This window comes from Zea mays, chromosome 9 (assembly GCF_902167145.1).
Source record: "Zea mays cultivar B73 chromosome 9, Zm-B73-REFERENCE-NAM-5.0, whole genome shotgun sequence".
NCBI lineage: Eukaryota > Viridiplantae > Streptophyta > Magnoliopsida > Poales > Poaceae > Zea > Zea mays.
The window spans coordinates 147,542,298-147,613,237 of NC_050104.1; the positions used below are offsets into that span (position 1 = coordinate 147,542,298).

At 48.3% G+C, this 70,940-nt stretch overlaps 4 protein-coding genes across 7 annotated transcripts; 2 read left to right on the forward strand and 2 right to left on the reverse strand.

The window, feature by feature from the left end:
* Positions 1-12,703: 12,703 nt before the first annotated feature.
* LOC115066720 (uncharacterized) lies at positions 12,704-13,739 on the forward strand. Its single transcript, NM_001370990.1, has one exon. The coding sequence runs from the start codon at positions 12,947-12,949 to the stop codon at positions 13,229-13,231; it is 285 nt and encodes a 94-aa protein (NP_001357919.1). The 5' UTR covers positions 12,704-12,946; the 3' UTR covers positions 13,232-13,739.
* Positions 13,740-30,022: 16,283 nt separating this feature from the next.
* Positions 30,023-35,285, forward strand: LOC100382363 (Putative metallophosphoesterase). 2 transcript variants are annotated; one of them, XM_008660603.4, is made up of 4 exons: positions 30,023-30,470; positions 31,618-31,859; positions 32,211-33,728; positions 33,819-35,285. In XM_008660603.4, the coding sequence occupies exons 1-4, from the start codon at positions 30,200-30,202 to the stop codon at positions 33,939-33,941; spliced, it is 2,154 nt and encodes a 717-aa protein (XP_008658825.1). In that variant the 5' UTR covers positions 30,023-30,199; the 3' UTR covers positions 33,942-35,285. The 2 variants fall into 2 exon arrangements, with proteins under 2 accessions (XP_008658825.1, NP_001168579.1); NM_001175108.1 differs by having other exon boundaries at positions 30,087-30,470; positions 32,202-33,728; positions 33,819-34,049.
* LOC103639338 (myosin-binding protein 2) lies at positions 35,183-39,194 on the reverse strand. 2 transcript variants are annotated; one of them, XM_008662099.4, is made up of 4 exons: positions 37,582-39,194; positions 37,289-37,501; positions 35,802-37,168; positions 35,183-35,681 (listed from the first exon to the last, which is right to left on the reverse strand). In XM_008662099.4, the coding sequence occupies exons 1-3, from the start codon at positions 38,630-38,632 to the stop codon at positions 35,826-35,828; spliced, it is 2,607 nt and encodes an 868-aa protein (XP_008660321.1). In that variant the 5' UTR covers positions 38,633-39,194; the 3' UTR covers positions 35,183-35,681; positions 35,802-35,825. The 2 variants fall into 2 exon arrangements, with proteins under 2 accessions (XP_008660321.1, XP_008660320.1); XM_008662098.3 differs by having other exon boundaries at positions 37,289-37,507.
* A 1,514-nt stretch (positions 39,195-40,708) lies between these two features.
* On the reverse strand, positions 40,709-51,049 carry LOC103639339 (ERAD-associated E3 ubiquitin-protein ligase component HRD3). Of its 2 annotated transcripts, XM_008662102.4 has the most exons (8): positions 50,385-50,979; positions 47,933-48,424; positions 46,587-46,647; positions 46,432-46,514; positions 44,172-44,495; positions 43,276-43,518; positions 41,291-41,528; positions 40,709-41,189 (listed from the first exon to the last, which is right to left on the reverse strand). In XM_008662102.4, the coding sequence occupies exons 1-7, from the start codon at positions 50,964-50,966 to the stop codon at positions 41,346-41,348; spliced, it is 1,968 nt and encodes a 655-aa protein (XP_008660324.1). In that variant the 5' UTR covers positions 50,967-50,979; the 3' UTR covers positions 40,709-41,189; positions 41,291-41,345. The 2 variants fall into 2 exon arrangements, with proteins under 2 accessions (XP_008660324.1, XP_008660323.1); XM_008662101.3 differs by having other exon boundaries at positions 46,432-46,647; positions 50,385-51,049.
* Between the last annotated feature and the right edge of the window lie 19,891 nt (positions 51,050-70,940).

Consider the following 70,940-nt stretch of genomic DNA (forward strand, 5'->3'; position numbering starts at 1 on the left):
AAAGATCCACCCCCACGGCGCGGCCGGCCCCTGCATGCCGGCGCCGCCATGATGCGCCCCCGCCCTGCCGCGACGCGCGCGCGTCGTCGACGACACGATCATGCTGCTGTGCCGCCCGCTCCGCTCGCCCGGGGCCGGCGAGCGGGGGGCCGACAAGTGGAGCAGTCTCGTTCCTTGCACCCCCCCCCCCCCCCCCCCCCCACCGAGATAGCGCGTCCCTCTCCTCCTCCCCGCGCCTTCGTGATTGCGTTTCGTACGCCTGGCGGACGGAGACACGGAGGAAGCCACGCACGCATCGATCGAATCGGGTTCAGGTTGCCGCTGCATTTGCATGGCACGCGCCCTGAGGAAGCCATGTGCGCGTCATGCAACGTAACGGTGACGCGCCCGAGCCGAGCGCGCGGCTGGCAGTTTCAGAGCGCGGGAGGGATCGACTATAGCCGGGCAAAACGAGCGGTGAGAACTCATCATGGCGTGCCTCCGGCGCATTCAGGGCTCTCCGGCGCTGCCCACGTTTGGGCTCGCGCGCTCCCTGCGACGTCGCCGCGCCCTCGTTGCTGCTGACGCTGTGCTGCACTGTCGATCCACAGTAGTTATGCGCCGCGTACGCATCGTAAAATCAAAAGATCGGACGATGCTTAGCCGTCGTTCAGACCTCAGCCTCCGGCACTGTAGTTCCTTTTGCACCCGGCCTCTGTACTTTCCTTTCCCAAGAACCGTGCAAGTCCTGGAAGCATAGATGGACTAACAGGCTAAAAGTAGCACCAGTGCAGTGTGCAGCACCGTTTTTTCCTGGTAAAGAAAAACAAAAGAGTCTTTGCAGGAGAAAAGACAAAATCGATACCTTATAATATTACCAAAAGTACCTTCGTCTCCCGGTCCACGATCTCTTGGTCTCACTCATCATCTTCCGTCACTCGGTTCACTTATCTCTTTGACAATGTAGTTTTTCAGAGATGTCACACCACTTTATGTATTGGTCTCACTCTCACTGGCCAAATAATCCGAACCAGCAGCAAAGGTTCTTATCACAATTTCGCTTAGGCCCCGTTTATTTCGTTGAAATTGAGTTTCATTTTAATAATTGTAATTTAGATAAAACTAGTTAAGTGTATATATTTATATATGTAATGTATTTGTATATTATCTTAAATCATATGATATAGATAGTTATATACTATATTCATGTTATAACGAAGCAAGTAAAAGAGTGTGCTATAAGTTATACATCGGAAAGATATCATGTAAATCTATATAATCAATTTTCATCTCTCACCCCATGAATTTGAGATAGACTTATATGATAACTTTAGAAAGTGGTGGAATGTCACATTCTAAAAAAATAGTTTATTCCAATAGTGAGATTCTAATTCCTCAAAATAAAAGGAAATAAACGAGGCCTTAACGTCTAATTGAAAACAGGTTTAACAAGAGGTAAAGGGGTGGAGTGACACGTACAGAGCCTTGTTACAATAGTGGACTTTTAACGAAGGTTTGCATCCATTTGTTTGGAGTCTACGACGTTAGGCTGACTTATACACATCTCGCCAAAAGGAAGAAAAACTACACGAGGAATTTGGTTTTTTTTGCAGGAGGGTAAGAATGCGAATGGTAAAAATGTTTGCTATTTTGCAGTAAAGTAGAAACATGTAACAAATTTTTTTCTTCGAACGTCACCAGTCACCACAATGCTGCGTTTTTTATGGCGCTCTGTCGTCCACTTCTTTTTAGAAACCTCCCTCGATCCCCAAAGTATCATCGATCACTTGTTTGATGGTTATTAGGCCAACTAGACACCGACGGCCCTATCTATGCTCGGATGCTCCCTCACAGAAACAGTTCGCTCATGAGTCATGGATGATCTTTTATTTACCACTAGATATGTGCCCGTGCGTTACCACGAGAGTTAAAAATTTGTATAAAACATATATATGTAACGATAATTGTCACTAAGATATGAAAAATCCGTGTAGCAAAATATCACCTTAACACTAATATTATATTCTAAATATAGACTGGATGCTTTGGTATCTATTCACAGTTGAAGATTAAACTGGGAAAACTTGATTAATCATTCATTGCCCAGATGCAACTGAGAACACAACAAGAACCCAATTTAGAAGGACGAGAAAGAACCAAATGCACACGGTTCAGCTCATCCTTCTGAATTGAACATCTATTAAAGTTAGCATAGCATAGCTATATGCATTAATAAGTAAGCTAAAAAAGATCAAACAATCTGGGAGATAAATAATGTACTCCTGTGAGTAGCTAACACGACATTTGGTATAAGTTTTATATCCTTACTTTTCACATATAAGCATTTATATCTGCTAGTTATAAGCAGCATGTTGTAAAAGTGTTGTGGAAATGATTGAGTAAATTTGACAGTGGTTGATAGGTAGTCATCATTTTCTATATATTGTGCACAAAGAGAAGTATGCCTAAGAAATGGGTATATTTATTGAAAAAACTTGACCAATATAGAAGGGTTTTTAATTAAGAACACATACAAAAATTTGCCTCGACAATGACTTGGACTTCAGGGATCGGGTGTGGGCGTACCTACATACTGTCGACCAACTGAGCTACACTTAGTTCTTCAAATTTTCATTTTAATTAAGAACACATTCAAAATTTTGCCTCGACAAGAACACATGTAGCGTGAGTGGAGGGAGCCACAGGGCTTAGCTTCGGAGGCTAGTTGCATGCTTGCATGCAGCATGAGTAGATGAGGGGACACTCGTAGTTTGTATAGTTGCATGCTTGCATGCAGTGTGAGTGGGAGAGTAGGTGCATGGTGAGTGGGGCATGTTTTGATCTACATTACCTTCTTAATAGTTAGTAGAGATTCTAGCAAAAATAATGTTACACTTTCTGGTTGGACCTTTTGACTTTGTTGTAATAAGCATGATATGGTATCGTATGAAGCTAAAATGTTTTCCATTATCCAAAAATGTGGTTCATGAAATTTTAGATAAAAAAGGGTGTATGCTTGTACCGAGGGTGGTAATGGATCATATGATCTAAATATTTTTTTCATGATTTATTTGAGTTATTAAATTTTTTAGTAAAAATAAATATAAATAGAGCACGATCGTAATTCGATATGTTTTTTTAAAATTTTATAAATGTAAAATTTAAATCAGATTACAACCCGTACCACGACTTCTGAGGTAAATAAATAAACAACAAAAACTGTTTCATGGTCATGCCGTAGAATAGAATAGATGCATGTACCTTCCTTTTCTCGGGCCGTGGAATGATAGAGCGCTTCCAGGCGTACATGAGAGAAACGAAACGGACGTGCACTAAGCCTTTAGCCCGAGGCCCTGTAAGCACCTTTTGGGCCAGTGTAGTAGGAAGGGGCCCGGTCGTGGTCTCGGCAACATTAAGCAAAAGAAAAAAAAAACTTTTTAGACGTGCCCTTCTTCTCTTAAAAAAACAACCTAGTTTTTAAAAAAATAGTTTTTATCTTTTAGCTAGAAGAGACTAACTTCTTATTTTTTTAAAAAACCCCGGGAATCTAATTTCTATAAATATGTAGAACCAAATCAATTTTTATAAATAGTTTCCTAAAACACAGGGTGCTTGCAAACAGGGTCTAACTAAATCGCAGTACCAGAAGAAAACATCTGCCATTAGCACTTGCACTGTAGCAGAAAGGTCCCCGGATTTCTTAGCTACTTGCGGAGTCTGGACTGTGCAAGTCCGGAGCATAGAAACACCATGGCGTAGAGTTCGTAGTCGTGACGTTCTGCTGCGTTTGACCGTCGCAAGCAGACAACCGAGGAGGAACAATTTAAAAAAACGGTGTCGCAAGATGCTGCCATGCCAAGCCGCGCTGGCCTCACGTGATCTCCCCGCATGACCCGCCGGCAGCAGAAACTTCTCTTCTCCATTGGATCCACCGGCGTGTCTCGTCTCGTCTCCAGTGGGATGAGACCGGCGAAGGACATTGGTCCGTCAGAAAATTTGTAATGGCAAGCTGTCTTCAGAAGCTACGATCCCACATACTAGGCCGTGGAAAATAGACCTACGTACGGACCTGAATGGCTGAGCAAAGTAAAGGAGAGAGAAGATGAGAGAGAGAGAGAGGGGAAAAACATGCTATAAATTAGAGCTCGTTTAGACGCAACAACCAAAAAGCTTTGAACTTCCTTTGGATTCAAATTATAATTTAGACTGAAGGGAGTAAAGGAGATAATGAGGTCATGTACTAATTGACTACTATATGGATGAGCTAATTAAGTAGACTGCAAAGATTTTTACAGCTGCCAGTTTGCGTAAACTATATGGATGAACTAATTGACTACTATAATAATTGACTACTAGTTGATTAAGTAGGCTCTTCTGTTTATTTCCGGTTTGCGTGGTAGCTCAAACGTCACGTGCGATGACCGGTGGAGGGATACAGTCGTAGGCTGGCTGGAATACATTTTACCAAACCTCCCCTGGCATTCATCATATTTCTGCGAAGGGTCGGAGAGACTTTCACGCATCCAGCGGTAATACAGCCGTACCTGCTGGCGCGGCGACCTGATTTGTCCACACGGCGTTAGATCTGTTGCAATCTCTTGCAGTACTCAGTGGTAATCAGTGGAGAGACAAGAGCGAATGAGACAAATGACTGGTGTCTTCTGCTTATTGCAGGGATCTCTATATATATACATGTGTACAAAGGGCATCAGACCCTTGGATCAAATAACCGTAGAATCAACGGTTGGATGGGTCTTGATCATATATTACATTGTTTTGTAACACTCCCCCTTGATCAACCCAAAACTGTTTGATCATCTGCAATTTATCTTATCTCCTCAAAAACCCTGTGGGAAAAATAAGGAGTACACAATATCTTTTGGATAATGAGAACAATCTCACATTGTCTCCAAAAGAAAAATATGCTTGTAATCATCATGTATAAAAACCCCTGTGGGAAAAATCAATGATGAAGCATATAGCTTTGTTGATATTACCTCGTTAAAAACTTTGGATGAGAAAACCTTAGTAAGGCAAAACTCATACAAAGAAAAGAGTGTAATATGATGGTTCAATACAGGTTATATATCATGGGGAATTACTCCCCCTGAACCTTGCAAGCACTTAAGTCGTCTCATACCAATCCCCTCAACACATTTCTGAAATGTAGAGTATGGTAGAGATTTTGTGAATAGATCTGCAAGATTATCACAAGACTTTGTTTGCAAGATGTTTATATCCCCTTTTTTCTGAAGTTCATGGGGATAAAATAGTTTAGGAGAAATATGCTTATTGATATTGCTCTTGATATAACCTGTATCCATCTGAACAACACAAGCTGAATTATCTTCATAGATAATTGTTGGTGAGTCAAGAGAACCAATACCACAAGTTGTGAGTATATGATTCACTATTCTACGAAGCCATACACATTCACGTGATGCTTCAAATAATGCAATTATTTCAGAATGGTTGGTGGACGTGGTCACCAAAGTCTATTTAGACGATTTCCACGATATGGCAGTTCCACCTTGTAAGAATACGAATCCTGTTTGCGATCGGCCATTGTGGGGATCAGATAAATAGCCAGCATCTGTATACCCAATTAAACTAGGACCATTACTTCTTTTGTAAAAGAGTCCTAGATCCTTTGTGCCATTTAGGTATCTGAAAATATTCTTAATGCCAACCCAGTGTCTTTTCGTTGGGGCAGAACTGTGCCTTGCTAACAAGTTTACTGCAAAAGCAATATCCGGCCGGGTATTGTTAGCAAGATACATCAATGCACCAATAGCACTGAGATATGGGAACTCCGGTCCCAATGTCTGTTCCTCATCATCCCGTGGTCTGAATGGATCTTTCTTTAAATCCAAAGATCTGACCACCATAGGAGTCTTTGAAGGATAAGACATATGCATATTGAATTTTTCCAATACCTTTTGGGTATATGTACTTTGATGTACAAGGATTCCAGAAGGTAAATGCTCAAGTTGTAAACCTAAGCAAAATTTGGTTTTACCCAAATCCTTCATCTCAAATTCCGTCGTTAAATGATGACGTGCTTCATCAATATCAAGTTTATTTCCTATGATGTTAAGGTCATCAACATAAACTGATATGATACAGAATCCCACTTTGGATCTTTTGATGAAGACGCACGGGCAATCATCATTTTTCGTGTATCCCTTACGTAAAAGGAATTCACTCAATCGGTTGTACCACATTCTGCCCGATTGTTTTAAGCCATATAATGACTTCTGCAACTTTACACAATACATGTTGCGCTTTGCCTTTGGATTCGGTACATCTATTCCATCAGGAACTTTCATGTATATATCAGAATCCAGTGACCCATAAAGATATGCGGTCACTACGTCCATCAACTGCAAAGATAGACGATTTTGCACTGCCAAAGATATTAAATATCGGAATGTTATTGCACTCATGACTGGTGAATAAGTTTTGTTGAAATCAACGCCGGGTCTTTGCGTAAACCCTTGTGCTACTAGCCTTGCTTTGTATCTCACTACCTCACCATTTTCATTTCGTTTCCGAATGAAAACCCACTTATATCCCACAGGGAAGATATCACGTGGTGTAGGTATTACAGCAGAGAAAACTTCTCTTTTGTAAAGCGAGGCTAACTCCGCTTCGATTGCTGCCTTCCATTTGATCCAATCCGAGCGCTTACTGCACTCTGCCATGGTCTTTGGATCTAGATCATTTTGAAGGTCCTCAGCAATCTGCTCGGAGAAATATATGTCGACATTTGTAGCTTTTCTATCATATGTTTCACCAGTCTCAACATAGTTGATGGCAATTTCATCATTCCTTAGAGACTCATCATAATTTCCCAAATTGATGTGTCCAGGATTTTCCGATGTCCCAGCCTCGGTTATGTGCACATCCGAGCTGGGTTGTGGATCATCACAATCCACATGATACATTGTATCATATTGGTGTCCTTTTGCATTCACTATTGTTCTTTGCTTCTTAGCAACAGAACAGCGCTTATTCACCATACTTCTCCTCTCTAGGAGTTGAGTGGCCTTATTCGGTACTTCCACTCTTTCTGGTGCATTCCTAGCAGGAATGAATGATTTAGTGACACCTTTGTAATTAGTGAATGCATCTGGCAGTTCATTTGCAAGTCTTTGCAAATGTATAATTTTCTGAACTTGCAGTTCAGTTTCTGAAGTACGTGGATCAGAACCTGGAATACTTTGAGTATTCCAATTTATTTCCTGGCATTCTTTTTGGTACATAAATTCTCCCCCTAATGCCGGGAAATGTTCCTCATCAAAGATAGAGTCAGCAAAACGGGCTGTAAATAGATCCCCTGTTAAGGGTTCTAAATACTTAATGATCGACGGAGATTGAAATCCCACATAGATCCCCACTTTCCTTTGTGGGCCCATAGCTGTTCTCTGAGGTGGTGAGATTGGAATGTATACACAACATCCAAATTTACACAAATGGGAAATACTTGGAGGATTTCCACGTACCATTTGTATTGGGGATGTTGAATGGTATGCAGTTGGTCGTAATTGTATAAGGTCAGCAGCGTGCAGAACTGCATGACCCCAACACGACGAAGGCAATTTGCAATTCATCAATAATGGCCTTGCTATGAGTTTAATCCTCTTGATTAGTGACTCAGCCAGACCATTCTGGGTGTGGACATACGGTACCGAGTGCTGTACTTGAATCCCCAACGCCATACAATAATCATTGAATGCCTGAGATTTGAATTCAGCAGCATTGTCCATTCGGATTGAACTAATCCGATGCTCAGGAAAATTTGCCTTTAACTTGATAATTTGAGACATTATCTTGGCAAATGCATGGTTGCGTGTTGATAGTAAACACACATGTGACCATCTAGTAGATGCGTCAATCAGTACCATGAAATACCTGAACGGCCCAGAAGTTGGCATAATGGGCCCACAAATATCTCCTTGAATCCTTTCAAGGAATTTAAGCGGTTCAGCTTTAATTTTGAGATATGATGGTCTCAAAATAAGTTTCCCAGTTGCACATGCGGTGCAAACAAAATCCTGAGATTTGGGAAAACTTGTTGTGGGCAGATTATGGCCAATTGAATTGCCTGTAATTTTCCTCATTATCCCTACGCCAGGATGACCAAGTCGATCATGCCAAATTTGGAATGCATCAACATCTTGGAAAATTACCTTGTATGCAACATGTGCATTGCTTTTAATATATGTATAGTACAACCCTGACGTGAGTGATGGAATTTTCTCGCATATGCGCTTGCCATATTTATTCGGCTTGGTCAAGAAGAGAAACTCTTCTTGATTTTCATCATGGGTTTCAATATGAAATCCATTTTGCCGGATATCTCTAAAACTTAGGAGGGTACGTGTAGAATCAGGATACAATAATGCATCCTCGATCACAATTTCAGTACCCATGGGGAGTGTAATAGTTGCTCGACGAGAGCCAACTATCATAGCATCGCGTCCGGCGATGGTCAAAACTTTCCCATCTCTTTTCTTAAGAGTCTGAAAGTATTTGATCTCCCTAAGTATAGAGTTTGTGGTACAACTGTCCACAAGGCATAATTCCTCTTCCGTCGAGTTGTCATCATTATGCATCTATACATAAAAAAAATTCTGAATAAGAATTTGTGTGATGCAACTTAGTACTATACATAACATGATATTTAAATATCACAATGTCGAAACAATATTACAATAATGGTATGGCGACTCATCCAATGAGTTCGCACTACACACAGGACCCAACACTGGTCTTGTAGAGTGTGTTACATCTCAACACATGAGATTGTATACCTCTACTTATTACAACAACATTATAAAGACAGTATAGAACAACCACACAAGCCACAGTGATCATGATCAAATCTCCAAGCATGAGAGATTTATGCCAAATCTCCAAATGGATCCTTTGACATATACTCAATGATCATATCATCAGATTCATCTTCTTGCAGAAGTGGAGGCTTGTTGTCAACCCCATTGAGGTGCTCTTTAGCAAGAGTGTTCTTCAGGTCACCAGAAGCCAGTGAAGAACTTCCAACCTCAATTTGTGCTTCAGTAGAATTGAAATGAGCCTCAAAACCAGGCTTATCAGACTTTGGCTTCTTTAGGGATTGTTGATACAAAAGAACAAGGTGCTTAGGGCAAGTGCAGTCCCTAGCAAAATGGCCCTCAGTACCACATTTAAGGCAAGCTCTGTTGCCCTTAGATGGTAGAGGCTTGCCATTTCCTTTTCCTTTTCCTTTACCTTTCTTGTGGAATTTGTTCTTCTTGAATTTGTGAGGTCCAGGGGGATTCTTGAAGTTTTTCTTGAATCCTTTCTTATTCTCAGTCTTATGCACATTGAAATGTACCTCAGGCAGGGGAGCAGACCCAGGAGGGCGCTGCTGAGCATTCTTTAGAAGAAGCTCATGATGCTTTTCTGCTTGGGTCAATGTGTGCATGAGTTGAGAATATCTCTGGAAATTACTAGAGCGATACTGCTGATGCAATATCCTGTCCTCTGGAAGCATGGTAGATAGAGTCTTCTCTATCTTGTCTGCTTCAGAGGGCTCTTTCTCACAAAATTTCAATTTAGAACAAATGCTATGAAGAGCATGGTTATATTCTGCAACAGATTTAAAATCTTGCAGACGAAGGTGGTTCCACTCATGGTTGGCTGACGGCCATATGAGCTCCTTTTGCTGTTCATAGCGCTCTTTGAGAGATTTCCACAAGTTATGAGGGCATCTCTCCATAAGGTACTCTTGTTTAAGGTCCTTATGGATGTAAAGCCTCAAAAGGAAAAGTGTTGTGTTCTTTTTAACCTCATTCACTGGATCAGTACCAGTGATGGGTGCTGCAATTGCATCAATGATCCCACGAGAAGCAAAAGTTATTTCAATATCTGAAGCCCAAGTTGGGTAGTTATGCCCATCAAGGGCGAGTTCCTCGAACTCTTTGGTTGACATGTTCCTACAGTCATTACCATGGACATCCATTAATTTACGCATAAATTAATAGTCACAATGGTGATGTTGTAAGCTCAATATGCAAAATTACATATGTAACGAGTTTCTTGAAGGTTCCAAACCTTCCCATAGAATAAATACTTTGAATTTTAGTAAGCATAGTATAGATAATCCTCAAATTAATGAGGTAGATCTAGTAGTGGGCAAGAAACTTGCTGCCTAAAAGCACGGTCTCTGGGCTGATAAGTTCACGGATGAACAAACTGCAGCCAATGCTTAGGTCTCCACTACCCATGCTCTACTAATTATCAAAGTAAAATTCACTAACTCTTACATGTGATATGAGTTGCCTGAAGGTTCCAAACCTTCCAATTGAATAAATACTTTGAATTTTAGTAAGCATAGTATAGATAATCCTCAAATTAATGAGGTAGATCTAGTAGTGGGCAAGAAACTTGCTGCCTAAAAGCACGGTCTCTAGGCAGATAAGTTCATAAATGAACAAACCGCAGCCAATGCTTAGGTCTCCACTACCCATGCTCTACTAATTATCAAAGTAAAATTCAATAACTCCATATCCTGTTATTTTGGATAGCACGTATAGGTAATCATCCCGAGGGATGTAGACCTCATAGAGATAGACATTCCAAATGCTGCCTCAAGCACGGTCTCTGGGCTACTAAATTCTATAAAGAATTTAGTGCAGCCAATGCTTGGGACTCTATCTCCCTATGCTCTTAATCCAAAATAATGTAATTTCATTTTTGCATAAGTTTTATTAAGTCTGTACTTAATAAACGCTATATTTATATGCAAACATAAATGAATGCGTAAATCATAGCAAGTAGAGATATGTGAATTATTAATGTAAGACAAACAATAATTCACGAACTAAAATCTGCTATATTTACAATAAAACAGATATGTCTTTACAATATATGCAGTCTAAATTGCGAATTTAGACGCCTAAGATAACTGTGAACTGAAAATGCATATAAAACAGAGTCTTATACAGAAATTCAGAATTTAAAATGGTAAAACAGGCCATTTTTGCTCCTGAAAAGCAGCCCAGGCGACCTGCCAGGCGGGCCTGGCAGCGGCCAGAAGGCCTGCACGCCGGCCCAGCCTAGCTGGCCGGCCCAGGCGGCCCACCAGAGAGCCAATCGGTTGATAACAAATTGGGGCGGCTAGGGTTTCCAACCCTAACCGCCCCTGTAGCCGCCAGCAGTCACCCTGGCCGCCGCCAGGAAGAAGGGGCTTCCAGCCGCCGCCAGCAGGAGCAGTCGATCGCCCGCGCCTAGCGTCTCCTGGGTCGCCCGCGCCGAGCGCCGAGCGCCTCGAGACGAGCGCCGAGCGGCCATGGGAGCCGCGCCGAGCGCCCTCGTGGGGCCCGCCCGAGCACCGCCAGCCGCCGGGCGGAGAGCCGCCACCGGAGCCGTTCGCCGCTGGGCCTTGGCCGGCTCGTGCCTCCGCACGTGAGGCCGAGCAGGAGCTCCAGGCCGCCGCCGCCTGGGCCACGCGCCTCGTCGAGCCTCAGGGCCGTGTGCGCCCTGGCCGGAGACGCCAGCGACCGCGCGCTTGGTCTCCACGCGGGGTCCGCCTGCCCCTCGCAAGCGCCGAGCGCCGCGCGTCGTCATGGTGGCCGCGACGAGCCCCCTGACCGGAGCCGCTGCTCCTCGTGCCGGTCGCGCCAAGCGCCGAGCGCCGCCGGGGGGGTCACGCCGAGCGCCCTCGGGGGGGCCCACGCCGAGCGCCCACCCCGGGGAGACTCGCGCCGAGCGCCCATGCCGAGGCATGCCGCGCCGCTCCCCACCCCCTCCCCCCAAACAGCCGACATGGCGGCCGGATCGAGGGCCATTAGGCCCTCCGATTGGAGGAGGAAGATGAGGCCACCCCATTTGGGTGATGGCCGGTGAAGATGATGCGGCCTCTCGGGGCATCAACAGCGCGAGCAGGCTGCCCACGACGGGCAGCGATGGTCCCGACGACCGCGGGCGCCGGTGGAGATGAAGAACGGCGAGGAACTGCCTCTGCAGTGGGCGGAGGCGGTGGTGGTGCCACCAAATCGACATCCATGGGGGCCGATGCGGACGATCCCGCGTCAAACACCGGCGCCGGTGGCGACGGGGATGCAGTGGGGAGTCCACACTCCACCACCGGCAGCGGAACCACCGCTGTCCATCCATGGAGAACGCAGAAGTGCACATTTTGCACTTGCACATGGCGTTCAGGAATCGCGTGCACCGGTGGAAGCGCTGCGGCTTGCCCAACGGTGAACGCTTCCAACATCGCATCATCAACAATGTGAAGAACTTCGCGCATACGGCGTATGCGCATGGAAACGGTATGCTCCATACCTTGCTGTTGATGTGTAGATCGATCTTGCTGTTCTTGTCAAGAAGAGCGTGTTCTTCCTCTTCCCCTTCTCTGATTTCTCCCTTGAGACAGTGCTGATAACGTGTTGCAATCTCTTGCAGTACTCAGTGGTAATCAGTGGAGAGACAAGAGCGAATGAGACAAATGACTGGTGTCTTCTGTTTATTGCAGGGATCTCTATATATATACATGTGTACAAAGGGCATCAGACCATTGGATCAAATAACCGTAGAATCAACGGTTGGATGGGTCTTGATCATATATTACATTGTTTTGTAACAAGATCCCCCAGTCGCCTCTCCATTTTTATACCACGCACTGGCCGAAGACACATCTGGCGCTGGATCAGCGACAATAAACCGAGCGAGTCCAACTGCAATCCACCACGCACTGTCATCACGCCTCCTCCCAGATAGAGCCTCCTCCGTCCCACTCCCACCCCAGCTGCTGCGTGCATGCCCGCTCTCCCCGTCGACGACGTGCACCTGCACTGCACTGCACTCCTCGCCGGCGCGCGCGCGAGCTGCGGCGGCACTGTGGTGGTGGGTGTTGACGTGGTCCGCCACAGCTGGCAGCTGGTCGTCCCCGGCCCTATAGTCGTCCGAGATATATAGTAGTATGGCCCGGGGAGTGAGGCTGGCGGCGGGCGGCGGGCTGGTGGTGGTCGGGGCGCCGTGGCTCCTCATCGCCGTCCTCGTCCACTCCTCCTTGCTCGGCTCCACCGTCCTCACGGCCGTCGACGCCGCCCGCGCGTCGTCGGCGTTCGTGGTGACGACGACGACGGCCCCGCTGCGGACGTCGACGACGATGGCTCCCGCGCCGTCACCCGCCGACGGCAGCACGCTCGGGACGGACGACAGCAAGAGGAAAGTGCCCACCGGCTCCAACCCCTTGCACAACTAACAGGTGACGCGAGCGAGATCGATCGGCAGGAACGACGACGTTGCGTGCGTGCATATATATGTGACGCACGCGCGCGGTGCGTTGGAGCAGCAGAGGTGGCGGCGGATGCGCGCGCTGGAGGTACGAGGTGAACGAGATTGCGAGGTGCGTACGACTGACGGCGGTGCTTGGCGCGACGAGACGACTGCCGGCGTACGTGAGAGCTTCTGATTCTGCTTCTTTTATTCCTCCGCCGCCGCGCTCGTGGCGATTACGTACCTTGGTCGGGTTGGCTCCGAGAGCGAGGAGAGAGAAAGGAAGTTGAATGAGAGCGCATTCAGTCAGATAGCTAGGAGTGTAGCTTGCTGCTAGAAGCTCTTCTTGTTTTTCTTTTCCCTTCTTCTTCTTCTCTCAGTTTTTGGCATGCATGTTGGACGCCTTCATCGTCAAAAGTATAAAAAGAGATTCGATCTGTAATGTACTCATTTGTTACTCCAGAGATCAGAGAGGAATAATTAAGTACACGTTTCGTTGCGTACGTGTTGCTTTGCCACTGCGCTGACTTCGGAGCTCGGAGGGGGATCACACAGGTCTAATTTCTCTCGATCGGTCACTAGTGCATGCAAGCGCTTCTCTGAAGAGTGAAGACTCAAGTTCTGAACCATATGCATGCTTTTGCTTCAAACCTTCGATTGACCCGATGGCTTCCGGCGGAGTATTAGTATATATGCTGAAAACCTTCTTTTTTCTTTTTGTTTGCTGCTGCTGCTGGTGCGCCGGCCTGCGCTGCGGTTTTTGGAGGGTCATGGGTGTCAGTGACAATGCAGAAATGCACGGACCTTCTTTTTCCGTGTAGATGACGGAACATCACTTGTCTTGTCTGGATGCATGCCTAGTACTAGTACGAAACTGGCTCTGGTTGTGGCGCACGCGCACCGCCATACGAAACAGTCAAGGAGAGAAGCTAAGGTCTACGCGACAAATACGAGAGCGCACTAGCTACAACGACGTTATGACCACGGAATTAATTTGACTCCGATCCAGCTGATTTTATAAACTAAAGCACCGCAGTGCAGACTCCTTGTTGGTGCGCCAGGCAAACGTACTCCTTGTTTATTTTGAGCAAATGCTATATACAAATACAAACTCCGTCGCTGAAACGGAGCCGTGCGTCGTCGTGGGATTCATATATACGCGATCGACGGACGAGCTTGGTGGCATCTTCCTCTTGGAACGAAGCTTACTTACTAGCAGCTGTATCCTGTCTACAAGTTTACTAGAGCGAGCGCGAGATGCATGTGTCATGTGTGTGTGCGCGGTTGTGCAGCTTAACACGCACACACAAGGCGCCGGAAAAGGTGCCCTCATGTTCTCCGCTCGCTCCCTCCCTCTGCGGCCGGGCCGGGGGGGGGGTCTATGCTTCCATTTTATTATTTATTTATACGCGCGCGCTTTCTCTGCACAAGCCACGACGCACGCACGGCCTATTTCTCAGTTCTCACCGGTGCACTCGGTCGTCCAAGCCGCGCGAGCCCAGCGCCACCTGTTACCTGCTGCACCTCATTCTCGTTGCGAGGTCGTTGTTGCTTTGCTTAGTTTAATCCGATCGAGGTCAAAATAAGCCGCATAGGCGGTGCTCTCACTTTTTTCTTTTCTTTTTTACTGGCCCTCATCAGTTGCTACTGATGGATTGCGACCGGCCATGTCCATGTGGTTAGCGCTAGCTAGCGGAATACCGACGGAACAATTGAAATCACACTGTCACTAATTAACTCGCTATATATCCTCTCGGCAGTACATGACGTATAGTATAGCCATCCCGGCCGGTGCGCACGTGGACGTTCGTCGCGTCATGTTTTACTCAAGATGACTCGTATACTCGCAGGTATACCTGTAGTACATACCATGTCGGTGCCGTATACTGTGGTTAGTTAGATTGATGACTAAGTATACTAGTGTCAATAACAGTATTTTTGTACACTAACGGTGGAAGTTTCATCGCACGGTTACGGTTTCTAAAACTGACACATAGTCTATAAAATCATGTATCCTAAGTTTTATCCATCATCTTTCCTTCCATTAAACTCTCTCTATATCTTTTATTATAAATACCGTGTCATGTCATCAAATATGTTGACGTGTGATCCCATTTAATAAATATGTACCGTACTAACTTATGATAAAACTTTTACTAGGAATGGCATGATAATAGGTGAGCCGTGAGACCTGAGAAATAAATAAATAGCATCGAAGTGCGGCCCTCCGGTCCATGGAAAGGTTGCGGCCACGCAGCCCAAGAGATTCCAGCTTGTCCACGGCGGCGAGCGGGCGCCGGGCCGACCGCTGCCTGGGTCGCCACGGTTTCCGGGCGTTGTTTATCGCTTCGAAGGCGTTGAATGTCTGCCGCTCCCCATTAATGATCACGTGAGCTGGAAGCCAACTCGCCGCGGGCTCCCGCACTAGTCGTTATCGTTTCTCCCTGCTCCTGTCCTGCCCGATCCATCCATGGGTCAGGGTCAGCTGCGACCGCGGCATGTCAGTCACGCCACGTCGCCACCGGTCGGAGCGTTGACGTTAAAGCTACCCAAATGTGGCCCTGCCCGATGTACTGCAAGCCCAGCACGAGACAAATTTGGCCCAACTACAGCCCAAGGGTGGCCCGGACACTCTTCTTGCTGAGAAAAGTAGTGGAGTACCACCGGCAATTACATCCCTCCCACATGATTCCTCCCCCCCCCCCCCCCCCCATCTCATTTCGTCGAACACTTTCGATGCGGCAGCCACAACAAGCAACCTATAATAAAAGGAGGAGAGCGTAGAAGAGAGACATATTCAGTGACGAATCCAGAAATAGATCAAAGGATGGGCTAATAAGATAAGACTAACTTTTTTTAGCCATAACTAAATGATATAATCGATACTTAATATGATAAAGTACCATAGTATAATTTCAATCTTAAAGAAACACCTACATCAAATAAGTAGGTACAAAATATATAAATACAATATTCAATATATACCACTCGTAAGTTTTGATTGTGAGACAAATTTATCGTCTGAAAATTCTTATTCCTTGAATATGCTTTAAAAATCCGTCTTCAATGTCTACAAACATAGTCCACTCAATATAGCATATCAAAATATCATGCTCTTGAATCTTAATAATTTTTTCATAGCGGAGAAAGCCAAGAGCGTAGGGTAGCAGAAACATGTAGTCGACCAACCATGGCACAGGTGGCCAAGTGGCAGGCGTCTATGCCTTATAGTGGGCAACCTCAACGACTAGCCACTGTCGCCTGACGGCCTGGAGCCTCGGGGGATGTCTGTCAGTCATGGCTGCATCATGGAGGAGATGGAGAACAACCGCTAGACAGACAAGACGACTATAGTTAGGACACATATAGGGGCAAGGTCGATGTCGTGGTTGTAGGATCTAGGACACCGGCTAGAGGGGGGGGGGGTGAATAGACGGTTTTGACTAAAACCAACAATACTAAGTAAATTTTAATCAATACAACAAGGGGAATAAATTTACTAGTGTCAATAAGTAAACAATGTATGAAAGACAACTACGGAGATTGAATACTTGAAGAACAATAAGCAAAACACTAATCAATTGCAAGGCAATAAGTAATGCTAGAAGGAATAGACACCGAAATTTATCCCGTGGTATCGGTGATTTGCCGATCACCCCTAATCCACGTTGAGGTGGACTTCAAGCTCTCACTTGCTCCTCTATCAAGACACGACTTGATCTTTGAGCCAAGTGGACAAGAAATCACTCAATACCTCGATTCCACTAATGTCACCTTTGCCGCTCCGGCGAGGTAGGCGCGAACCCCTCACAATCAACACCGCGGCTTCTCCACAATCTTCTTGGAGAGCTCGACGGAGACAATCACCCGAGCCGTCTAGGAGGCGGCAACCTCCAAGAGTAACAAGCCAACGACGCTTGCTCGGTGTACCACCTAGTGCCTCAAGAATCACCAAATGATGCAAATGCACTAGGAACCCTCAATCTCTCACTAGAATGCAACCTCAAGCAAAGAGTGTGAGAGAGTGAGTTGGAGGATCACAAATGAGCTCAATGTGTGCAAGGAATGCCAAGAGAGGTCTCACAAAGCTACCCTTCTATTTATAGTCCCCCATCTAAAACCAACCGTTATGTGCAAAAGGGGGCAGTTCTGCGCACGCGCGGACCGTCCGCGCCCTAGGGCCGGACGGTCCGCCGTACACCATAACGGCTATAATGACCGTTGAAACATGTCAGAGCAGACTCAAAAGGTGGGTCCGGACAGTCCGCCCTTAAAGGTCGGACCGTCCGTGACCTGGCAATTTCAAACACTCGAGCCTCGGATCAAACGGAGTTAACACACGCGGACCGTCCGGCTATAAATCCCAGACCGTCCGCGACCTGAGACAGTACTGTCCAGACTGGTCCCCCGGACCGTCCGTAGTACAAATCAATAAAAACACACAGTCCCTGTCCAAAAACGAGTTAGACACATGCGGACCGTCCGCGCCTCACAGGCGGACCGTCCGCCTATAATTCAGGGACTGACCCGAAGCCACCTTCCTCTGGTCAGGACTGCGGACGGTCCGGCCCTAAGGCCCGGACGGTCCGCAGTGCAAAAGAATACAGAGTCAACACAAAAAGGTCAAACCTCGGACCCTCTGGAGGATCGCGGACAGTCCGCCCCCAAGGGCCGGACAGTCCGCGCGACCAAGACTTCTCAAATTTCAAACAAGCTTTTGAATGAACTTTTAACTCACGAAATGAGAAGCGTTGTTAGTCCTTATGCAAATGCAACTACTTGATGCTCTATGAGGCACTAAGTTTTACACAGATCTAAGTCATTGACCCCTCTTAATAGTACGGCTATCTAGCCTACTAATCCGGTCAGGTATCTTCTCTAAACTCCTCAAGACCGGCAAAAGTAAAACCTATATTATACCTTTGCCTTCATCTGATCCACAACCAATGCGTATGACTCTTCAACATTTCCTGTTCTATGTGGTCCAACCCTGCATTCTTATTTCTCCAAGAATCGTTAGTCCACAAGTAGTTGTCATTAATTACCAAAACATTACCAAAGGGGCCTAGATGATTCACAATCTCCCCCTTTTTGGTAATTGATGACAACACCACATAGTATATTAAAGAGAAGTTTTAGTTTCTCCAAATCCCTCTCATACCTAAGGTATAAGATAGATCTTGGAGATGAGTTTCATAGGACTTATCTTGATTTGAAGTTCTGTCCAAGAGATAGATAAATCCAAATAAAAACTCAGTATGCAAGAAAGGCTCCCCCTAAGTGTGTGCAGGATTATTTGAAGTTGAAGATATAACACACATAATATATTGGAGCTTGATGGAGACTTTCCTACAATCATGGTTATCGAGGCATACAAGAGATGATTCGTAGAGTGAGCGCAGCAATTAAAATCACATCTCGATTAACCACACACAGAGTAATTTGAACTAAAACATAGTTCATCCCACAGAATATCACAGATAATAGTCCACAGACATACGACATAGAGGTACAGATAATAGTCCACAGACATACGACATAGAGTTAATAGATCAAACCAAGTTCCAAATGCATAAGACATAAACTAAAGCGGCATGAAAAAGGTAGAATGCATATGCATGGTCTTAGTGTCCACATAGAATCACCAACTCCCCCTGAAGGAGACACCTCGCCTGACAACTTCTCATCACTTCTCTCCCCCTTTGGCATCAATTGCCACAAAGGAGAGGCCTTACTGATCACTCGGCGGAGGATGCATGTTGTAATAATGAGTGCTGAAGGTGTCAAACAGGGAGGAGAACTAGCCAAAGTCCTGCTGGAGCTGCTGCTGCCTCTGACTTATATCATGCATCTTGTCAGTTGTAGAAAGATTGTCAAACTGACTGGAGAGAGCACCCATGTTATCTTGAAAACTTTGTTGCATATTATTCAGCCTTGACATGATAGGATCAGTGACATTAGTGTGAATTTGATCACGAAAGTCAGAAAATTCAGAGTTGAGCGCATCCCAGTTGCTGTCAAAGCGAGACTGCATGTCATCGAGGCGGTGATCCACATGTGACATCAACCCCTCAAAGCGAGTATCAATATGAGTCTCCAGCCCTTGCTGCATAGTGTGAAAATAAGGATCAAAATATCCTGGAGCAGGCTCCCAATAGTGCTGAGGCTGAGGAGGAGGTGGAGGAGGAGGCATCTGCTGTTCCTCAACATTAGGAGCTGCTCCACCTTCATAGTCAGGGTCTTCCTCATCATCTGGGAATGGAGTGAGTGGCCTGGTGAGAAACCCTATCTCATTCTTAAAAGGCCTGAAGGGAGTGTGAACAATCTCACATGGGCCCTCAAATCTTGTCTTGGATTTGATAAGAGCCATAATGTATGGAGCATATGCCAAGTTTTGATTCTTGTCCATCTTTAAATCATTAAGCTGCCTCATCATGAAAAGAACAATGTTCATGACTTCACCATTCATGATGTGCTGGATTATGTTCCAGAACTTATCTCGAATTTTACTCTTATCACCACTCTTGGGAAGAATGGTGACTCTGGCAATCTTGTTGATGACAGCAGGATGATGTCTGAGTCCTGCTGTTTCTCCAAATCTCCTGGGTATATCGAGCCTGGCTGGCTCATAAAACTGCACAAAATCCTCAAAATTATCTTCAGTATAAAGATCCACCCCAGCAGAAATGGTGCCATAGTCCAGACTGTTGGCAGCGGCAAAGTCAGCAAAAGAAGCAGAATACCGCTTGAAGCCAGTCATCCAGGTGATAGATTCTTCTGCAATATCAATCTCTGAGGTAGCCAAGAATTGCTTAACTGCCATTTCATTGAAATCGGTGCGCTGCCCCATAAACTGATATAACCCACATGTTTCAAATTTGGGGATGAGACCCTCCATGACTGATTGACTGAGCAAAAAGGACCAATCAATCACCTGATGCTTATGAAAGTTGGTATCCACCAGGGTGCCCCAAAAGACATCAAACTGCAGCTGAGTGTGGAAAAACTGAATATTGGTATCTGATGGCAGAGCATACTGGTTCACAGTCCGTCTAGAGCAGTACTCAGCCATAGAAAATCTCCGCTTGGGATAAGTCCATCCTTGGATATCAATGGGATAATCTGGATGAACATGAAGAAAATCTTCAACATCCATGGATTCAGTGCCCCCAGCTGAGGATTGGGCCTCTGAATCAGTGGTCGGTGTATAATCATCATCATTGCCACGAGGGCGCTTTGATTTAAAGCGACCTGCAAGTTTCTTGCGGAGACCACCAAAACCACTGCAACAAGGTGACAGACATCCAGAGATAAATAATTGATACCAATCGCCACTTATAAAAAGGAATGGAATGGTAATGCTCTGCCAGGGTCCGGACGGTCCGCGCTAGGGGGCCGGACGGTCCGCGCCAGAGGCCCAGACGGTCCGCGTCCACCAGGCGGACGGTCCGCGACCGACCAGGGGCGACTCCAAGAACCCTAGCCGCCACAAGTGTTCAATTTGATGTTTTTGCAGATAATACCCAGCCAAACAAGTTCAAAATTTTGCATAGCATTGACATTGAGAAGAACTATCAATCCCACCAATCAGATTTTGAAACCCACTGCTCAATTTCAGATCAGAGAAGAAACCCAAATAATCTCAAAGTTGATGAAATTTGATTAAATCCACAAGATTTGAAGATACCGTGATGAAGACATGTTGAGGGAATGTTGCTGCAAGCTGTCGGACTGTCCGCACGCAACTTCACTTCACGGTCCGCGCACACTCGACACAAGAGAGTATATAGCGAGTGGAGAGCAAGAGAGAACAACCGAATGGGCACAACTGGCAAGTCTGCGGGCTCTGTCCCTTTTTCTGCCCTGTCGCGCCCTGATGATCTCAGACAATCTGCGAGGCTGCTCGGACTGTCCATTGCCTGATGCTGCGGACGGTCCGCGGTCCATGGGCGGACGGTCCGCGGCCTGATACTCATTTTTCCAATTTCTATCCACTTTCTGATTTTGAATTCCGAATCCGAATTGGTGCTCATATATGGACATTTTGACCAATCCAAGTGTTGGTATGCATGCATATACATATGATGAATTGAGTAATGCAAGATTTTTGAATTAAACTATCTAGGCAATTAGAAATGAAAAATGCACAAATAATACCAAATAAATAGCATAAAAAGCATACTTAGACCCGAGATGCAAGACAACACATGTGTGATCAACTTCAAGTCACATTTGAGATATCGATCACATTCATTTCACTTCTTAGAGAACAAAATCTTGTTTCATCCAAAGGTTTTGTAAAAATGTCTGCTAATTGATCATCGGTGCCAATGGAATAAATAGAGATATCTCCCTTGCCAACATGATCTCTTAAGAAGTGATGCCGTATATCAATATGCTTGGTTCTTGAGTGTTGGACCGGATTGGTAGCCAATTTTACCGCACTCTCATTATCACACATGAGAGGCACATTCTTGAAAATAATTCCATAGTCCAATAAGGTTTGTTTCATCCATAATAGTTGAGCACAACAATTTCCGGCCGATATATATTCCGCCTCGGCGGTAGATAGAGCAACCGAATTTTGTTTCTTAGAAGACCATGAAACAAGAGATCTACCAAGAAATTGACAACAACCGGAGGTGCTTTTTCTATCAACTTTGCACCCCGCATAGTCCGAATCCGAATATCCAATTAATTCAAATTGAGCACCTTTGGGATACCATAGACCAATATTGGGAGTATACTTCAAATATCTTAGAATTCTTTTAGCGGCCTTCAAGTGAATCTCTCTAGGAGAAGCTTGAAATCGAGCACACATGCATACACTAAACATAACATCGGGCCTAGATGCGGTAATATAAAGCAAACTACCAATTATTGAACGATAAAGTTTTTGATCAACTATAGTACCTCCTTCATCTAAGTCTAGATGACCATTTGTTGCCATTGGAGTCTTGATAGGCTTAGCATTTTCTAAACCAAACTTCTTGAGCATGTCCCTCAAATATTTTGATTGACTTATAAAAATTCCATCTTTCAATTGTTTGATTTGAAGGCCAAGAAAGAAGCTCAATTCTCCTATCATAGACATTTCAAATTCCTTTGACATCATTTTTCCGAACTCCTCACAAAATAATTCATTAGTAGATCCAAAAATAATATCATCAACGTAGATTTGACAAACAAATAAATCTTTGCCAATTCTTTTAGTGAATAGAGTAGTGTCAACCTTCCCAATTTTGAAGTCTTTGGAAAGCAAGAAATCCCTAAGCCTTTCATACCAAGCGCGTGGAGCTTGCTTAAGCCCATAGAGAGCTTTAGAAAGCTTGAACACATGGTTAGGTCTTTTGGGGTCCTCAAAACCGGGAGGTTGTTCAACATACACTAGTTCACTAATCTTACCATTTAGAAAGGCACTCTTTACATCCATTTGGTAGAGCTTGATATTGTGTGCACAAGCATAAGCAAGTAGAATCCGGATTGCTTCTAATCTTGCAACGGGAGCAAATGTCTCCCCAAAATCCAATCCTTCAATTTGAGTATATCCTTGTGCAACTAATCTTGCCTTGTTTCTTACTACCACACCATCTTCATTGTGCTTGTTGCGAAACACCCATTTTGTACCAATAACATTGTGGTTCTTTGGTCTTTCAACAAGCTCCCAAACTTCATTTCGAGCGAAGTTATTTAATTCTTCATGCATTGCATTCACCCAATCAACATCAAGTAGAGCTTCATCTACACGGTTAGGTTCCATACAATATACAAAAGAGAAATGTTCACAAAATGAAGCTATGCGAGAGCGAGTTTGAACACCCTTACTAATATCACCCACAATTTGATCAACCGGGTGATCCTTCACAATGGAATGATGAATTCTTGATACCGTTTGATAGTTGCTTGTTGAAGCATTAGGAGGAACCGTAGGTCTTGAAGTACCTTGATCATGAGTATCCATGGTTTCATCGAGTTGTTGGCTTTGGTGATCTTCCTCATTTATAGTTGAGGATGAAGGAATGACAACCACACTATCTTCATCATCATCTTCCTTAGGTTTTATTTCACCAATGGCCATTGTTTTCATTGCATTTATCAATTGAGTTCCCCCAACATCATCGAGATTATCACTCTCATCTTGAGACCCATTTGTTTCATCAAATTCAACATCATATGCTTCCTCAATAATACCATGAGTTTTGTTGAAGACTCTATAAGCCTTACTATTTTATGAATATCCAAGAAGAAAACCCTCATCACATTTCTTCTCAAATTTAGAAAGTCGGCTTCCCTTTCTCAAAATATAACATTTGCAACCAAATACCCTAAAATATGAGATATTTGGCTTTCTACCAATGAGCAATTCATATGGAGTTTTCTTCAAGAGCTTGTGACAATATAGTCTATTTGATGAATGACAAGCGGTATTTATTGCCTCGGCCCAATAAGAATCCGATATATTATATTCCGCTAACATAGACCTTGCCATATCAATAAGAGTTCTATTCTTTCTTTCAACAATACCGTTTTGTTCCGCGGTATATTTGGAAGAGAATTCATGTTTGATACCCTTGTCATCACAATATTGATCAATCCTTGCATTTTTGAATTCCGACCCATTATCACTTCTAACCTTTTTGATGTCGAAATCAAATTGATTTTGAGCCAATATAGCAAATGACTTGAATGTTTCAAACACATTGGATTTGTCTCGTAGAAAATAAACCCAAGTAAATCTTGAATAGTCATCCACAATCACAAGACAATAAGAATTACCACCAATACTTACAAAAGATGTGGGCCCAAATAAATCCATGTGAAGTAATTCCAAAGGTCGATGAGTGGACATTTGACTTTTATTTGGATGAGTATTTGCCACTTGCTTACCGGCTTGACAAGAGCTACACAATTTGTTCTTTTCAAACTTCACATCTTTTAAGCCTCGAACTAAGTCATGCTTGGTTAACCGATTGAGTTGCTTCATCCCAACATGACCAAGTCTTCTATGCCATAACCAACCTAGTGAAGCTTTTGAAAATAAGCAAGTTGTGAGCTTTGCCTCATTAGATGAGAAATCAACAAGATAAAGATTTTCATGTCTAAAACCTTTAAATTTAAGATTGCTACCATCAACACTAGAGATAATAACATCTTCAACTGTGAAATTGCAACAAAATCCTAAATCACATAATTGAGCTACGGAAAGTAAATTAAAATTCAAAGACTCAACCAATAGCACATTTGATATAGAATGATCATTTGAAATAGCAATTTTACCCAAACCTTTAACCTTTCCTTTACGATTATCTCCAAATGTGATACTATCATAATTTGAGCAATCTTCCTCACTCATTTGGGTAAACATCTTCATATCCCCGGTCATGTGTTGAGTACATCCACTATCCAACACCCAATGATTCCCTCCCGCCTTGTAGTTTACCTACAAAAGGAAATCAATCTCTTTTAGGTACCCAAACTTGCTTGGGTCCTTGGATGTTAGTGACCAAGGTCTTTGGCACCCAAATAGCTTTCTTTTTGTTTCCAACAATTGAAGTACCAACAAATTTAGCATGAACACTTTTTGCATTATGAGAAAGAACATAACAATGCTCAAAACAAGTGGAGGATACATGTTTGAACTTGGGACAATTTTTCTTAACATGTCCCTTTTTGTGACACTTGTGACACACTTTGTCACATTCTTTCACAAACAATGTCTTTTGCTTTACAAAAGCATTCTTTCCTTTCTTGGGAACATATCCAAGACCTTCACGGTTAAGAGAACATCGTTGACTTCCCAATATGAAATCCAATTTCTTCTTACCACCATATGCCTTTTCTAGGTCATGAGTTAGAGTATTTATTCTATCCACTAACACTTCATTCTCAACAATAATTTTTGATTCATCAAGAGCAATATTATCATTGAGAGAAATTTTGCATTTATCACAAATAGAGTTAGTAGGTAGTGGTTCACTTGTAAGACTATCAAGTAAGTCACAAGTGACTCCAACATCCTTAGTGACCACCTCAACTTCATGCACAATAGATGATTTTTGAGCATCCGCAAGCTTCTCACAATTTTCTTTGAGATCATTGTGAGAGGTCTTGAGCTCCTCAAAAGACACTTGGAGGTTTTTATACAATTCCTTCAAGGCCTTAAATTTTTCTTTTTCTTTGGGCATGTAGTCATCGGCCTCACCTAACATTCTAACAAGATCATCATATGAATAGCCATCATCATCAACATCATCGATATCATCATCATCATTTATATCATTTAAATCGGTGATGATTTTTACCTTAGCATCTCCCTTTGCCATGAGGCAATGGGGGGATGAGAAGAGTGAGGGAGCTTCCTTGATGGCAATTCCGGCATTAAGCTTGGATGAGGTGTCATCATCATCATCATCCGAGCTATCATCCGAGTCCCATTCAACTAAGTAGGCTTTGCCATCTTTCTTCTTGTTATAGTATTTCTTTTTCTTCTTGTCACTTTCATCTTTGCCCTTCTTCTTCTTGCTTGGACAATTCATGGCAATGTGACCGGGTTCCCCACACTCAAAACATTTTCTATCATTGAAAGCATTTCTTCTAGATGTTTGACCTCTTCTAGGTTGACCTCTTTTCATCTTCATGAATTTATTGAATTTCCTTACAAATAAAGCCATGTCACCATCACTCTCACTTTCATTTTCTTCATCATTGCTATCTTCCTTTTCAATTGCCTTTGAGGCCTTGGCTTTGAGAGCAATAGATTCATTTTTCACCTTCTTTGCCAAACTTAAAGCATCGGCTTGTGACTTCTTAAATATATCTTGAGTGAGAATTTCTCCCAATACTTCGGTTGGAGAGGTTGTAGATAGATCACTCCTTACTAGCATTGTCACAATAGTCTCATATTTCTCCGGAAGTGATCTAAGGAACTTGTGTGTGAAATCCACATCCGGTACATTAAAACCAAGTCCTTTGAGTTCATTTACAATCTCATTCAATCGATTGAACATATCGGATACACTCTCATCTTCTTTCATAATAAATTGCTCAAACTTCCCTTTGCACACATATAGTTTGGCACTCTTCACAATTGTAGTTCCTTCATGAATTTCCATTAGTTTTACCCAAATCTCATGAGCGGTTGTGAGATTCTTGATACGATTGAACTCATTTATATCAAGAGCATCATAAAAGACATTCATGGCTTGATCATTTGTGAGGATATTCTCATTATCACTAACGGATGGTTCATCTTCCTTCAATACAACAAATCCATCTCTAACAATTGGCCAAATTTTTCCACCCATTGCTCTAAGATGCATTGACATTCTTATTTTCCAATAATCATAATTGTTTCCATCAAAGTGCGGTGGCTTCCCAATGTGCACATTGTTGTTACTAGCCATTTTGTCCCACTCCGGGATGATTAGATCCACAAACAATGGAGTCCTCGGCTCTGATACCACTTGTAGGATCTAGGACACCAGCTAGAGGGGGGTGAATAGACGGTTTTGACTAAAAACAACAATACTAAGTAAATTTTAATCAATACAACAAGGGGAATAAATTTACTAGTGTCAATAAGTAAACAATGTATGAAAGACAACTACGGAGATTGAATACTTGAAGAACAATAAGCAAAACACTAATCAATTGCAAGGCAATAAGTAATGCTAGAAGGAATAGACACCGAAATTTATCCCGTGGTATCGGTGATTTGCCGATCACCCCTAATCCACGTTGAGGTGGACTTCAAGCTCTCACTTGCTCCTCTATCAAGACACGACTTGATCTTTGAGCCAAGTGGACAAGAAATCACTCAATACCTCGATTCCACTAATGTCACCTTTGCCGCTCCGGCGAGGTAGGCGCGAACCCCTCACAATCAACACCGCGGCTTCTCCACAATCTTCTTGGAGAGCTCGACGGAGACAATCACCCGAGCCGTCTAGGAGGCGGCAACCTCCAAGAGTAACAAGCCAACGACGCTTGCTCGGTGTACCACCTAGTGCCTCAAGAATCACCAAATGATGCAAATGCACTAGGAACCCTCAATCTCTCACTAGAATGCAACCTCAAGCAAAGAGTGTGAGAGAGTGAGTTGGAGGATCACAAATGAGCTCAATGTGTGCAAGGAATGCCAAGAGAGGTCTCACACACGAGCTACCCTTCTATTTATAGTCCCCCATCTAAAACCAACCGTTATGTGCAAAAGGGGGCAGTTCTGCGCACGCGCGGACCGTCCGCGCCCTAGGGCCGGACGGTCCGCCGTACACCATAACGGCTATAATGACCGTTGAAACATGTCAGAGCAGACTCAAAAGGTGGGTCCGGACAGTCCGCCCTTAAAGGTCGGACCGTCCGCGACCTGGCAATTTCAAACACCCGAGCCTCGGATCAAACGGAGTTAACACACGCGGACCGTCCGGCTATAAATCCCGGACCGTCCGCGACCTGAGACAGTACTGTCCGGACTGGTCCCCCGGACCGTCCGTAGTACAAATCAATAAAAACACACAGTCCCTGTCCAAAAACGAGTTAGACACATGCGGACCGTCCGCGCCTCACAGGCGGACCGTCCGCCTATAATTCAGGGACTGACCCGAAGCCACCTTCCTCTGGTCAGGACTGCGGACGGTCCGGCCCTAAGGCCCGGACGGTCCGCAGTGCAAAAGAATACAGAGTCAACACAAAAAGGTCAAACCTCGGACCCTCTGGAGGATCGCGGACAGTCCGCCCCAAGGGCCGGACAGTCCGCGCGACCAAGACTTCTCAAATTTCAAACAAGCTTTTGAATGAACTTTTAACTCACGAAATGAGAAGCGCTGTTAGTCCTTATGCAAATGCAACTACTTGATGCTCTATGAGGCACTAAGTTTTACACAGATCTAAGTCATTGACCCCTCTTAATAGTACGGCTATCTAGCCTACTAATCCGGTCAGGTATCTTCTCTAAACTCCTCAAGACCGGCAAAAGTAAAACCTATATTATACCTTTGCCTTCATCTGATCCACAACCAATGCGTATGACTCTTCAACATTTCCTGTTCTATGTGGTCCAACCCTGCATTCTTATTTCTCCAAGAATCGTTAGTCCACAAGTAGTTGTCATTAATTACCAAAACATTACCAAAGGGGCCTAGATGATTCACAGTGGTGTGCATGCGTTGGATGAGGACATGGTGGGTTAAGAATGGATACATTGGGACTAGTGTTAAAACTTGCTCCTAAAGTTTTCAATCCACAACAGGGGCGGGCCTGCTGGTGGCGGCTGCGCTTGCAGAGATCCCTGATGACCGACCACTTTCTTATACACAGACGTGCGCCAAAAGAGAAGTACTCTTTCCCATTAATAAAATGCAATCGAAGGCAAGAAAAGAAGGACATCATTTCATTGAACACTTTACATGTTGTAGTCAGAACAAGCAATGGAATAGAAGGAAGAGAGCATGGAGGAGAGACGTATGTACCTCGAGGGCCTCGTGGCGGCGGCTATGCTTGTGGAGATCTCTGACGACCGATCACTCCCTTGTGAATAGGCTCACACCAAAAGTGGTGACGACCTTCTTATATCCTCGATAGGCGGGAGCTTCGGGCGTCATGAGAGAGGGGAGGGCAAGGGTTGGATAGATGACGCGGACGACATGCTCGCGGCAAGCGATTTCTATGGTTTCATGGCGGACAACACAAGCGAGGGGGTGGGGGAAGGGAGGTGGAGGGGGTGACAGACGAATGCTGAGGCAGGGCTGGGCACATTGGTCACGATGGGTGGTTTCCACATTTTCATGGTGGACGACGCAAGCGAGGCGGACATGGGTTGGATAGATGACGTGGATGACGTGCTTGTGGTGGGCGGTTTCCATGGTTTCATGGCAGACAGTGCAAGCGAGGGGACGGGGGAGGGGGTAGGTGGCGATATACGGGTGTTGATGCAGGGATGGGCGCACACTTTGGGTGGTTTCCACGTCGCGAGCGAGGCGGGTGGGCGATGGTTCCACAGTGTGGTGATCACGGCTGGTGCGGAGGATGCCGGTCGCGAATGTCTTGGAGGCAAGGTTGGGCGCGCTATATGGATGACAACACGGATGGGGGCGAAGGATGTGATCGGGGCGCGATGGACGACGAATGGTTTCCGTCTACGAACTACACGTGTGACGCACGACGATAAAAAATCATGCTTTAAAGGAGTACATAAGTGAATAAACAAGGCCTTAGAGGTAACAGGAGGGAGGGACGGACATGACAAACGCTACCTAAGAGCATCTCTATTAATTCGCTAAAGAAAGTTCCCTAAACTCAGATTTAGAAGTTGCTAAATACATGTTGAGAAAAAAAAACAACCTTAGCCTCCAATATTTTAATTCTTAAGTTGATAATATTTTAAATTATACTAACTCAATTTTCTATTTGTTACTTTAGCTTTAAATTTGGTTTCATTTCTACGATAAAGTTTAATAATCACCACTACTTTCATTGGACCGGTTGTTTTTCTCTATTTTTTTGGATGAGCTTTAGACTTGTCAAAGGATGGTGAATTCATCATTTTTGCAGCTTAAATTATTCAAAGTGCCACTTATACACAACTACACGGTGAATTTGATGGTAGACAAGTGATTTTACACAACATAGTCTGTTGGGAGCGTGAAACAAAAACTAGACTAGATAGGAATATTTAGGAAGCTGCTATACTTGGGATCTCATTTAAAACCCGTTGAGATATGTTTTTTTTGCATAATAACATCTTAAATTAATTTTAGGGACTCTGATTGAGAAGATGCTCGGCCTGATGCAGCCAGACATGGACGGATCTTCGCGCCCTCATCCAGCCCGCGGCCCGCAGTCGTCTGTGCCTTGCGGAAGGAGCACTCTTCTTCCTTAGCAGCAGCCAGCGCCCAGCAGGCAATACCGTCACTCGGTCGGCTCCTTGCCGATTCCCCCACCCCCGCAAGCCGCGGCGATGGCCTACGATCTCCCGTTCACTCTCTTCGTACTCCTCTTCCTCGTCCTCCTACAGACGCCGAGCTCCTCATGGCGACCGGCTGACGACGACGACGCGTCGGTCTCGAGGTCGGCTTTCCCCATGGAGGGTGACGTCGCCTGGGTGGTGCAGGTCAGCGACCTCCATATCAGCACCTACAACCCTGAGCGTGCCGCCGAACTCGCGCTCCTCGGCACCGCGCTGCGCGCAATCCGGCCTCACCTTCTCCTCGTCACCGGTGACATCACCGGTGAGCCCTGTGCTCTCATATGTCTGGATCTGAAATTTTCGGTGTCGGATTGCAACTTGTATTCAAACTTGTCCCGTGCCCATGGATATTTATGAGTCGATATTTATTTATTTGAAATGCTGTGCCCATGGATTATATTACTACGAAAATACTGGGAGCAGTCAGCATATCAAGTACATGGTGGAAAATTGACGAGAAGTACTTCGAACAGGCCAAATTGGCATAGCACCAGAAACCTACTCTATCGGTTAGGCTTGTTCGTTTTGCTCATGTGAATTGGGTGGGATTGAGTCAGATACTCAGATTTAAATCATATCATGTTTTTTTTCTAATCTCACAAATCCACATGGGATAGGAATAACCGAATAAGGCCTTGTATGTTTTGACTTACCATGTGATATAATTTGAAACGAAGAGAATCTAAGACTAGTACAAAATATAAACTTTGAGATACTCGAATTATGACTGCTATGGCTTTTAAGATAGCTCAGTAGCCCACTCCAATTCGTTTGCTGCGAAGTTGTAATGACCATCTAAGGGCCTGTTTGGAATAACCCAGTTTTAAGAAACTAGTTTATAAAATCTGAGGTGGTTCCAAACATACCGGTTTATAGAAATTGGATTCCTAGTTTCTTAAAACCAAGAAGCTAGCCTCTCTTAGCTAAAACTAGTTTATGAAAACTGAGATAGTTCCAAATACTATAAATCAGTTTTTTTTACAAATCAGTTTCTAGAAGTTAGAGATACAAACTTAAAAACTAGGTTGCTTCTAAACAGGGCCTAAACCATTCTGTTTTTATTTGGCATGCAAACCATTACTGTTCCATACAAGGAATCAAGGCAAGGCATTTGTACATCGAAACAAAATTTCGTTTTGATGACAAATGGAATATTGAAAATGATGCTGCATTGTTGTCATATTGAAAAGTATCTCTGGATAACACTTTCTGTGTCCCGACATAAGAGAACTTTTTGGAGCACCCTGTCCATGCAAGTATGGTAGATAGAAAGGCGTTGCAACAAAAATAAGGCAACATCATAAGCGCACACATGATTATTGTGATCGACCTGTATCGTTTTCCGTGTGGTTTTATGGACCTTTTTATTATATATTTTAACTTCACGTTTTCATTGTCATTTCAATAAGATGCTAAGAATCAGCAAAGAACTAGTTCAAGGCAGGATGAATACGAATGGATTACCTACAAGAAAACTATTGATGCAATTGTTGGAAGCGGTGGCATTGATAAGAGCAGGATATTTGATATTAGAGGCAATCATGATACATATGGAGTGCCTTATAGAGGAGGAAAATTGGACTTCTTCTCAACTTACAGCGTTAACTCACAGTTTAAGCGATTAAGCACCATCAGTAGTATATTGCTTCAGGTACGACTTATTACCTCTGTCAGATCTCACTGTTTATCATCATTGAATTTATTCAAGGTATTTCTATGCACCATTCTTTACTCAAATCCAATGGCAGTCAAATTTCAGCTAAACTATTATCTGTTTCTTCTCAAGGTGTAAACTGTTAACATATTTACTGGCAAAGATAATGTTGAACATTATTGACTACTAATCCAGTAACTAGTAAATCAATGTCCCATTTTTCAGTATCATTCTCTTGTATACTAAATGTCCAATACAAGTTATGAAACATACTTTGGGAGTTGTGCATATGTATTTTCATGACCACTACAGTTCTGAAACTAATTTTTGTCCTAAAAGGCACTGTAGGGAGATAGAAGCTACCAATTTCTGGGTATTGATGATACCATGAATGTTGGCATTCGTTTTCCTGCAAATCTTTTTGGCCATTCTACTGATAAAAGGATAGAAGCGGTAAATTCAGAGCTTCAATACTGGACCAATCATTCCAATGTTCCAGTTACCAAAGTAGTTTTTGGACATTTCCCTATGTCATTCACTGCATCATCTGAAAAAGGACAGCGATATGAAAGTGTGCTTGCAGGGCAGTCTATTTCAGCATACCTATGTGGTCATCTCCATGCAAAAGTTAGTAAGCAGCTTTGGAGGTATCATGAAATCAGAACAACAGAAGATCACAAGTCAAGCTTTTGGGAATGGGAACTTGGAGACTGGAAGGACTCCAGATTGATGAGGATTTTAGCAATAGATGGTGGTGCAGTCTCATTCATAGACCACACATTGAAACATGCACTCCAAACTTCCATCTTGATCACATATCCAACAGATTCAAGAAGTATGAATATGTTGGATTCAGAAAAGTGGTCGATGAGAAATGATATAAATGTCCTTATTTTCTCTCATCAATTTATAAGTAATGTGAGTGCTAGAATCTTTGACTCTCATTGTGAGTTTAAGATTGTCGAGGAGATACCTCTGCAGCTTGTTACCAGTACTTCTGCTCACAGACCTTTGTTCCATGCCAAATGGAATGCTGAAAATTACAGAAGTTCATCCGCCACTCGCTACTGGTTGCAGGTGTTTGTTCTTGATTCTCATGGTGTAAAAATTTCAAGTGAGCAGAGACCATTTTCAGTTGAGGGTAAGATGGCAATTCCCACAAGTCCATGGACCAACTATCTGCTCTTTGAAGTCCAGTGGGAAGGCATGTATCAAGTTCTTCTGTGGAGTAATTTGGCCTTCACCATTGTATTGTTGTTCATCCCCAAACTATTGTATCACTTTGTTAGGAGAAGTTCATCATATCAAAGGTGGGCTGTGTCAATTCCGTCCTCCTCTATCCAGCAGAGAAAACCTTACTTTTGGTTGGTTTGGTTTTTAATGGAGGGCACAAGGAGTAAACCTTTCTGGTTTTCTATGGTAACATATGTGCTCTGGCTAATTGAAATGCCATGGTTTTGGGGCCATGCAACGTCTGAAAATGGAGAAATCGCTCAAATGTACTTATCTGGATGGAGCGTGCCAATTCATGATGGGGGCTTGACGGGCAACAAACTGAGCAACCCAGATGTGCTTGTCATCACACTACCGTTCCTCTATCTGGTGCTTGTCCCAGTAATAGTCCTTACATATGGTCTGTTTGCAGAAAAGGCTACTGTGTTTTTGCAGCACAGAAGAAGAGTAGTATACTCTCTTGACTCAACAAATGTGCATGCCGAGTCACCAAGATTGCTGCCAGTTGCTCCAAGGGCTTCACTAATGAAATTCGCCGACAAGATGGTGTCCATGGTGATCCAATTTTGTGGTAGCTGGACAAGAAGGGCTCTTCTACTTGCATGCTTGATCACCGCAGCAATACATTTGAAGGTACATCTTTCTGTAGTCTGTACCATCTTTTGCCAAAGCAGTTTTTCATGTATTAGTTCTGATAATAATGTTTGTTTGTGTTTCTTGCAGCTCTGTTCCAAACTAATGTCAGCATATGGAACTGTACCAGTAGCATTGTCACCCCCATTGACATGGATACCATTGTTGCTATTAGGTGGTGCTGCCTATTGTACAGTTCTCCATGCAGATTAGCGCTCAGTACTCTGCAATCCTGAAGTGTAGTACTTATTTGCATTGGAGGATTAGGGCTCATAACTGTGAATTCCTGAAGTGAACGTAGTTGCGTTTCGGGTGCGTGCTGCTGCTGTGCATTAAATCCTGGAACTGTGGAACATGTCACCTTTCGATGGTTAACTGCATGGGTGCTGGCTAACCAAAGATAAAGTAGAAACAGTTTAATGGTTGAGACTTGAGAGTGCAAACTGCAGAGTAGAACATCTGGATGGATGGACCAAAACTGGTAGCGGTGGCTCGTCGTTGTGTCTAACCCTCGCCGCAGCAAGAGGAGATGGAACAGTGGCTTGGACAGAGAGGTTGTTGATCGGATGGCTGTGAGGGGAGTGATGGGGGTAGGGACGTAGGGTGAGAGGGAAACCATGGCGGCTAGGTATTTTTTGTGCTGAGTAGGCTGTTGTGTTTGTGTACAGGGGATATTTTCCCAAGTGGACCACTCTATTGGTGTGTGGGCCTCTCGGCCAGAATTTCGGTCTGCATGGTTATTTTCACGAGTGGGTCATTTTGTTGGTGGAGCGTATTTTGGTTAGAAATTCTAACGGCTTCGGGCTAGTTTGGTAATCTTATTCTTCAAAGAGATTTCCTTTTTTTAGGGAAATTAGTTTATTTTTCCTTAGAAAAATAAGAATCTTTTGAAAAAAATAAAGTTGACAAACTAGCCTTAAGGGGTCAGATGTGTGGTTGACCACAACTAGTTTGAAAACGCAATTCCACTTAGAATTGGACCAATCTAAAGCGAATTTGAGTTTCTAAACTAGCCTAAGAATTCTGAAGGACAAACCAATCTTTAAGTGTAAATGTGGAACCAACAACTAAAACTTGAACCCTTGTGCATAATTTTATCTTATTTTTTCATAAAACGGGAAGGAAAATGATGACGCGCGAAGAGAATGAAACCGTGGAACTGTTAAAACCGGTGCTTTATATATTAGAAATTTGGACGTCTATGTATCTTCTCATGTGTGTTGAACTGATTTGGTGTGGAATTTAGATTCACATCAAACCACTCCATCACATATAAATGGAGAGAGATGTATAGACATCTAAGATCTAGTTTGAGTACTTTAGTATTGACTCTAATCTATATTTGTTGAGGTGGATTGGGATATAAGTTACATCCTAATCCACCTTAACACATGTAGATCCTAAGTAACCAAACAAAGTCTAAATAAGTTAGAAGTTTTTTTTTACCACAGGGATTTCTTCGTGAGACCGCCTTTCCTTTCATTATAAACCTGGATATTGAGAAAGCACAAACTGCACATACCAACCGTTCAAGCTACATCCTCACCAAAAAAAAAATACACGAGGACTCCCTACCTCAGCGCACAAACAAATCCAAAGTTAATCAAAAGATTAAATCAGACAAGAAAAAAAAACATCCACATCTCCACTGGGGCTATCTTTTTTCTTTTGCCCCGTGCATGCTGCAGAAGCTGTCACCGTGATTCAGCTTTGTGCAGCTTTGGAAGGGCTAATGATTCCTACGACCGACCGACCAGACCAGGCGACCACCACGACAGAAAAAGTTGGCAGTGCTGGACCAGCACAAAAGGGAGGGCTTGCTTCCGGCCCACAGGCAAAATGAGCAGAGCCTCCCTATAACTCCGGCAGTACCTTGCAGGGACCATCACCAATGCAGTGCTTTGGAGTCCTACAATCCAATCGACTGAATCCATACCAAGCTAGTAGTGTCATCTGGAAAAAAACATGATTGTTGCTGGGCGTTATCGCTAGAAACTGACAAAGTCGTGTGACTATCTGAACTTTTAGGGAGATGCTATGTTGAGGATGAGAGATTTGAAAGAAGGTGCTTACCGTTACCGCGTATAGATGAACTTGCTAGGCTGAATTTGCAGCCATGGCACCACCGGCATTCTTGACGTGAAGCTCCACACTGCGGAGATCGCGAAGGTGCTGCAAGATCTCCTGGAGAAGGTCCATGCCCTTGTCTCCTTTCTTCAGGGACTTGATGCAGTGCCTCAGGAATTCCTTGTCCGCCTCCAGCGCCTGCAACCTTTCGTAGACATGGTCGACCTCCTCTATGATCGCCAGCCTCTCCTGCTCTTTGACAAGCACGGATGCCGGCTTCGTTGCTGCATCGTCGGCCTGGTCTGCCTCTCCTGCTCCTGCAGATGGCGGCATTCGGTCACAGGCCTCGTCGCCGACTGCATCGAACAGAGGCAGAAGGCTCTTCCCTCTGCTGATAGAGGCCCTTCCTCCGAATCTTGGCCTGTCACCGGTGAGAATGTACTCCGGCGACTGAAGGCCATCGTGTGGTAAATCCATGTCACTCGAGGAATGGCCAGTAACTTCTTTGCTGGTGTTGATATCGTCGTCTTCCAGTGTGAAGAGCCTCTCCTCCAACGTCTTGAGTTCCTCCAGGATGGAGAGTCTCTCCACCTCGAAGTACGTCAAGGAATCGTCCAGAGCCGCTAGGTGCTTCGTGCCGTCGTCCTGGTCCCTCATGGAGCTAAGGGCAGCATCCGATGAGCTCTGGACGTTGCCGCCGTCAGGAGAGTCGCCGAGCTCGCAGTAGTCGTCGGAGTGCCCGTCGCTGTCCTCGCCGCTGGACGACACGGAAGTGCCACTGCCACTGGGGCTTACCCCATTGGCCTTGAAGCTCGCCGTCCTCCTCCTCTCCTTGTCCTCGTAGTGCTGCACCTTCTGCCTGTACAGCTCGAGCTCCCTCTCCAGCTCCTGCTTCTCCCTCGCCCGCTTGCTGACCAGCTCGTTCAGCAGCTGCAGCGCCTCCTGGTCGTACTCCGACTGCTCCTCCATCATCCGCTGGTACTGCAGCGCCTCCATCTGCATCGCCGCCTTCTCTTCCTGCAGCCGGTTGATCATGGCCATCGTCTGGTTGGTCGCGATGGCCGCGGCGTTCCGCTCCTCCTCCAGCTCGGCGTACAGCGCGCCGAGCGCCTTCCGCTCGGCCTGCAGCGCTGATTTCAGCTGGTCCACGGTGGACGGCTCGCTGCCTTCCATCTCGCTCGCTACGCTCCCATCCAGAGACAGCGACAGCGACCGTTTCCTCTCGAGCAAGAACATTCTGTCGGAGCGTTGTGTGGCGACGCTGTTCGTCGGCGTCTCAGGTGCTCTGTCTTCTTCGATCTCGTTCTGTTCATTTGGTTGGAGGTCTAATCCCGTGCTTGTGGTCACGTCCTCCTGTTCAACTTCACCTGCTTCTACTCGAACAAAAGTAAAATTAAATTTAGTACGACAGAAGAGCCAATTATCAACTACTACATATCAAGTGGGGATTTTTTTGAGGGATGAAGTAGCCTTCAATCATGTAATGCAACTACCTTGGTCAGGTGGCTCTAGGACCTCCGATGGCAATGGTAGATCATCTCCAGTTGCCAATGGAGCAACCAGCTCCTCAAATGCTGCCAAATCTTGAAATGGAACGACATGCTCATCTTGTTCCCGTTCGCATATATCGCTCCCGATTGACACTTCGCAGTTCGTGTCCACCTCAGCAGCTGTTCTGTTGTCATCCTCGGAAACGGCTTCCGATACTGAAGCTAAAAACATGTGATGGTCACCACACCAGTTGCAATATAGGGAACATGATACTGAGAAGCACATGAGTAAGTACCTTGAGGCACAAAGATGTGTTCTTCCTCGGCCGTGGAAGTATCTTCAAGAACATCTCCATCGTCTTGGGAAACGGAGCTATGATCAGGATGAGATGGGTCTGTTGAAGTCTCAGGACAAGGTACGGGGCTGGTGGGCACGACAGAGTCCTCGGTCAAATCGACCGGCGTTGCAACCGAGGAATCCAACATCCTCTTCTCCTCCAGAACCGCTCCGACATCCACATCCCTCGGATCCTGCTCATCTTCTACTACATGATTCGTTCCGTCCACCTCTTCTACATCCCGATGGAGACCCGAATCATCGGCGATGGTCATCTCGTCAAGCGCCACCACCGACACCAACCGGTCGTCCTCGATCGTGATGTCTTCGACCTGATCCATGAATTCCAAGGATTCGTCCTGAACGGCAGCCATCACCTCGTCTTCCAGATGTTGTCGGCCATCCACCTCGCTCTGCGGTTCTTGTTGTCGGTTTTCGACCTCATCCGGCTCCTCCTCGTGATCATCTTGAGCCAGCAGAACGTAGCCCTGGTCGCCATCTTCTACCTCTTTCTCCGAGACACGCGCATCCCTTGTAGTATCTTCCAGCTCGCGCACAGGAGAAGCGCGCAGTACAGCAGCAGCTTCGCAGCAGGCGCACGCACCTGCGTCGCTTGTCCTCTCCTTCCACGACGACGGGCGGCAGCCCACGCACATCTCTCCGGCCTCAGCGAGCCGGCGGTGGCGGAGGCAGTACCCCAGCGCGGAGATCTCCGCGGCGTGGGCGTCGCAGAGGGCGTCCCGCAGCCACCGCGCGCCGGCGCCGCTAGCGTCGCCGCCGCCACCGCCTTCGGCCTGGAAGAGGCGGTCGACGCGGGAGCAGAGGAGGCACGGCGGGCTGAGGCCGAAGTAGTCCGCGAACCTGGCGACGGCGTAGGCCAGCAGGCCGTTGACGAGGAGCAGCGCGATGAGGACCCACTCCAGGGCCGCGCACGCCAGCGCGGACGTGACCCTGCGCGTCCTCCGGTGCAGCGCCGCCGCCAGCTTACCCGCCGACGCCGACGCCGACATGGCTCCCCGCGCTAGGCCGAAGTAGTCCTCGTTCGATCACCCTCACGGCCGCGGCATGGACAAGCGCTACCTCGCTCGCTCGCCGCCGGACGAAACCGGAGGAAAAAAGTATGTGGTGGAATGGTTGCTTGCTGGCTGCGAGTGGCGGCGATCTTGCAAAGGCAGAGCTGGAATGCGATGGCTTGGCAGGGTTGCTGGGTTGGCAAGATGATGGATGATTCGTTTTGAAGCTTCTTTCTCGCCTTCAGCCCTTCACCTTTCGAGGGAGAAAGGTCGGGCCATTGGACCCCATGAACGAAAGAAAAAAAAAGAAAAGAAAAGAAAAGGCTTGATTTTTCAGGTCGGAATGCAAGGGGGGGAGCCGGAGAACGGGCCTAGCATACGATTGATTTTCCTGTTCGATGCGGCCGGTGGGCCGAGGTGACGAGACCGCGGTGCGCTGCATCTGTGAGTGGTGAGCACGACCGCGCAGTCCGGCGGATTGGTGTCGCTCTGGATGGACAGGACTCAAAATCAACATGCATGTCCACTGTCATCATTCATCAAGAGGTAAAACATGTACTAGTATATACAGTACTACGTAAATACGAACGCATATCCGAATTGACAGGTCAGCATCGACAGGAAAAGAGTTGCTCTGTGATCAGAGAAGCGGCTTGGCTTTTAACATTTCGGCCTCGGCAATAAAATCCGATGCCCGTGGTCGTAGTGGTACGCTCGTAGGAAGAGTGAATGTGATAGGAGAAAACAAAAATAACAAAGAGAGGCAGCTGCAACCAGGAGGATCACCGCATTATGTTTTCCGTGGCCTATTATTTACTATATAAGTTGTGTCCGTTTCATATACAGGGGAGAGGATGGCTGAAAAAACGAAGAAACGTTGTGCCAGCCAGCCAGGCAGGCAGAGGACCGGAGGCCGGCCGTTTCAGGCACCAGCTAAGCTCCACCATGAGTGCAGTTGTAGAGGTAGACGCGCCATGGGATCGGGATCGATCCAAAACCCAACGTCCCCACACACACTCAATGGCTCTCACGTGCTGCGGTACCGTACGACCACGCTAGCACTTCGTCATCGTGTAGTGCTAATTTGGCATAGTGGCAACATGCGTTTTCAGCGGCAAGACAACAGCTACCATCCCTGCAAAGAGCAACAAGCTACCGTGGGTACCGGTCCCTGTGTGGGTGGGGGCGTGGGGCAGCAGGACGGTTTCCCACTACTGCATCGTAGAAGGGGAATTGATGAATGCCACGGAGCACGGAGATGCTGAGCGAACAACGGAGGATAGACGTACAATACAAGAGCTGGAAAGAATAATTCTGATCCGCCCGTTGCAGTGGTACGGCGGTGCCGTCCGTTGGTGGCGAAACGGGCGCCGGGAGCGGCCGTGCGCGGGCGGCAGAGGTGGACCAGCCGGGACAGGGGGGGCTGCTAGAAGGTGGTGGTGGGAGTTGATTGCGCGGCTCCCCCACCGAACCGACACCGCTTTCGGCAGCCTCTTTGCCTTCTGGTCAGTTTGATGAACGGATTCCTCCCACTAGTCCCAGCCTCCCAGCGCCTCCCACTTCGGGCCGTCCTTCGCGAGCCACCCAGCCTCGCCGCCCCCGGCCAATTACCGTTTTCATTCAGGTTGGGGTTTTTTTTAGCCAGCTTTGAGAGCTACTGGCGTGGACCACGGAGCGAAGCGGTGTCACATCATCGGTTCAACTCCGAAAGCTGCAGTCGAGGAAAAAAATGTTGGCGTTGCAGGATGGATAAGGATCTGCTGGAAGCAAACACGGCATAGTACTCCCTCCGTTTCTTTTTATTAGTAGCTGGGTAGTGTAATTTTGCACTATCCAGCGACTAATAAAAAGAAACGGAGGGAGTACATAATAGTAGCAAACAAGCAACACGGAGAGAACGCGAACAGCGGTCTGTCACACACGCTGATCCAGCCCCGCACGCCCACGCCCACCAGGCACGCAGCAGCCAGCCAGCGCCCGCCCACCTGCTACAGAGAACCACGCTATGCACACTTCTGCCGCCCGGCAATGGCTGCTCCGCGCGCGCGGCTGCCGTCGTCATTCAACACCCTCTGCTGTAAGATCTATTTTCAGGCTATTCAAAAAATGTGTTTATACTTCAAACTCTGATGGATACTATTGCAAAATTGCTGCTCACAACATGCACCGCCCCTTTTCAACTAACACATCCAGAGAAAACTATACAGTGCGTGTAAATGCTGATGGAAAGTTACCCGATCGCTAAACTACCAATTGTAAAGTTGCCTCTTCCAGAAATGTTCTCCGTGTGTGCTTGTCGAAATTCCATGGCCATGCATATGCGCAACAAGGGGGGAGCATGCTTTTCAACATCTGTGAGATTTCTAAACTGTATTTCTGAGCAGCCAGTTTCCAAGAATTGTTGTCCTTTACAAGCATAGCTCCCTAAGTCTTGGAGAGGTGAATATTCGCCAGGCAGCAAACATTGTCTGAGTCTCCAGCGGCTTTCATGTCCCTCTACTCAATTTAGTGCGCGAGTCATGTCAATGAGCCATCATTTTACATCTCGAGTTCCCTAGAAGTACACCACAATGTGTGATCCACAACTTCAACATGAGCACTGTTTGTTTTGTAGACATTCATAGAAAGTTGATTTGGAAGAATAGTTATATGTACCTCAAGCAAAAGGCCTGCCCATGTCATGAAAACCGACATTTACATGGCCACATCATCATGTTGTTAGGGGGTTGGCTGCTGCTGCTACTTGACGCCTTTGGCGTTCTCGCAAGTAGAGGACAGTTACAAGGCAAGCAAAGAGAGTCAAAATTGTTGCATTCCCTTCATCCATGAGAACATCTTCCACCCATTCCTTAACAACAGGATACATTTCTGGAAGTGAATCGATAAAACCAACCTGAAATTTGGAACTTTTTTTTTTTATGAGCATTGCAAGAATCCAAACAATTGCCAATATGGTGACAAGAACAAATACAAGCAAGCACTTGCCATGAATTGACTAAAACTACAAAGCACATCAACATGCAACAGGACCCAGGCCCAACATGGCCTTGTTCATGCAGTGTAGCCTAAACAAGCCAACATGTGGCACAGCATATTTGAAACAAAAAGGAGGTCATGAATTGGGGCTTGTTGGGTCATTTTATTTTACGAAGAACCCTTGAGGCCTAGTTTGGGAGGAAGGGAGACTAAACCTAGGGAGGGAAAACCCCCACATATAACTAAATATCTTATTCAAATGTCACTCCCATGGATTACTTACCCTGGGAAACAAGTGGGATCCCAAGAGGATTTCGGTATCCAAACTCACCCTGAAAGGGAAAAATTCTTGCATTGTACTATAGAAGACTGGAGTTGATCCAAACCTAAGAGTTGCAAAGTTAACTAGAGGCAAAATAATGAAAAACATTATAAGAAAAATTAGTCCAAGTGGCTTGCACCACTTCAAAATTTGCCCAAAACTTCTTGGGTTGCTTTAGAAGTACTTTCCAATCTTAGTGCAAAAACTTTCAACAAAGTTCCGTATTAGTATATTTGTGCTATGTCGTATATTTGGAATCAGACTCACATTTTGACTATTCAAAATCTGGGATCAAAGTTCTTCCAGTCTGCACAGGACACTTAACTACCCAAAGACCTCCAACTTCATTGCAGAAGGGGTTATTTGTTTCACTTTTATTTCCAAAAATCCATCAAAGTTCATCAACAGAGACCGTTGAAGGTATCTTACCACTGCCAAGGCATCAACCTACATGTCTCAATACAAGGTTGAATCCCCTTGGGTTATGCTAAAGAGTTCACTATCCAAACCAGGCCATAAGGATTACCGAATTCTTGAATAACTTTGAACTTTGATGTACTGGAAACTGGATAATAAAGGCTAAAGAGCATAAAATCAGAATAAAGTGTCAAAATATGGGGCAATAAAACAACAGTGTTCAAGTATGCATGTGTCAAGGACAGGAAAATTCATGGTAAGCAACTTGTTTTTGACGAGTCCAATACAAGGCAAGACTTTGTATACCAGTGTGTTTAACCATCAGTATTTCCAGCAAGTTAATCCCACTCGAAGTAACTATTGGAGACTAAAACCCTAACCCTAAACCAGGGTTGGGTGATGTATTATAACTGAGGTAAGTGGGCCTAGGCCCAATATAGGGACAATCACACATAATACATCAGTATGCACACAGTACATCTAACAGTAATTGTAGATTAACAGTTTTAAAGCTTTTTTATTATAATAATGACACTTGACAACTTCAAATTAGGAATAACCTAGGGGGCTTTCACAACAAACTATTTAGGGCTAGTTTGGAAGCCATAAAACCAGAGGGTATTGGAGGGGCTAGAATCCCCTTCTTATTCACTCCGGTTTTGTGGCTCCCAAACTAGCCCTTAATGGACTAGAGACTAAAGGTCATTGAATACATTTATAAGTTACTGGGAACTGGTCGGTAACTACAAGGTATCGTCAGTAGCAGCAACCCAATGGGAATTGGTACAGGAAAGAGTTTTGGCACAAACTATTAATAATTATAAATGCTTCAAGTGAAGCCGTAAATCACAACATAAGGCATCCCATATGAAAGTCACAGTAGCATATAACTTGTACAAACTACATAACGAAAAGATGATCTTACCAAAAAACTGTCTGCATAGTTCGTCCTTAGCCATAAACTTGTTAATGCAAGCATGACAGGGAGCTTAGCAGCTGAATCCACCTCAACGGCTTGATCATAATATCTTTTTGCCAAGTGCAAATCAAGGGGGAGTCCATGACCATGCTCATGCATGTACCCAAGGTTAAAAATAGCTTGAGCATTAGACTGTGACCGAGCATGCATATATGCCTCTGCTGCACGTTCATAGTCCCTTGCGACGCCCTGTAAACAGAGAAAATACAGGTAGGTAACACCCTATTGCCAGTTTCTCAGCAAATGCATATTTTCCAAGAAATATCACATGAAGATATTTCACTTTCTTATCTATATAATTTGCTTTTGAAATCTTCCTAAGAAAACATTACATTTAGTTTTTTTAAATGCACAAGTTGCCAAAAAAAGGTATTTATATTGATGACATCAGCAGTAACTGCAACATATATTCAAATAATTTCCACAGCTTATTATTTCAAATCAATATAATGTTAATCGTATTCTAAATGATTGTACAAATAGTCATGTGCTAACAGGTACTCCCTCCGTCCCAAAATATAATTCATTTTAGACTAACATATATTCATTAAGTAACATATGAATGTAGTTTGTATATATGTCTATATTCATTATCATTTGAATGAATGCGGACGGGAAAAAAGTGAGCTAGAAAGAGTTATATTTTGGAACGGATGGAGCACAATAATAGTGCTTTCCAAAAAAAAACTAGAGCCCCCAAATACTTAAAAAACATGTGAAGCTGTTGAAGATACTAAGCAAAAAAGCTACAGCCAAAAGGAGTGATACAGATTCAAAATTCTAGCACAAGCAGCCCTAACCAACTTTATATATTTTAAAAGTCAGATGACTGTAGTGCATACCCGGCCATAGTAGTAGGCATCGCCAATCAACAAAGCAGCATGCTCATTACCCTGCTCGGATGCATGCCACCACAAAGCATGTGCACGAAGATGTCTTTCCATATCTGTGCAAAAACTAGATTCTCCCATGCAAATACTTTGATCACTATACCTATCCAGAATCCAGGCAGCATTGCTCTGTGCAACCTCATATCCAAGATCTGCCATTCTGGAATACAAGAGCAATGCTTTCCCTACATCGCCTTTCAAATAAGACTCCAGAGCCCATCTGGACAGTGAACTCCAGGGTCCCCTCTCAGCAATAGACTTGTACAGCATTGTTGCCTGAAACAAGAAAATAGTAAGATAATTGTATACTTGATTGAGGCATCAGAAGTTATTGCTTAGTTGATTCATGTTTCTCTATTTGTAGTATTAACAGATTAGTATAAAAAAGATTAATCAAATTGGTCTTAAAGGTAAAGACATGTACCACTATTTTTTTGTAGAATATGCAGGAGAACTGTGGTAGTGTTTGGTTGAGGAGCCAAGTAGAACGGAGCCGTTCCATCCCTGATTCTAGGAACAGAGCTGCTTTGTTCTGTGTTTGGTAATCTGGAACGCAGAGGCTCTGTTTTTTGTTTGGTTGGAGTGAACGGAACGGAGCGTGACTGTGCGAGCGGGCTGGGAACGGAGCGGCTCCGTCCGGTTGATTTTTTGGAGCGGGATGGTTCCGGATCTGAGGAGAATATTCCCTAATTGGAGCCATTCCGTTCTAGTTACTTTGTAACCAAACAACAACAAAACTGGGACAGAACGGCTCCGTTCTACTTGGCTCTTCAACCAAACACTACCTGTGTATCATTGCATTAAGAAGGAGAAACCAAACAAAATAATAGTTACAACACATAAACACACACTCTTACAAACTCATACCAGAAACAAACACGTCCTTCACAACAAACCACGACCTGACCTAACAATCACCATCATCCTATTATCTATTAGGCTGTCTCCAACAGATCGTGCATCTGGTCTTAAAACCCTTGGCCATAAAGCATCCCATTGTCACCATGTCCAAATAAGTGCAAGTGAGTCTTCTGCTCCCATTGGCTCGACACCCAGACTTGCAGTCACCGGCACCGTGGTTCCTTCAAACTACACCAAAGCTCACCTCTGATGGGAAAAATAATCGTGTGTTGGGTGGGTGGGTTTTGGGGTAGAGGCGGTCTATAGAGGCTTGATGGCTGACAGGGAGGGTCCACCCCTGCCTGAAACTCCACATGTCTGTTACTCGGCTCCACCACCTCTTGCCAACTTTGCCGGCTGCTGCTACTTGTTCCTCCATGGGAGAGAGAGAGAGAAGTGTGCAGAGAGAGAGAGAGACGAGGGAAGCGCCCATCTTTTGCCTGGGGGAGGAGGCGGAGCGAGCAAAGCCAGAAGTTTTTGCTCCCTCGTGCTAACACAAAAACAGGTTGGGCTCCAGCTGCAAGGCACATTGTTTGGCAGTTGTTGGTACAGCTTCATCCAAAACCAAATCAGAAGCTCTTTCAGAATAAGGAATTAGGATACGTCGCAACTGGCAACAATAGTATCACTGGAAAGTCACCGGGCTGATGCTCTAGCAGGAAGCACGCTATGATGCTTGCAGGCATATGTCAAGACGTCAAGTTTACATAGCCGTGTAAATTTTGAAATATTAATACAAGACTCTTGAGGCATACCGCATATACATAAACATTTCTGAACAAAACAACTTTTATTGAGAGGAGTGAATGCGCTGCAAACTTTGGATTAGCCTCGCGGGGGAGAAAGGACGAAAATAGAACTTCTGTTTATCTTCAACTATTTATGCTTTTAAAGTATGTACATATACGGATATACCTATGGTTACATAACGATTTCTAATTTTTTTGGGGTGTTTTACTTTGATATTGCTTTATTAACTTCAATACTTTCTCTAGAGTACCCACTAAATACATTCTATGTTTTATGGAAGAACCTTGTCCCTACACTAAAACACTACGCACAGAAAACTAAAAAGACCTTCCTACCCTCAGGGGATCAATAAAGAAAAGTAAAAAGACCTATCAATATCAAATGTGATTAGATAATGTTGCCCACTTTCTTTGTGTTTATATAACTCATGAACCAAATTTCAACCTAAAGCCTTTTTACCAGGGATCAGGATGATCTGATCACACAGCTCTTGGGGCATCCTAGTTACCAGTAACAATTTAATTCAATCGACAATGCAACAAAAAGAAGCTCAGTAATTTACCATATGGAGATTCCTCTTAAGACCAATGCCTTTCTGGAACAGCTTCGCCACCTGATAAATAGCTTTTGGTTGCCCAGCATTAACTGCATGAAGCAAGAAATTACATGCTCTAATTACATCCCTCTTCACACCAATTCCCTTAAGATACAACACACCAAGGTTATAATGTCCACCGGCTTCCTTATTCTCGGCTGCAAGTTCGAAAAGTTCCCTTGCCTGCAACAACAACAAGGATGGTAATTTCCTAGGTTCATGAGCATTTAGAGTAGATATATTACGTGAATCATGTTTAATTGTATTTTAAGCCTCTGTTGTCAGACCTGGTGTAATTAGTATATGGTTTAGTTCCACCACAACCACACACACACACACTTCTTTGTTTCCATTTGTCTTCTTTACAAAATGTGTAAAATGGTACACAACTCTCATGTGTGTTCGAAAAAAAAATTGTGGTTTCTTTCTTTTGAAGGAGTGGTTCTATGTCTTTATCTAATAAATCCATAAGACTCACACACTTCTCCGTTCCATAACTCGTTTTCGCATGTCATGACATGCCATAGATTCAATAGACCACATGTCCCATGTAATTGGTGTTTGCTTGTCGGGTTGGCATCAAATTTGGTCGATCTCATGGCAGAATGGTATACAAGTAGTGCTGGTAGGACACCAACAGATAAAGGTAACACTATGATTACCTGTGAAAATATACTTGTGTATTGAATGGATTCACAGATGTTAGCAATTATTCAACAGCTAAGAGTGAATAACTGAAAGGTTTCTCACGAGAACGTGTCACCAGAGACCTAAAACAGGGGGCAACCCAACTCCAAGACATTATAAATATGACCCGTAAACATAATCAGCTACCAAGAGAATCCAGAGACATGATATTTCTTTAACAATACATGCTTCATCCTTAAACTACTAGGATAAAATGATGGAAGCTGGATACCATACACTAAACATGAAAAATAAATAATACCACTCAAGTTGCTCCATAACTATTATGCTTTTTGATGTTAATATGAATAATCATGTCAACAAGATCAATGGTACTCTTGTGGAACGAAGGGTTCCATTGTTATTAACAGGTCACTCATTTAAGTACATCTCTACAGATAAGTTACAAATAGCAGTATATTTACCAAAATGAAGTACAGATAAAGTTAATCACCTACAAATTTTAATGACCATTAAGAAGGTACAGTAGAGAAGGGCAGGTCTGGTACTGTGGTGAGAGTTGTCTCAGTGAGTCATCAGGTCACAGGTTCGAAGCAGCCTCCCCGCAATTGCGGGGTAAGACTTGCCTCGGTTTATCCTTTCTCCAGACCCCACTCATATTGAAGCTTCCAACATTGGGTCTGCCCTAACAGTAGAGGCTAAAGCGAAGTGTAAATAGGACATTTAGTTCCAACAGCTTTTTTAAGCTTTCCAATGTTCAGCTATTACGGTCCGCTATACACATGCACTTGTATCGGAAGTTCTTATGCAGCATACTTACTTTTGTCAAGTTTTTCTTCTCCACCCCATAGCCTTTAACATATAGATAACCCAATCCATTGTAAGCTGAGTAATGTTGCTGCTTGGCAGCAAGTGCCAACCACTTGTACGCTTCAGTATAGTTCCTTTCCACTCCAGCACCTCTAGCATAGATCTCACCCAGAAGCTCCAATGCCCGTGTCTCGCCTTTCTCAACAGCCTTAGAAAACCAATGAAATGCTTTTCCATAATCACGGCGGAGCCCACGTAGTCCATAGTAATACAGAAGCCCTAATTTGTACATGTTGGCAGCGTTGCCTCGCTGTGCCTGATACTCTGTGATTTGGAAATCTTCATCGTCCTCACCTCGGGACTTCCTCAAGGCCTCTTTATTTTCTTCAGTCCCACTGTGAAGACGGATTGGTTCAATCACTGGTGGCTCCTTTGATATCAAGGAGCTTGTTAGGGCAGCTTCTGCAAGTTCAGCGTATAGTATAACAGCTTCTTCATACATCTGAAGATTAAATTGACAGGATTTGACAGGGTGAGCCCAATTTAAACACTAATAGAATGAACTGGAGATAGAACAAGCTACATGACAATAATTAGGTTAGAAATAACTAGTATATAGCTATAGGTGTACATTTGGGCCGGGCCTGATGGGCCGGCCCGAAGCACGGAAAAAAAAAGCACGGCCCAGGCACGGCACGACACGAAATATTTTAGTGCCGGGCCAGCACGGCCCGATATATCGGGCCAGGTTTGGGCCGAGGTCACGGCCCATGGGCGGGCACGAGCACGGCCCGTTTAAGGCAGGCACGAAATGGCCCATATAGAGGCACGAAAAGGCTCATATATTTATTAAAATCACACTTAATTCCACACTTTCATGTACTTGATAAAGAACACAAAGTTATAGATAATGTTAGTTATATGTTTTTTGTAGCTTTGAATTAGAGTATGTGATGTAATTTTATTTTTTGTTATGAACATTAGGTAATAAACTGAACTTACGAACTTTATTTAGAGTTGATTATACTCTTTTTCTTTCTAACAAAATGATTTGTAAACGAGTTAGTCATTGCATAGCTCTAGTAACTTAATACAAATATTAAGTTTGCTTTTGGTAAAATTTATTTGTTTTATTAAATTTGTTTTGAATTTCGGGCTCTAATGTGCATTTCGGGCCCTGATGTGAATTTCGGGCCAAAAACTGAATTTCGGGCAAAAAAATTGAATTTCGGGCCCTAATGTGAATTTCGGGCTTTTATAATTTCGGGCCGTCCGAAATGAGCCCAGCACGTTTAAGCAATTACGGGCCGGGCCGTGGGCCGAGGGCTAGGCCCATGGGCCGGCCCGGCACGGCCCGAAATTCAAACGGGTCGGGCCGGCCCAAAATTCAAACAATACGGGCCTTTTCGGGCTTGGGCCGGGCCGGGCGGCCCGAATGTACACCTATATATATAGCATATATAATTATATGGGAATTAACAAGGGTAGAACCAAGCCAAAATGATAAATCCAGAGGATTGCTAAGAAATTATAGTAAATCAGATTAAGCAACCCCTACATTTTTTATATGAAGTAAAGCTTACTGCGACAACCACAGGATTGTGCAATACATACAAGCAGCCAAAAGGAATTAAAATTAGGGCAATGAGCTAAACTGAATATTTTAAGGTAAAATATAAACCCTCATTCTGTTTCATCAAAAGAAACACAACAATTTATAAGAGAACAGTGCATCCGACATCCAATGTCTGGAACTCTGGATGCAAGATAAAAAAAAGTAAACATGGTTAAAGCAGGATGCTCACTGGTATTCAAGAAAAAAATCATCATGGTTAGTACTGATAAATTTTGTCAATTCGATTGCTGCATCTTAAATTAGCTCCAACTTGTAAGATGGCTTTGTGTCATGGAAAGCATCAGTTCTAGTGAAAAATTTGTAGACCTAACATTACATATAACCCTACAATGATGAAGAGAGAATTTGATTCTATATTGTGTAATGTTTGTGCATAATTTTTTTTAAAAAATGTTGTGGTAAAAATAAGAACCATACTATAAATTACAAGACACAGGCCTTGCAATTTCTACCAGCAAATAATATCAAAGCCTACACACAATTTCAGCAAGTGGACTACCAATTGATTAACTGAAACAACTTGCAATTCTGATGCGTGCTCACCCCAGGGAACTAACCTTTCGCAATTTAATCTACCCCAAGAACGAAAGCTAACATCTGAACCGAAAACCTCCTCAATTTGCAAGCGCGCCAACGAACTCAAGCATTCAACCCCCAATTAGGCCTAGTTTGGGTACTCTAGTAGTGAGAGGGATTGAAGTGGATTAAGATGTATTGTGTGAGTTTTTGATCTGTTGGGATTTATACACTCTTCAATCCCTCCAAACCACTTAAATACTAGAGTACCCAAACTAGACCTTAGAGTAAACGGTATTGACCACCACACCTCCTGGCGGAAGTAGGAGTACGCGAGGGCCATCTTTGACTGGAGATCTCCTGCGTCGGCGGCGAACTTGTGCAGCAGGAACGCGAGCGACCGGGATGCCGGACGCGTCATCCCGGCGCCGGTAAGGAACGCGAGCGCAGACTGCGCGCCCGGGTGCCCCGCCTCTGCCGAGGCCTCGATCTGCGCGGCAGCCGTGGTGAACGCCGCGTCGTCTCCATCAGACGCTGCGGATAGCATCGCGCGGGTGCCCGCGACGAAGAGCGCGTCGGCCGGCGAGTCCGTCTCATCGCCAGAGGGGAGAGAGATGGTTGGGTCGAGGAGGGGGGCCCAGGAGGACGGAGAGAGTAGCGGGTCGGCGGCCGGTGAATCGTCGGCGAAGTCGTCCCACCCATCGTCGTCGTCGGAGTCGGCAGAGGGAAGGGACGGGTGCGCGGCCGGATCCTTGAGGAAGTCCTCACCGGAGAGAACCAAAACAAATGGGCGCACTGCGGCAGCTGGGCGAAGGAGAGAAGCGGCCACGGCTAAGGTGACGACGGCGAGGAGGAGATGGCGGTGGAAGATGCGAGCCATCGGGGAAGGCATGCCTAACGCTATCCGCAGCGATTCCCTCTAAATTTCTCCACCTATATCATTTTTCTGAGTCACATCATCAATAGTGTATCCCCTACTTTTTCATCTCCCGTAGTGGTTTCCCCTAAATACTCCCCCTATACCCCACTACAATATAAAATATCATTTTCTATACCTACTTTTCATCTACTATCAATTTTTCTTCTACTATTAATTGAAGACGGGCCCACAGGAACAGTGGTAGGGGAGAGCGTGCGCTGCAGCTGGGGGGAGAGAGAGGAGTACCGCGGCGTGGGGTGTGCGGTAGCATGCGGCGCTGCGGGCTCTAGCGTGCGGCTGTAGCCCCATGCAAGGGGAGCGCGCGGTAGCGTGCGGCGCTGTAGGCAGTCTAAGACAACTCGAGATCCACCCCCGTTGGAGTTTTTTTTATATTTGTCGGAGACCATAATTAGGGGTACCCTCAAGACGCCTAATTCTCAGCTGGTAACCCCCATCAGCATAAAGCTGCAAAGGCCTGATGGGTGCGATTAAGTCAGGGATCAGTCCATTCGAGCGACTCGATCACGCCTCGCCCGAGCCTAGCCTCGGACAAGGGCAGCCGACTCCGAAGGATTTCCGTCTCGCCCGAGGCCCCCCTTCAACGGCGGACACATCTCCGGCTCGCCCGAGGCCCTGCCTTCGTTAAGAAGCAACCCTGACTAGATCGCCGTTAAGAAGCAACCCTGACTAGATCGCCGCATCGACCGACCGAATTGCAGGAGCATTTAACGCAAAGGTGGCCTGACACCTTTATCCTGACGCACGCCCCCCGGCAGAGCCGAAGTGACCGCCGTCACTTCGCCGCTCCACTGACCGGCCTGACAAAAGGACAGCGCCGCCTGCGCCACTCCGGCTGCAGTGCCACTTGACAGAGTAAGACTGACAGGCAGTCAGGCCCTGCCAGAGGCGCCATAGGAAGCTCCGCTCCGCCCGACCCAGGGCTCGGACTCGGGCTAAGTCCCGGAAGACGGCGAACTCCGCTCCGCCCGACCCAGGGCTCGGACTCGGGCTAAGCCCCGGAAGACGGCGAACTCCGCTCCGCCCGACCCAGGGCTCGGACTCGGGCTAAGTCCCGGAAGACGACAAACTCCGCTTCGCCCGACCCCAGGGCTCGGACTCCGCCCTGGCCTCCGCCGAACGACCTCCGCCTCGCCCGACCCAGGGGCTCGGACTCGGCCTCGGCCACGGAAGACAGACTCGACCTCGGCTTCGGAGGAGCCTCCACGTCGCCCAACCTAGGGCGCAAGCCAGCCACGTCAACAGGAAGCGCCATCATCACCCTACCCCGAGCTGACTCGGGCCGCAGAGAACAAGACCGATGTCCCATCTGGCTAGCTCCGCCAGATAGGCAATGATGGCGCCCCGCGAGCTCTGGACGACGGCGACTCTCAGCTCTCTTACGGAAGCAGGAGGACGTCAGCAAGGACTCAACCGCTCCGACAGCTGTCCCTCCGCCAGGCTCCGTTGCTCCTCCGACGGCCACGACATCACACCAGCTGGGTGCCAAGATCTCTCCGGCTGCCACATCGGCATGTACTTAGGGCGCTAGCTCTCCCCCGCTAGACACGTAGCACTCTGCTACACCCCCGTTGTACACCTGGATCCACTCCTTACGACTATAAAAGGAAGGACCAGTGCCCTCTTAGAGAAGGTTGGCCGCGCGGGGACGAGGACAGGACAGGCGCTCTCTTGGGGCCGCTCGCTTCCCTCACCCGCGTGGACGCTTGTAACCCCCTACTGCAAGCGCACCCGACCTGGGCGCGGGACGAACACGAAGGCCGCGGGATTTCCACCTCTCTCACGCCCATCTCCGGCCACCTCGCTTCCCCCCTTCGCGCTCGCCCACGCGCTCGACCCATCTGGGCTGGGGCACGCAGCGACATTCACTCGTCGGCTTAGGGACCCCCGGTCTCGAAACGCCGACAGTTGGCGCGCCAGGTAGGGGCCTGCTGCGTGTTGACGAACAGCTTCCCGTCAAGCTCCAGATGGGCAGTCTCCAGCAACCTCTCCAACCCGGGACGGTGCTCCGTTTCGGGAGTCTTGAGTTCATTTCCTTCGACGGCAGCTACGACATGATACTCCTTCCACCGCCGCGCGACAACGACAATGGCGGCCGACAGCCCGCCCGCCGGCGGCGGGATCGACGACGTCTTCCCCGCGTGGTGGAAGAACAACATTCGAGCTCGCCCCGTCCTCTCCCCCGCCGACGGAGGAGGAGGCGGGGCAACCAAGGCCAAGCGGGAGGCCGCGCCTCGTTGGCTGTCGAGCGAGTCGACGTCCCCAGCGCTCCAACGGGGGGCGCGCCGGGCGTCGACCTCGCGTTTGAGACGAAGGCGAGCGCCATCTCCCTGCGACACGCCAATCCCGAGCAAGTGGACGACGCCAGTGCGCTCGCGGAGAGCTTGCGGGACGTCGCCCTCGTACCTGAGACGGCGGTGCAGTCAGTCCCCGACGTGACTGTGTCGCTGCTCGCCGACCGAAAGGTACCCACCGATTCCCATCCTACATCATTTCGACTCAGCCTCAACCCGCCTAGCGACCTGGCTTTGGCGGGCGCTCTCGTAGAGGCGAGATCAAACCCTCTGGGGTTTCGCATGCGGTCGCCTTGGGACCGGTTGACGGACGTCTCGACCTACGGGTCCTCTGGGTCCGAGGAAGATGACGACCCCAACATCTGTTGGGATTTCTCTGGATTTGGCAACCCCAGTGCCATGCGGGACTTCATGACCGCATGTGACTACTGCCTCTCCAACTGTTCCGACGGTAGCCGCAGCCTCGACGACGAGGACTGCGGCCCAAGCCGCGAATGTTTCCACGTCGAGCTAGGGGATCCCTCCGAAGGCAATCATCTCGGCATGCCGGAGGACGGTGATCTCCCTAGGCCGGTGCCTCGCGCTGACATCCCGCGGGAGCTAGCTGTGGTCCCTGTTCCGGCGTGGGGTCACGACCCACAGCTCGAGCAAGTCCGCGGGGCGCAGGCCAGGCTCGACGAGGGAGCAGGAGCGCTTGAGCTGATCCGCCGGGACGTCGGGCAGGTATGGGCGGGCCAACCCCCGGCCGGAGAAATACGTCACCTGCCCCAGGGTTTCCAGCATCGCGTCGCCAACGACGTCAGGGTCAGGCCGCCACCCGCATCCAGTGGGGTTGGTCAGAACCTGGCTGCAGCAGCGATGCTTCTCCGCGCGATGCCGGAGCCATCAACCACCTAGGGTCGGCGAATCCAGGGAGAGCTCAAGAATCTCCTGGAAGGCGCTGCGGTCCGACGGGCCGAGAGCTCTGCCTCCCTAAGGCAGGGATACCCCTCGGAACCTCATGCCTCGACTTCCCGATTCATGCGGGAAGCCTCGGTCTACACCGGGTGCACGCGCAACACCGCGCCTGCGGCCCCGGGCCACCTCGGCAACGAGCACCATCATCGCGACCGTCGGGCCCACCTCGACGAGAGGGTGCGCCGAGGTTACCACCCCAGGCGTGGGGGACGCTACGACAGCGGGGAGGATCGGAGTCCCTCGCCCGAACCACCCGGTCCGCAGGCCTTCAGCCGGGCCATCCGACGGGCGCCGTTCCCGACCCAGTTCCGACCCCCGACTACTATCACAAAGTACTCAGGGGAAACGAGACCGGAACTGTGGCTCGCGGACTACCGCCTGGCCTGCCAATTGGGTGGAACGGACGACGACAACCTTATCATCCGCAACCTCCCCCTGTTCCTCTCTGACACCGCTCGCGCCTGGTTGGAGCACCTGCCTCCGGGGCAGATCTCCAACTGGGATGACCTGGTCCAAGCCTTCGCCGGCAATTTCCAGGGCACGTACGTGCGCCCCGGGAATTCCTGGGACCTCCGAAGCTGCCGGCAGCAGCCGGGAGAGTCTCTCCGGGACTACATCCGGCGATTCTCGAAGCAGCGCACCGAGCTGCCCAACATCACCGACTCGGATGTCATCGGCGCGTTCCTTGCCGGCACCACCTGCCGCGACCTGGTGAGTAAGTTGGGTCGCAAGACCCCCACCAGGGCGAGCGAGCTGATGGACATCGCCACCAAGTTCGCCTCTGGCCAGGAGGCGGTCGAGGCTATCTTCCGAAAGGACAAGCAGCCCCAGGGCCGCCCATCGGAAGATGCTCCCGAGGCGTCTACTCCGCGCGGCGCCAAGAAGAAAGGCAAGAAGAAGTCGCAAGCGAAACGCGACGCCGCTGACGCGGACCTTGTCGCCGCCGCCGAGTACAAGAACCCTCGGAAGCCCCCCGGAGGTGCCAACCTCTTCGACAAGATGCTCAAGGAGCCGTGCCCCTATCATCAGGGGCCCGTCAAGCACACCCTTGAGGAGTGCGTCATGCTTCGGCGCCACTTCCACAGGGCCGGGCCACCCGCGGAGGGTGGCAGGGCCCGCGACGACGACCAGAAGGAAGATCACCAAGCAGGAGAGTTCCCCGAGGTCCGCGACTGCTTCATGATCTACGGTGGGCATGCGGCGAATGCCTCGACTCGGCATCGCAAGCAAGAGCGCCGGGAGGTCTGCTCGGTGAAGGTGGCGGCGCCAGTCTACCTAGACTGGTCCGACAAGCCCATCACCTTCGACCAAGCTGACCACCCCGACCACGTGCCAAGCCCGGGGAAATACCCGCTCGTCGTCGATCCCGTCATTGGCGACGTCAGGCTCACCAAGGTCCTTATGGACGGGGGCAGCTGCCTCAACATCATCTACGCCGAGACCCTCAGGCTCCTGTGCGTCGATCTGTCCTCCGTCCGAGCAGGCGCTGCGCCCTTCCACGAGATCATTCCCGGGAAGCGCGTCCAGCCCCTCGGACGACTCGACCTTCCCGCCTGCTTCGGAACGCCCTCCAACTTCCGAAGGGAGACTCTGACGTTCGAGGTGGTCGAGTTCCGAGGAACCTACCACGCGGTACTGGGGAGGCCATGCTACGCGAAGTTTATGGCCGTCCCCAACTACACCTATCTGAAGCTCAAGATGGCGGGCCCCAACGGGGTCATCACCGTCAGCAGCACGTACAAACACGCGTTCGAATGCGACGTGGAGTGCGTGGAGTACGCCGAGGCCCTCGCCGAGTCCGAGGCCCTCATCGCCGACCTGGAAAGCCTCTCCAAAGAGGTGCCAGACGTGAAGCGCCATGCCGGCAACTTCGAGCCAGTGGAGACGGTCAAGGCCGTCCCTCTCGACCCCAGTGGCGACACCTCCAAGTAGATCCGGATCGGTTCCGGGCTCGACCCCAAATAGGAAGCAGTGCTCGTCGACTTTCTCCGCGCAAATGCTGACGTCTTTGCGTGGAGTCCCTCGGACATGCCCGGCATACCGAGGGATGTCGCCGAGCACTCGCTGGATATTCGGGCCGGAGCCCGACCCGTCAAGCAGCCTCTGCGCCGATTCGACGAGGAGAAGCGCAGAGTGATAGGCGAGGAGATCCACAAGCTATTGGCAGCAGGGTTCATCAAAGAGGTATTCCATCCCGAATGGCTTGCCAACCCTGTGCTTGTGAGAAAGAAAGGGGGAAATGGCGGATGTGTGTAGACTACACAGGTCTCAACAAAGCATATCCGAAGGTTCCCTACCCTCTGCCTCGCATCGATCAAATCATGGATTCCACTGCTGGGTGCGAAACCCTGTCCTTCCTCGACGCCTACTCAGGATATCACCAAATCGGGATGAAAGAGTCCGACCAGCTCGCGACTTCTTTCATCACGCCCTTCGGCATGTACTGTTATGTCACCATGCCGTTCGGTTTGAGGAATGCGGGCGCGACGTATCAGCGGTGCATGAACCATGTGTTCGGCGAACACATAGGTCGCACGGTCGATGCCTACGTCGATGACATCGTAGTCAAGACAAGGAAGGCTTCCGACCTCCTCTCCGACCTTGAAGTGACATTCCGATGTCTCAAAGCGAAAGGCGTCAAGCTCAATCCCGAGAAGTGTGTCTTCGGGGTGCCCCGGGGCATGCTCTTGGGGTTCATCGTCTCTGAGCGGGGCATCGAAGCCAACCCGGAGAAGATCGCAGCCATCACCAGCATGGGGCCCATCAAGGACTTAAAAGGCGTACAGAGGGTCATGGGATGTCTCGCGGCCCTGAGCCGCTTCATCTCACGCCTCGGCGAAAGAGGTCTGCCTCTGTACCGCCTCTTAAGGAAAGCCGAGTGCTTCGCTTGGACCCCTGAGGCCGAGGAAGCTCTCGGGAGCCTGAAGGCGCTCCTCACAAAGGCGCCTATCTTGGTGCCTCCAGCTGATGGAGAAGCCCTCTTGGTCTACGTCGCCGCGACCACTCAGGTGGTTAGCGCCGCGATTGTGGTCGAGAGGCAAGAAGAGGGGCATGCATTGCCCGTTCAGAGGCCAGTTTACTTCGTCAGCGAGGTACTATCCGAGACCAAGATCCGCTACCCACAAGTTCAGAAGCTGTTGTATGCAGTGATCCTGACGAGGCAGAAGTTGCGACACTACTTCGAGTCTCATCCGGTAACTGTGGTGTCATCCTTCCCCTGGGGGAGATCATCCAGTGCCGAGAGGCCTCGGGCAGGATTGCAAAGTGGGCGGTGGAAATCATGGGCGAGACAATCTCGTTCGCCCCTCGGAAGGCCATCAAGTCCCAGGTATTGGCGGACTTCGTGGCCGAATGGGTCGACACCCAGCCGCCGACGGCTCCGATCCAACCGGAGCTCTGGACCATGTTCTTCGACGGGTCGCTGATGAAGACGGGAGCCGGCGCGGGCCTACTCTTCATCTCGCCCCTCGGGAAACACCTACGCTACGTGCTACGCCTCCATTTCCCGGCGTCCAACAATGTGGCTGAGTACAAGGCTCTGGTCAATGGGTTGCGGATCGCCATCGAGCTAGGGGTCAGGCGCCTCGACGCCCGCGGTGACTCGCAGCTCGTCATCGACCAAGTCATAAAGAACTCCCACTGCCGTGACCCGAAGATGGAGGCCTACTGCGATGAGGTTCGGCGCCTGGAAGACAAGTTCTACGGGCTCGAGCTTAACCACATCGCTCGGCGCTACAACGAGACTGCGGACGAGCTGGCTAAAATAGCCTCGGCGCGAACAACGGTTCCCCCGGACGTCTTCTCTCGGGATCTGCATCAACCCTCCGTCAAGATCGACGACTCGCCCGAGCCCGAGGCGCCCTCGGTCCAGCCCGAGGTACCCTCGGCACAGCCCGAGGCACCCTCAGCTCGGCCCGAGGCGCCCTCGGTTCAGCCCGAGGTACCCTCGGCCTCCGAGGGCGAGGCACTGCACGTCAAGGAGGAGCGGAGCGGGGCCACGCTTGATCGAAATTGGCAGACCCCGTACCTGCAATATCTCCGCCAAGGAGAGCTACCCCTCGACCGAGCCGAGGCTCGGCGGGTAGCGCGACGCGCCAAGTCATTTGTCTTGCTGGGCGATGAGAAGGAGCTCTACCACCGCAGCCCCTCGGGCATCCTCCAGCGATGCATCTCCATCACCGAAGGTCAGGAACTCCTGCAAGAGATACACTCGGGGGCTTGCGGCCATCACGCAGCGCCTCGAGCCCTTGTCGGGAATGCTTTCCGGCAAGGCTTCTACTGGCCAACGGCGGTGGCTGACGCCACTAGAATTGTCCGCACCTGCGAAGGGTGTCAATTCTATGCGAAGCAGACCCACCTGCCCGCTCAGGCTCTGCAGACAATACCCATCACCTGGCCTTTTGCCGTGTGGGGTCTGGACCTCGTTGGTCCCTTTGCAGAAGGCGCCCAGGGGCTACACGCACCTGCTGGTCGCCATCGACAAATTCTCCAAGTGGATCGAGGTCCGACCTCTGAACAGCATCAGGTCCGAGCAGGCGGTGGCGTTCTTCACCAACATCATCCATCGCTTCGGGGTCCCAAACTCCATCATCACCGACAACGGTACCCAGTTCACCGGCAGAAAATTCTTGGACTTCTGCGAGGATCACCACATCCGGGTGGACTGGGCCGCCGTGGCTCATCCCATGTCGAATGGGCAAGTAGAGCGTGTCAACGGCATGATTCTACAAGGGCTCAAGCCTCGGATTTACAACGACCTCAACAAGTTCGGCAAGCGATGGATGAAGGAACTCCCCTCGGTGGTCTGGAGCCTGAGGACAACGCCGAGCCGAGCCACGGGTTTCACGCCGTTCTTCCTGGTCTACGGGGCCGAGGCCGTCTTGCCCACTGACCTGGAATATGGCTCCCCGAGGACGAGGGCCTACAACGATCAAAGCAACCAAGCTAGCTGAGAAGACTCGCTGGACCAGCTGGAAGAAGCTCGGGACAAGGCCTTACTACACTCGGCGCGGTACCAGCAGTCCCTGCGACGCTACCACGCCCGAGGGGTCCTGCCCCGAGACCTCCAGGTGGGCGACCTGGTGCTTCGGCTGTGGCAAGACGCCTGAGGGAGGCACAAGCTCACGCCCCCCTGGGAGGGGCCTTTCGTCATCGCCAAAGTTCTGAAGCCCGGAACGTACAAGCTGGCCAACAGTCAAGGCGAGGTCTACGGCAACGCTTGGAATATCCAACAGCTACGTCGCTTCTACCCTTAAGATATTTTCAAGTTGTTCATATACCTCGCACCCACGCAAAGTTTAGTCATCAAGGAAGGGTCGGCCTCGCCTCGGCAAAGCCCGACCCTCCCTCGGGGGCTAAAGGGGGGGAACCCCCTCTGCGTTGAAATTTTCCTCGAAAAAAGATCTCTTCCGCCAGAACGTCTTTCGTGCTTTCTGACTACTTCGAAAAGTGGATCCTGAAAACGACGGAGTACACGTAAGCAGCCAAGGCTGACCGAGCCGAGGGACTCCTACGCCTCCGGGATACGGATACCTCACTCATCACCTTCTGCGATAAGTAACTCGCGTTCGGGTAAAGTGATTCCGCGAACCGAACAAGTCTTCACGTTTGGAAGCTCTTCTGCCGAAGCGATCCTTCGAGCCTTCTCGACTGAGTCGGTGATAGGGCCTCATGGACGAGTGAAAGTACGCGTAAGCGGCAAGGCCGACCGAGCCGAGGGACTCCCACGCCTCCGGGATACGGATACCTCACTCATCACCTTCCGCGAGAAGCAACTCTCGCTCGCACAAACATCCCTGTTACCGACAAAAAAGTCCAGATACTCGAAACAAGAGGAAAAGAGACGCAGCTTTACAACGCAGCAAGGGTGTGTGGTCTGGCCTCGGCGGCCGCGGAAGGCACGCGCTACAAGACAATCTGATCCTGCAGGCTCGGGTCTTGACGCTGGAAGGGGGCAGCAGCACCCTCGGCATCAACGACAACTTCGGCGAGGTTCGACCTAGCCTCGGACGGCGACGCGGTCCGAAGACCTCCACTCCGAAGGACGACGTCATCACCACGCCCGGGCCATCGCCGCCAGGATCTTCTCCGGGAATCCGGCCCGAGCAGGCGGCTCGGCCGGTCACCTCTGGGGCCTCAGACAACCATCTTCCAAGGCGCCAGCCCGACCCGAGGCCTCGGCTGGTCAACTCCGGCGTCGGTCCCGCTAACGGACAACCCGGCTAGGCTCCGGCCGACCAGGTTTCATTTTCGAGCCAACTCCGCCTCTGTTCACGCTGATATCGCTACCCCTGGCCTCGGCTCGTCGAAGAGCGGCCAAGGGGTCCCATTAACTAAGCTAGAGGAGCCTCAGACAACAAGGCCGACCGAGCCGATGGACTCCTACGCCTCCGGGATACGGATACCTCACTCGTCACCTTGACACGGGGCGACTCATGCTTAGTGAAGCGGTTCAGATAAGCAACAGGCGAGTCTTAGTGCTCGAAAATGAGGAAAAAACACGGCTCCGTGCCGAAATTACATACATGTTCAGGCCTCGACAGCCGTAATGAACAAAAACACTGGCATTCGAAGTGCCATTACAAATGGAACTCTGATTCCCCCTCCGCAGGTACGAACAACCCCACTCCATGGGGGAGGGCCTGCGGAGCAACAGAAGACCGACGAACGGCGTGCCGTCACCTGCTCCAGCAGCAGCAACGACGACGACTTCTGCTCCGGGGGGCCGAACAGCGGCAGCACTGACCTTAGGGCGGATGCTGCTGTCAGGAGGCCCCCACCCATGCCCAAAGTCGTGAGGCAAGGACGGGCAGAAGGCCGTAGAGTTGGAGGTCGGTCCGTGGCCAGCCTTGGCTATCTCGCCGGCGGAAGAACCTCTTCAAGCTGCCGTGGCAGACGCCGGCGCCGCGAGCGGCTCCGAAGCCACTCGCGTCCGAGAGCCAGGCACGGTGCAGCTGCCGGCGCCACGGACAACGACCGCCCTTCCCTCCGATCACTGAGTGAAGGAGCGGGCCGCCGCCCACGCAGGGGCCGACCCCAACTCGGCACACTCCCCTCCCCAGCCCTGGTGATGAAAATCCTTGAGGCTGAGGGAGGGGCAGAGGCCGTAGCCCGGCTCGCTTTCCCCCACCATCAAGCTGCAGGTCACCATCTTGGGTGACCGCCGGTGGAGGGGTGCCGCCGGGCTGCATGATGAAAATCCTTGAAGCCGAACGATGGCTGAAAGGTACCAACTCCCACAGAGTTGCGTTCCTCCAACGATGAGGCGAAAAGACGGCGGGTATCCCCCATCCGGGGGCTTGGAAGGTGGAGAGACGCGATGCATAAGGAAGCGAGAAGACATGGTCGCCTTCCGAAAGGGGTCGCCCTCCTTTTAAAGGCAACTCTCCCTGCTTGCGCCCCCAACCGTCACGGGCTGAGTCTTCTCCAACACGTTCCAAGGCCCTCCCCTGCGGCGCGGGGGCTGGGTCCCGCATGTCATGCAAACCGGCTCGGAGCAGAAGAAGCCAAACCGCCGCGCGTGGTGCACTCAACCGCCCAGCGGTTACAAGTGACCCTCCACTTTTGCCCAGACCAACGGGCGAGAGAGGCGGGCAGCCATGCAGGCGGCATGCAACCGCGCCAAGTGGACGCGCTTCTCCGACTTCCAACGCACCCAGCCTGGAGGCCCAGGCCCACGCGTCACGCAACCGGCGCGCCGGATGCTGCATGCAAGCAACTGCACCGCCACTTGCGCCACCACCGCGCCTCTTCGGTTGCTGAACCAATACCGCGACTCGAGGCGACCCAGCAGCGCCAGCCTGGCGCGACGGTCAATGCGGCCGAATTGGGCCGGCAGTAATGACGGTGGCAGGCGGGCGAGAGCAGCGGTCACGTCGTCAGCCAAGCTCACGTCCCATCCAGGGGCAGCAAGAGAACCCCCTCTCACGGCGTGAAGACGACGCGCCCGTGATCCGTTCCTCGAACGGCTCGCGCACGCGCGACGACCGCCCCGCCAACCACTCGCCTCGTCGCATTAACTCCGCGGCGGGACAGGCGGCGCTTCTGGCAGGAGAAGCGGGCGATGCTTCGCCCTCGCCGTAATAACCGCGCCGAAAAAGGTACGCCACGTCGTTCGATTTCGTATCCTTTTCCTTTTTTCCTCTTTCTCTATCTCTTGCAACAGGGACCGGGAAAGGGGGATACCCCGAAAAGGATCCTTCCCCGTGAAGGAACCGAGCTCCGAGCCCCCCTACTGATCAGAGGTTCGAAGGCTGGCCCCCCAAGGGGTTCAACAGTCGCCTCAGATCGCGTTGGCCCTACACCCACTACCGGTCAGAGGTTCGAAGGCCGGCCCCCCGAAGGGTTCCACGGCCGCCTCAGGCTACCCGGGCTCCGCGCCCATTACTGATCAGGGGTTCGAAGGTTGGCCCCCGAAGGGTTCACAGCCGCCTCAGACACCGAGCGAGGGATGACCAGGGGTACGTTTGATACATAACCAAGGCTCGGGCTGCGCTCCCGAGGTACCCTAGGACATTTCCGAGACCAGCGGGAGCGATCTTGTAACGGAATCCCATCGGAGGGAGGCATCGAGCCCTCGGACCCCGTCGCCAGGGGACCGGGTCCGGCAGATCACCCGCAGGTACTTTTGGGCGTGCCTCTGGGCCCCTAGCCGACCCCTAACGAACGGGGCACGGACGTCCACTCGGATTACCCGCTTGCAGCTCACCGGAGACACCATGTTCGGCGCCCATCGAGGGTAACATGGCGCTTCCCCCCTCCTCCTTGCGGAAAGGCGACGCAGGGGCGTATGTAAAAAAGCCGAGTCTGTCCCTGATCGTCCTCTCGCCCTATGCAGAGGCTCGGGGGCTGCTCTCGCAAACCCGGCTCCGGCCAAACCGTTGACAGCGTCAACATACCAGCCCGAGAACTTGGGCCCCGACCGTACACCCGGGCTACGACCAGTTCGCATGAGGGAACAACCAGACCAGCCGAAGCATTACGCAAGGCATTAAGACCTCGGACGAGTGAAACCACTCCTCCGAGGCCTCGGGGGCTACACCCGGCGGGTGCGCTCGCGCGCACCCACCGGAACAAAATGCAACCGAGAAAGGCTGGTCCCCTTGCAAAAAAGTGCGACGAAAGCCTCCAAGCGAGTGCTAACACCCCTTTCGAGGCTCGGGGGCTACTGTCGGGGACCGTAATTAGGGGTACCCTCAAGACGCCTAATTCTCAGCTGGTAACCCCCATCAGCATAAAGCTGCAAAGGCTTGATGGGTGCGATTAAGTCAGGGATCAGTCCATTCGAGCGACTCGATCACGCCTCGCCCGAGCCTAGCCTCGGACAAGGGCAGCCGACCCCGGAGGATTTCCGTCTCGCCCGAGGCCCCCCTTCAACGGCGGACACATCTCCGGCTCGCCCGAGGCCCTGCCTTCGTTAAGAAGCAACCCTGACTAGATCGCCACACCGACCGACCGAATTGCAGGAGCATTTAACGCAAAGGTGGTCTGACACCTTTATCCTGACGCACGCCCCCCGGCAGAGCCGAAGTGACCGCCGTCACTTCGCCGCTCCACTGACCGGCCTGACAAAAGGACAGCGCCGCCTACGCCACTCCGGCTGCAGTGCCACTTGACAGAGTAAGACTGACAGGCAGTCAGGCCCTGCCAGAGGCGCCATAGGAAGCTCCGCTCCGCCCGACCCAGGGCTCGGACTCGGGCTAAGTCCCAGAAGACGGCGAACTCCGCTCCGCCCGACCCAGGGCTCGGACTCGGGCTAAGCCCCGGAAGACGGCGAACTCCGCTCCGCCCGACCTAGGGCTCGGACTCGGGCTAAGTCCCGGAAGACGACAAACTCCGCTTCGCCCGACCCCAGGGCTCGGACTCCGCCCTGGCCTCCGCCGAACGACCTCCGCCTCGCCCGACCCAGGGGCTCGGACTCGGCCTCGGCCACGGAAGACAGACTCGACCTCGGCTTCAGAGGAGCCTCCACGTCGCCCAACCTAGGGCGCAAGCCAGCCACGTCAACAGGAAGCGCCATCATCACCCTACCCCGAGCTGACTCGGGCCGCAGAGAACAAGACCGATGTCCCATCTGGCTAGCTCCGCCAGATAGGCAATGATGGCGCCCCGCGAGCTCTGTGACGACGGCGACTCTCAGCTCTCTTACGGAAGCAGGAGGACGTCAGCAAGGACTCAACCGCTCCGACAGCTGTCCCTCCGCCAGGCTCCGTTGCTCCTCCGACGGCCACGACATCACACCAGCTGGGTGCCAAGATCTCTCCGGCTGCCACATCGGCATGTACTTAGGGCGCTAGCTCTCCCCCGCTAGACACGTAACACTCTGCTACACCCCCGTTGTACACCTGGATCCACTCCTTACGACTATAAAAGGAAGGACCAGGGCCCTCTTAGAGAAGGTTGGCCGCGCGGGGACGAGGACGGGACAGGCGCTCTCTTTGGGCCGCTCGCTTCCCTCACCCGCGTGGACGCTTGTAACCCCCTACTGCAAGCGCACCCGACCTAGGCGCGGGACGAACACGAAGGCCGCGGGATTTCCACCTCTCTCACGCCCATCTTCGGCCACCTCGCTTCCCCCCTTCGCGCTCGCCCACGCGCTCGACCCATCTGGGCTGGGGCACGCAGCGACATTCACTCGTCGGCTTAGGGACCCCTCGGTCTCGAAACGCCGACAATATTATGATCCTCGTAAGTAAGTAGTGACTTCTTTACAATATTACTCACAAATTAGACTTCTCTATATCGATGCTTACAAGTGACAAAGTTCTCTAAAACAGTACTACATCCGTTTAAACTAAACCGTGAAAAATAAAAAAAAAAAGAACGGGATAAGTATTTCACTCTTTTTCATCGATTTATATTTTGTTTTCTTATTTCCAATGATTTGGAGGACATTTTTACTTGTTTCGTGCGAATAACAGCTTCCCCTCCACCGGCAGCCACGCCGGGAGCGAGGTAGGCGCAGCCTCTGGAACGAGGCAGCGTTGATACGAAAATCCATAAACCAAACACTCGAAAGCGGGGAAATAAACAACACGGCTAGAGATGGCAATTGATAAAAACATGTTGAGTATTACTTGCCCAAATTCATATCCGTGAAGAAAAAATACGTCCACTAAAAAACCCATACCCATGACGGATATAAAATTTTTGCCCAAACCCATACCCATGCGGGTTTTGGGTACCCAACGGGTTTCCCATACCCACTAACATCAATATAAAAAATAATTCATCATGTAAATGACAATCAATATATTAATAAGCTAGCATAAAAGGAACAAAGTGATAACTAATTTTAGCTTAAAATTTGTTACATGAAGTTTATTTCAATTAGAACATATTCAATTAATAATATTATGAGACATATTTATAAGGAATGTTGATTTTAAGGCGGGTTTTAAAAACTCATGGGTTTGCGGGTATGGGTAGTGGAAGAAAAAACTCATGCCCACGTACCCGTTGGGTTTCCATTTGAACCCATTAACAAACCCATGAGTATAGAAATTGACCCAAACCCATACCCTAATAGAGCAAAAACCCACCGGATTTCGGGTAGCGGGTACCCATTGCCATCTCTAAGCACGGCAAAACAACAGGACACAAGTATAATTGTATTGGCAAGTGTGTCTTGAATGCTACAAGACTGAGGTATTTATAAGGGTACCTGAGGTTGATGAGCTAAATAGTGTAATACCCCCGTCTACCAACTATATTCCCACCGTACACGGTACAACAGGGTAATTACAGAATCGATTACAAACCTCCCTATTACACCAAACTTAATACCCTCCTAAGTCGCTTACAAGTGAGTCGTAGAGGGCGGGCGTTGTTTACAAGGAGATCGCTGGGCGCGAAGTCTGCTTGCCATCGACATCGCGGGCCGCCTTTCGGCCTTGTCAAGTCTTCGAGCTTTCGCCAGCGATCAGCTCCCTTAGCAGGTCAGCCTGCGTGGTTGACTTCGCTACCAATAAGGGAGGTCGTGTTCTCGTGTCTTGGGTATTATCTTTCGGTCTTCGCCTTTCTTCTTTAGCTTTGACTGTGTGGACTTGTGATCGAGGGGGGAGTTATGTCTTCGTTCCAACACGAGCCCCCGAGGGGTTGGCTCAACTTGTCGAGTCAAACCCGAAGTCTTGTAGACACAACAGGAGAACGATGTCCTCGATCACAAGTTGAACCAGTTGCTTTTTGTGTTTATGACTGTTGGTTGTTAACGTTGCCAGCTGACGTAGGGTGGCTCGTCTTTTGATGGTGAGTGGCTTCACATTTTCCGAAGTGTCGCTCGGTCGTTGTATATAAGGGGGCGGTGCAGGGTTATTCTTTTTCCGAGCACCGCCTCATTCCTCTGCTCTGCCGCTTTTTTCTCATGTCGCGCATCTCTCTCTGTCTTGCTAGCAACATTTGCTTTAGCACGGGTTAAGCAAACTACCCATCGCCGACGCAGTACGTGTCACCATCCTCTTCTTCCTCGTCATCAAGTATCGAGCCCCCTACTAAGATGTCGTCGTGCGGCGTGTGGTTCCGGCGTTCAACGTTCCACTGGCTTAGAAACCTTGGGATTCAATTGGTGTGCGGTCTCCTCAAACCGCATGCGCGAACTCGAACGGTTAGGTTATTTTGGACCGGGGACCGGGCGCGTGCATGGTACTGAGAAGACTCTGAACCCATGAGGGGAGATTGTAGTGTTTGAGGTATTCTTTTAGGCTGGTCTTTGATTTCCATGCCACCTGTTCATGGTCGTAGTGTTGAAACGCTTCAGTGTTCAACTGCATCAACTGACGCGAATGCCATTGTGACATTGTCTAAATATGTGTGGGCGATGACTACATATGGAGGAGAGCCTTCAATCGAAGTCTTTGCGAAATATTGTTGCCTCCATTGGCATAAGAAGATTGTGGGTGGTAGGGTGATGCAGTTCGGGAGCTGCGCTTTCACACCGAAGACCGGCAAGACGGGTGGCAAATTATACGAACTGGTGTCGTGTGCAAAGAATAGGTAGGGAAATTGGTTCAAGTCTTGGTTTTATGTTGATCTTGGAGAAGGTGTACCAGTGTGGCTCAGTTAAGGGCTACCATTATGGTGGCCCATGTCTTCGTTGCTTTCCCTAACTTTGAAGTCATGGAGAATGATTCTGATGAATGGGTGGTGCGTCGTGTGAGGGTGATGAGGAGCGACTGAGATTTCGTCGAAGATTACATTGTGTTTCAAGTGTGGCCACTGAGCGGAGGCTGGACAGTTGGTGAGTGAAAGGGAATTAGGCTTACACCTTTTTCCTAATTGATTTTGGTGGTTGAATTGACCAACACAAATAGTTGGACTAACTAGTTTGCTCTAATCTATAAGTTTTACAGGTGCCAAAGGTTCACAAAAAGCCAATAAAAAGACCAAGAAAGGGTTCAAACAAAGAGAGCAAAAGACATCCCAAATGGCACCCTGGTCTGGCGCACCAGACTGTCCGGTGTGCCACCGGACAGTGTCCGGTGCACCAGGGCACTTGAAGCTGAACTCACTACCTTCGGGAAATTCAGAGGGCGCTCCGCTATAATTCACCGGACTGTCCGGTGCACACCGGACTGTCCGGTGTGCCAGCGGAGCAACGGCTACTTCGCGCGCAACGATCGACTGTAACCGCATTCAATGCGCTACAGTGCGCGCAGAGGTCAGAGCACGCGTGGGAGGCGCACCGGACAGTCTACAGGACCTGTCCGGTGCACCACCAGACAGCCCAGAGGCCCCACAAGTCAGAGCATCAACGGTCGAACCCCAATGGTCTGCTGACGTGGCTGGCGCACCGGACAGTGTCCGGTGGCGCACCGGACTGTCCGGTGCGCCATGCGACTGCAGCCTTCCAACGGCCATTTTTGGTAGTTGGGGCTATAAATACCCCAACCACCCCACATTCAATGGCATCCAAGTTTTCTACACTTCTACACCTTACAAGAGCTATAACATTCAATACAAGACACACCAAAGAGATCAAATCCTCTCCCAACTCCACACAAAGCTTTAGTGATTAGAGAGAGAGATTTATTGTGTTCATTTGAGCTCTTGCGCTTGGATTGCTTCTTTTCTTTCTCATTCTTCTTGTGATCAACTCAATTGTAACCGAGGCAAGAGACACCAATTGTGTGGTGGTCCTTGCGGGAACTTCGTGTTCCGGTTGATTGAGAAGAGAAGCTCACTCGGTCTAGGTGACCATTTGAGAGAGGGAAAGGGTTGAAAGAGACCCGGTCTTTGTGACCACCTCAACGGGGAGTAGGTTTGCAAGAACCGACCCTCAGTAAAACAAATCATCGTGTCTCGCTCTTTATTCTCTCTCGATTTGTTTTGCGCCCTCTCTTTCGGACTCGTTTATATTTCTAACACTAACCCGGCTTGTAGTTGTGCTTAAATTTATAAATTTCAGATTCGCCCTATTCACCCCCCCTCTAGGCGACTTTCAAATGGTATTAGAGCCCGGTGCTTCATTAGAGCTTAACCGCTCGAAGTGATGTCGGGAGATCATGCCAAGAAGGAGATGATGACCGGCGAGAAGCCCGCTACAAGCCATGGGAAGCCTCCATCCGGGGAGTCCGCCAACAAGGTGAAGGGATCCCCTTCACACAACAAGTCGGGTCGGAGCGTTGACAAGAAGAAGAAGATGAGGAAGGTGGTCTACTACGAGACCGACTCTTCATCGCCATCCACCTCCGGCTCCGACACGCCGTCCATAACTTCTAAGCGCCATGAGCGCAAGAAGTTTAGTGAGATTCCCCTACGTTATCCTCGCATTTCCAAATGTACTCCATTACTTTCCGTCCCATTGGGCAAACCACCTATGTTTGATGGTGAAGATTATAATATGTGGAGTGATAAAATGAGGCATCATCTAACCTCACTCCACACTAGCATTTGGGATGTTGTTGAGATTGGAGTACAGGTACCATCACCGGGGGATGAAGACTATGATTCGGATGAGGTTGCCCAAATCCGACACTTCAACTCTCAAGCCACCACTATACTCCCCGCCTCTCTAAGTCGAGAGGAGTATAACAAGGTGCAAGGCCTAAAGAGCGCCAAGGAGATTTGGGACGTACTCAAGACCGCACACGAAGGAGATGAGGTGACCAAAATCACCAAGCGGGAGACGATCGAGGATGAGCTCGGTCGGTTCCGACTCAACCAAGGCGAGGACCCTCAAGCCATGTACAACCGCTTGAAGACCTTGGTGAACCAAGTGCGCAACCTCGGGAGCACCAAATGGGATGACCATGAAATGGTCAAGGTTATTCTAAGATCCCTAGTTTTTCTTAATCCTACGCAAGTTCAATTAATTCGAGGTAATCCTAGATATACACTAATGTCTCCCGAGGAAGTAATAGGTAATTTTGTGAGCTTTGAGTTGATGATCAAAGGCTCAAAGAAAATTATCGAGCTAGATGGCCCCTCCACGTCTGAAGCACAACCGGTCGCATTCAAGGCGACGGAGGAGAAGAAGGAGGAGTCTACATCAAGTAGACAACCCATCGACGCCTCTAAGCTCGACAATGAGGAGATGACGCTCATCATCAAGAGCTTCCGCCAAATCCTCAAACAAAGGAAGGGGAAAGATTACAAGCCCCGTTCCAAGAAGGTGTGCTACAAATGTGGTAAGCCCGGTCATTTCATTGCTAAATGTCCGTTATCTAGTGACAGGGGCGACGACAAGAAGGGCAAGAGGAGAGAAAAGAAGAGGTAGCACAAGAAGAGGGGCGGCGATGCCCATGTGTGCAGTGAGTGGGATTCCGAGGAGAGCTCCTCTGACTCCTCCTTCGACGAGGACGCCGCCAACATCGCCGTCACCAAGGGACTCCTCTTCCCAAACGTTGGCCACAAGTGCCTCATGGCAAAGGACGGCAAAAGGAAGAAGGTAAAATCAAGATCCTCCACTAAATATGAAACATCTAGTGATGAGGAGAATGCTAGTGATGAGGAGGATAACTTGCGCATCCTTTTTGCCAACCTTAGCATGCAACAAAAAGAAAAACTAAATGAATTAATTAGTGCTATTCATGAGAAGGATGAACTCTTGGACACCCAAGAGGACTTCCTAATTAAGGAAAATAAGAAGCATGTTAAGGTTAAGAATGCTTATGCTCTAGAAGTAGAAAAGTGTGAGAAATTATCTAGTGAGCTAAGCACATGTCATGATGTTATCACCAACCTTAGAAATGAGAATGCTAGTTTAATTGCTAAGGTTGATTCAAATGTTTGTGATGCTTCAATTCCCAATCTTAGAGATAATAATGTTGAATTAATTGCTAAGATTGAAGAATTGAATGTCTCTTTTGCTAGCCTTAGAAATGATAATGAAAAATTGATTGCTAAGGCTAAAGACTTAGATGTTTGCAATGTTACAATTTCCAATCTTAAGAGTGAAAATGACATTTTACATGCTAAGATTGTTGAACTAAAATCTTGCAAACCCTCTACATCTACCGTTGAGCATGTTTCCATTTGCACTAGATGTAGAGACATTAATCTTGATGCTATTCATGATCACCTAGCTTTAATTAAAAAACAAAATGATCACATAGCTCAACTTAATGCTAAAATTGCCGAGCATGACTTAGAAAATGAAAAATTTAAATTTGCTAGAAGCATGCTCAATAGTGGGAGACGCCCTGGCATCAAGGATGGCATTGGCTTCCAAAAGGGGGACAAT

Excerpts from the sequence above, each read along its gene's own strand:
- LOC115066720 (NM_001370990.1), top strand. The coding sequence starts at position 12,947 with ATGGCCCGGGGAGTGAGGCTGGCGGCGGGCGGCGGGCTGGTGGTGGTC.
- LOC100382363 (XM_008660603.4), top strand. The coding sequence starts at position 30,200 with ATGGCCTACGATCTCCCGTTCACTCTCTTCGTACTCCTCTTCCTCGTC. Across the intron at positions 30,471-31,617 it reads CGTCACCGGTGACATCACCG|ATGCTAAGAATCAGCAAAGA; the intron begins GTGAGCCCTGTG and ends CATTTCAATAAG. Across the intron at positions 31,860-32,210 it reads TCAGTAGTATATTGCTTCAG|GGAGATAGAAGCTACCAATT; the intron begins GTACGACTTATT and ends AAGGCACTGTAG.
- LOC103639338 (XM_008662098.3), bottom strand. The coding sequence starts at position 38,632 with ATGTCGGCGTCGGCGTCGGCGGGTAAGCTGGCGGCGGCGCTGCACCGG. Across the intron at positions 37,508-37,581 it reads ACACATCTTTGTGCCTCAAG|CTTCAGTATCGGAAGCCGTT; the intron begins GTACTTACTCAT and ends ACATGTTTTTAG. Across the intron at positions 37,169-37,288 it reads CCTAGAGCCACCTGACCAAG|AAGCAGGTGAAGTTGAACAG; the intron begins GTAGTTGCATTA and ends TTGTTCGAGTAG.
- LOC103639339 (XM_008662101.3), bottom strand. The coding sequence starts at position 50,966 with ATGCCTTCCCCGATGGCTCGCATCTTCCACCGCCATCTCCTCCTCGCC. Across the intron at positions 44,496-46,431 it reads TTAAGAGGAATCTCCATATG|GCAACAATGCTGTACAAGTC; the intron begins GTAAATTACTGA and ends TTCTTGTTTCAG. Across the intron at positions 41,529-43,275 it reads ACTATGCAGACAGTTTTTTG|GTTGGTTTTATCGATTCACT; the intron begins GTAAGATCATCT and ends TCCAAATTTCAG.